Source organism: Rhea americana, unplaced genomic scaffold, assembly GCF_003343005.1.
Source record: "Rhea americana isolate MKP2758 unplaced genomic scaffold, rheAme1 scaffold_35, whole genome shotgun sequence".
Classification (NCBI taxonomy): domain Eukaryota; kingdom Metazoa; phylum Chordata; class Aves; order Rheiformes; family Rheidae; genus Rhea; species Rhea americana.
Genome location: NW_028186479.1, coordinates 5,270,759 through 5,342,847, shown reverse-complemented (window position 1 = coordinate 5,342,847; position 72,089 = coordinate 5,270,759). Strand labels below are relative to the sequence as shown.

Below are 72,089 nucleotides of genomic sequence, written 5' to 3'. Positions count from 1 at the left end.
AAAAACCTTATAAAAAAAAAAAAAAAAAAAAAAAAAAAAAAAAAAAAAAAAAAAAAAAAAAAAACACATCCAAGTTCCTACAGACAAAATATTGTCCCTTTCTCAACTTGATTTGGGAGCCTACTTAAAGCAGTCCTTTATCTCCTCAATATTTTTCTATTTGATTTTTTTCCTAGTCCTGTAAGTAGCAGTGGAACAACTTGAGGGAAGAGTTGAAGCTGTTCTTGCTTGCACTACACATACCAAAACCAACAACCCTTAAGATTAAGGCATGATGAACAGCTGTCAGCAGTCTTCCTGCCTAAAAGTTTAAGATATATGAATTACCCCCACACAAGATGTGTTCAGTTCAAACAAGTTCCTATTTCCYAGTATTTTTCTCATATTCTTATAATCAAAAATAGTGAGAAAACAGACWGAGAAAAGAGAAAGGTACGTCACAAATAAAACTTTGCAGAGTTCAAAGTGAAACTGYGACATTGCAGATATCAAACAGACGGAACTGTAGTTACTTAGTGATACTTATCCACATTCACAAAGTCAGAAGTTTGGATGTTTCAAAGYATAGTGCAGAACTCAAATCACATTTTTTCCTGGCTGGGTTATTCCTATGCTATTAGGTATTTTCTATAACCTTCTTTGGTTAAGGTAGCACTTCAGGGCCCCAAACAAGATTATCCTATTCCACTATCGTGATTTTTGTACAGTGAGGCAATAACCTTTTAGCAAGGTTGTATTTTCAGCTGAGATGTGATTTTTTTTTTGCTTCCCTTCCCCTCAAGAGAGAAAAGATAAACTTACAGGATAAACTAGAGAACAACTGGAAAGCAGCAAGAGCAGGGCACTGAAAAAACCCAAGGTTCTGTTGATCTTTGTTCCTACACACATTTTCTACAACAGATTATTGGAATTAGTTTCCAGATCTTTTGTGCTAGCTTTTAAAAGTTCTAGTTGCTATTCAAACAACAGAGAGGGTTTTTGCACTGACATGTTTTAACTGCCTAGGTTTCATCTACCTTTCACAGTTGTGCCTGTTAATTGACAGAATTTTGCATCTTCACAGATTCTTTTTAAGTAGTATTAAGCTTTTTCTTCCCTGTACGGTACTCTGCTCTCACAGAACTAAAGCTAACTAGCTTTGAAAACAAGTTTCTTCATTTCTTGCACAGGAACTCACAGCCCTTTGAGAGGAAAGAGACCCACACAGCTCTTTAAGACAACATTAGTGCAGGCTGCCTCAGTGGTTGTAGCATCACTGTCTTCAGTGCTTCAGGATGCAGTTCAGCAGGACATGCTGGGAATTCAGACGCTGCTAGTACCAGAAGTAATGGTAATAAGTGTCCATTCTTCAGCTGCTTACTCCCATTCCCTTAGGAAGAACTAGCACTTAGGATCACTGGCTTCATCCATATTCATTTTTTTTTTTTTTGTGTCTGCACTAGTTTTTTCCTGAATTGATGAATCAAACTGACTCCCTAGTTAGTCTGGCAAAGAGGGTTACTCGCTAAGGGAAAAAAGAGTTGTGTTCTTTTCAGGAATAGTATAGCTATCTTGCTGTATTTCTTCAGAGCATGGTTCAGTTCTAAGTGTTAGTAGTGAAGTAGGATAATTCGAAATAGGATAATTTTTTTTTTTGAAGTAAACTGAGGGGTGAAACAGCTGAAGGTTCAATATTCCAATATACAGTTGAATGTCAGCTGAAGAATTATTTTGTAGAAGTCAAGAGCTTCATTTACCAAGCCTCAAACACACAACTTAGTCATTTGCTCAGTCTACAGAAACAGAAATCTAGCCATTAAGAGCAGTCCCCAGAGTACCACTAAAAAAAAAAAAAAAAAAAAAATCTGGAAATATCCAGTGATTCAATCCCTCAAGACAAGTAAGTATTTGGAAACTATGATAAATACCACATGYCATCAGAGGAACAGTGATACATACAAGATAAATCATTTAGAAAAATTATTTCAGAGAGCCTAAAATGACAAGTGAGGCTCCTGGAAAGTCTATGCTGCAGAGGAACACACACAGCTTTGAGTCTCCAAATGCTTTAGTAGAAAAGCCAGCAGTAATAATGGAGAGAAATCAGGAGCACTTTTGGTAAAGYGTTCTGTCATTTGGCTGTCTACAGCAGGCAGAAATTAGACCAAGACGCATATCTATATGCTCAAGCAGGCGACAGCAAAGCAGTTTGACTGTAACACTGGGTCTGTTTGTACAGTAGCTTCCTAACTCAATTCAAAGAAGAAACTAGAGTAACTAGCAATCCCTATGACAGCCTTCCTCTCTTTCTACACATCTCAGTACATGTGAGTAGCCTATTGCTGGAGAGACAGTCTTCTAATTAGCAAGAAGCTAAAGTTTAGATTTCAAGGAGCGTAAGTCCTAAAGCCAGGAGTACTTTCCAAAACGCAGTACTGTATCAGCAGTAAGTAGCAGAAAGCAAAGTAGCTATCTACTCAACTTCTTCTCAGACTCACTACTGTAAGTTCWATTTGCATAAAAGTGCACCAGAGACCAGGGAAAAACATTTCAGATTATATTAGCTTTAAAAACAGTCACAGAGTAGAAGACTTAAGTGCATTAATAAGTATAACGCTAATCATCTTATAAACTTATCTACTCACATTTCMCCCAGCAGCATTTTCAAACCCCTCCCTTGACTTGAAAGCAGCAAGCTTTTGGGAGGAAGCAAAGGCACCAGTATAACATCTTCACAGCCCAGACCTCAGCCCCTTGTGCAGATGCAGCTATCAAGGTGCAAGCTCCACAGCACCTAACAGGAAGCTCTATCCCCAAAGCTCTTAGCAGTTCAGTGCAGACAGAAAAAAAAAAAAAATATTTAGTATGCCTTCTTGCTTCTACTTTCAGAAGAAAAGAAGTAGGTGAAAAGTAACCAAGGGAGAAACTCAAAATCCCTTGGAGAGAGAGAGAAAAAAAAGCACATTCCACGTGGATTTTCTGAAAGATACATTTAATTATTCTTCTTTTCAGCTTAACTATTATCACTGTTAAAAAAAGTTCACCTCTCTAAGAGCAAGCCTTCACCTGCTATCCCCCAGTCTTCATAAGTTATTTCCCGAAGCATCCCATGATGGCTGTGCTTTGATCCGAGGCCAGGAGTAGAAAAAAATATAAAGCATCCTTTCTTAACGGACACAGTTGTACTCATGTAGCAAAGAAGACAGATTCTCCCCTGCAGCTACAAAAGCTGCACGAGGAGCAGAGCGCGTTCAATGAAACACTCGGCAGAGGCTAGCGAGAAGCCCAGCCCCTCCTCTGCCCGGAGGGGCAGAAGGAGCAGGGGCCGGGAGCCGTTTGTTTTAATCCACAGCATCACACCTTGCCGCCCCCCACCCCAGGGGGGGGGCTTTGCTGGCGGAGGCATCTGCCCCGGCACCCTCGCCGCTGCCCCCGCCCTGCTCCCCCGCTTCCCACACAGCGCCAACAGCCGGGCGCGCGCCGCCGCCAACGGCCAGCGCCGAAGCGCGCGCGCGCGCGCCCCCCGCCCGACCCGGCTGCCCAACGGCTCCGCCCGGGGCTGTGGAAGGAGGCGGCGGCCGCCACCACCTCCTCACTTCCCCCGCCGCTAGGATTTACCTGGCCGAGGAGCCTGCGCTGCCCGGACCTGCCCCCACCAGCACCTCACGTCCCGCCGCTGCCGGCGATAAGGGCGAAGGGCCACTAAGCGGAGCCCTCGGCCTCCACCCGGCCAGGCGGCAGCCGCGGCGCCTCTCCAGCCCCCTCAGAGCCTGGCTCTGGAGGCCGCCATCTTAGCTCCGGCAGCGAGACCGCCCTCCCGACGCAGACGCCGTCAGGCTCGGAGCCGTCACGGGACGCGGTCAGCTGATATAGGCGCTCTCTCCCCCACCTCCCCGGGCGCCCTCGGCCCGCCCGCGAGGCCGCCTCGCCCTCGCTCCTCCCGCCCTCCCCTCCCCTCCCCGGCGCTGCGCTGCCGCGCCGGGAGCTGCGCGCACGCGCGAGGCGGCCGCGGCGCAAAGCTTCGCTGGTCGCCTCAGCACGGCGGCGGGGGTGGAGCGAGAGCGCTGCAGGGAGCCGTTGGCTGACCGTTGGGGCGGGGAGGAAGGGGGGTGGATGAAGCGCCGAGGGTCTTGTGCCGTGCCTGCACGGCTCTGCCTGTATTTTCGCTCTCTCTTGTGTTTTAACGACGACTCTTGGGCGGATTGGTAATCTCGGCACCCAGCTCCTGGAGTCCTGTATTTGTGTAGCTTTTGTGAAGGAGGAGGCGAGTGTTTTCTTAGTGGGAAGGATGGTGGTATGAGGGGATATGACTCCACAAGGATCCAGTGGTGATGGTAGATGCGTGTCATTCCTTGCTTGCTGKTTGAAAGCAATCCCACAGTGTCTTAATCCTCTCTCAGGATTTTGGGGAATTTACCTCTAGATATGTTAACTAGTTTTTGGGATAGCTCTCAAGTTCATGATGTGGAAAACAAACTGCAGTATTATATTAATGTTAGTGAGCCACTCATTTATGTGATTGGCTAACCACCCATGAAAGTTGTTAGGGGACTTTATGCTCTCCCTTTCATCTGCTTCCCATATTCTGTTTAGAATGCACAAGATTTCCCAGTGATGTTGTAAACTACAGCAGTGTTACGGCAACTTGAAGCAGTCTCTTAAAAATGTCTAAAGATTGGGGTAAATATTTTGAAATATGCCTCAAACTGGAACACTTGGTCTTCCCATGCCTTTTCTGTGAAATGATGTTCTTAAAAATGTGCAAATGAACAGATGAGGAACATATTTTAAGTATTAAAAGTTGTACAGTAGGCTTTGGATATATTAGTCTGTATCGTGAAGAAAAGATTAAAATCACAAGCTGCATATTACTACTTTTTAAAACCATTTTTATTGTCATATAAAGTATTATTCATGTCTTATATTTTACATAAAATATTTAAAAGACTAATAAGTCCTTTTCATAATTATAGTCATCTGAGTCTGAGGCATCAAGGCAGAATAGTGCTAATAGCAAAACAGTATTACATTGAGGGAGCTGATAAATTACTTTAATCACAGAAGTCTGGAAAAAAAATAATGTTAGGAAATGCAGAAAGCTGCTTTCAAAGAAAAGTGGTAAGATTCAGAGGAGTTTCCTTAGCTGAGTGCGCGGAAGCTTTTGGAGTGGTTGGGGGATTTTTTCCCTGTTGATTAGCTTGGAGAGTTGGTTTGGTTTGGGGGTGGGTTGTATTTTGTCTTTGTACTTATGTTGTAAGGTAGGCAAAGACATAGTAGGTGAAGAGTCACCTTGTTAGATGCTTATTACCAGATACCAAAGAATAGCATCTGCATAATGCAATTGGTATAAAAAAAACATGAATCAGTATTTTTTTAGTAGTTTTTGGCCAGAAAACATTGGTTATGTTTCAGCATATTTACTCAGCTCAAACTAATATTTCAGTAATAAACTATGTGGTTATCTGTTTTTCTTTTAAAGGCTACCTGTGCTTTTGGATGACCTTTGGTATATGCAGGGATGTTGCCTTTGGTCATAAGGGAAGAAGTTAAGAGGCAGGATAACAAGAAATGAATATACCAACTAAAAGTGAGATAATATGAGAGAAAGAGGAACTGATGGTGAAGAAATGATTATTCAGAGAAAAAGTAATTGTAAAGGTATGAGTAGCAACTAAGAGAAAAAAATATGGATGCCACATTGTACAAAATGGTGAAATATCTTTTGAGAATTAAATTAGGATTTCATAACTGATTAATTATAAAGAATCTTTGAAACTATGTATAGACAGCARCATTCTGATTTTCTTGGTCTTTTTTGTGAGATGTGCTACTAAATAATTTGAGAGGTGCTGCTTTTTTTCCTGTTTACCTAAATTCTTGTGGGAAGCCTGGAATATGGAAATGTGGGGGTTTTATCATTATCCTCCAATCTTAAAATTTGTTTAAATTGGTTTAAAAAACATAGAAAATAAGCAAAATCCTCACTCCTTTAAAGTCAATGACAGTTTTATTATCAGCTATGACAGAGATGTTTCAGCCCTAGTTTTCCCATTCACCTAATAGACTCAGGAGCCATATTAGAGCATTCTCGTTATTAAAGTGAGAATAATAAAGTGGCGTTTCAGTGTCGTCTTGTAAGATAACATGTTCAATTGCTTCAATCCACTTTGGAGAAGAGCGTATGTCTTCATTACTTCTATACCTTTCACCTGAAGAATTACTGCAAATGTCAATCTGACCTTGTAAGTTTAAATGCTCATTCGTAAGAGTTTAGGCCACCTCCAGTCTAGCAAGGTTTGTCCTTACAATCCGATATTGAAATCCGGAAGGAATGAAGAGTTCCAGTCTACTACTAAATAAATAACACTCTRCTGGACTATTTATGTGATCAGCACCTAGTCTGAAAGACTGTGGTTTAGGATGGCTAAATTCTTCAAGCAAATTACAGTACTTTGTACAGCAGAGAGCCGATGCTGGGATTCTCTGCAGTAGCAATAAAGATAGTATTTGTAAATACAAACCATAATAGCAGGGCTCCTATTATTTTTGAAACGTATATTGTGTTTTAAATCAATAACAAAGGATTAGTTTCTACCCAGCCTGCATACAATGAGCAAAGGACAAAAGAACTCACTGTCTGTCCCAATACTGTCTGTAAAGATGGAGCAGAATAGTGTGTCAGCTTTCCARAGAAAGAAGAGAAGACTTATCTATCCTTTCTTGTCTTAAAAGGAAATAAGTTCATAGCAGAGTTGGGAAGAGCTGGCTCTACCCTCTTACTCATAACCAGTTCACTGTGTAGGAGTGTGCGTGATTGTCCACTCTGAGAGAGAATACTGTTATTCTGCCATACCRTGACTGGACTCTATCCAGTCTTAATACAGTATATATCTAAATGGTATACACCAGCATTCTATTAGCTTTGATAGAATAATTAGTCAGGGGRTATGCTTAGTGACTGTATTCTTTTTAGGTCAGCAGCTAACAGTAATACTTTGATGCACTGTTACGTGCCTGGAGTGGTAGAGGATTACAGGAAGATTTTCAAAGGCACAAAGCAGAGATAAATATCAAAGTCCCACTGGAAACCAAGAAAGTAAGATCTGTTTGAAAACATCTCTTCTAAATCTTGTCCTTTTTACTCCTGATATGTAGCAGATACCAAAATACAGGTTGCGCAGAGAACGTTCTGGGAATCAGATCCATTATACTTTGTCCATCTTTGTTCTACTCTTTGCTAATCCTRAGGAGCACAAAGATTATGCTCTCTCAATGTGCCAGCAGTTCAAAGCTCATACAAAATTTTTATATAACTGGACATATTTTATGTCTGAAAAATGCAGATAACATTGATATTTTATCTTCTTTGTGAGATTAATTAAAAGGTAACTTTTGGATGTTCCCTTTGAACAATTCTATCTTTCTTGATAGACTCATTAAATGATAAATTGTTTGTTATCTTAGCTAATAGCTTGATAATAATTGTAGCCTAAGATAACTGGGATTATGATACTATTATTGAATTTTACTGAATGATTAATAAAGAACATCTTCAATATACTGATTCATGCTAAACAGTATTCATATTCATGCAATTCTTTTTGGCTGAAATAAGCTCCTCCCTTCTCAGTGGCTAATACTCTCRTTTTGGCCTCCGTATAGATGCAGTAAATGTTGTCATCTTAGCTTTTGATCTCCTTGCTTTTTGGTGTGTCTTCTGAAGGTAGTCTATGGATTATCTTTCAAWTTTTTTTGCCTTCTGAAAGACAGATTGCAGTTTTAGTTGCCTGTGGTAAATCCGACATAACTCCAGTGAATGTGATAGAATTACCTAATATCTTAAGTGCCATCCATAGTACAGTCAGTTTTTCCATAGACCTCAATAGCAATGGATAATAACCAAATAGTTATTAGCAGAATTAAGTTGTTTAATAATGTGCAGTTAGACATTATTGTGGGTAAATTATTACTTCTACAGTTGAGCTTGTGTATGGTAAAGACAGAACTGATAATACACAGCTATGAATAAGTTCCCATTGTAATACTCTGCTTCAAATTCTGATAAGCTTGAGCAGTTCAGGACTACATTTTCAGYCTTCGTTGTCTGCCTCAGAACATTAAGTTTTGCTTTGATTTAAAAGTTAAAGCTAGGATGTTTGAACATTTTCAAAGAAAAAAGGTAAAGGAGAATTGCATTTTTTAGCCCATATAAAAAAACCCGAACCATTTCATAGAGAAAGTCTATAGCTGCCTTCTCTTTTGGCTATAGTGGAGAAAGGCCTGTGTTTACCTAAGTTGTATACATCTGAAAAAGTTCAGTTCACACATGTTAAGTGGAGACCTTGATAAAATRTGGTAATGAAATTTTCCAAATATTTGGTTCAACCAGAGGATGCTTCATCTTAGTATTGCAAAATTGCTGAGGATAAGTTGTACTTTCTCTGAAATATCTAGGTTTTGGGGACCATTTTGAGATTAGGGTACTGAAAATGTCCTGTTCTTTCTGTCTTCCTGCCATTGAAATGCCACCTGTGCGTGCAGATTGTGCAGTAGAATGACCTAATGACAGTTGAATGACACAGAGAGGCACAGGAGAAGAAGGAGAAGACTGAAAAAGAGGCAAGAGGTCTAGGAGAAAGTGGAGCATAGGAAAAGAAGATTGGAACTGAAGAGTAGGACATACATACAGAGAAAGGGGTTAGAAGGGGACAATGTGATAGGATCAGTTATTGCATATGGGAATCAATTGGATGGATAAAGATCATGCAACAGCAGAGGGGAAGTCAGAGAAGTGACAGACAAGCTTGAACTGGCTAGACCTGAGAACTGGAAAGACATGGAGAGTTGTGAGACTGTTAAAATTAGGAAATTTTGAAAAAAATAGCCTATGATCAGAAAAAGTGCTTATGTGGGAACAAGAGGACTTTTTCTCAGGGAGACTGGTACAGAGAACCTRCACAAGAAGGAAGGCAACAGGAGAAGACTGTAGAGAGAAAAAGCAGAACCTAGCATAAAGAAAAACTGTTAATTGTACAAGTAATTGAGAGGAAAGACTGGGGATGGCTTAGGAAGGAGACAGGCACTGGGCTGAGTACCGTGARGAACAGGAACCGAGTCTACATGAGGGGCCTAGGAAGACACAGATGTAGAATGAAGAAGAGGGAGAAAGACAGGCTTGGCAGAGTAACAGGCTGTAAAAGACAGGACAGAAGCACTTGTACCCACAGTAGTTTGCTAAAATAGAGCCAGATTTTCTCCAGAACAAGTCCGAGTGAGAAAACTCATATCAAAATGTGCTTATTATCCCCTCTAATGGATGGCATCTTAATTTTGCAGCTAGTAACTGTTAGCTCTCATGTCAGAGATCTGTGTTGTAGATCTAGATGTGATATGTCATAAAATCCAACATTATAATTCTGTGAGGCTTTTTTATAAACCTGTAGATTTACACACCTGCTTACATAAACAGCAGTGCAATATTGATACTGTAAAGCCAAAAGACTTTTAAAGATAGAAAACACTAGCAAATTAGGATTATCTTGCAAATAGTTGCATGCTTACATACATTTTTTTCCATGGAACCTTTCCCTTATTCACTGCACAAGATGAAAGGACTGACTGAATGAACATGTGTCCAATGTTGTACTCTCTCTGCATTGCTCAGTTTGCTGGCTTAAAACTTACTTACTATGTGCTATACAAACTCTGTTCTTCAGGCTCCAGATTTATTAATTTCTATATTGGCATTTTTATGACATTCCTCAGTACGCTATCTGAGTATTTCAGGAACAGGAATGAATTTATTTTCACAGTGTCTTTATGCTTCCAATATCTGAGTGCTTGAAAGCACAGCATTAATGTTTCTTTTTCTGTAAATTATGTGTATAATTTACAAATATCCTAGAAAAAGCTTTAAAAATGATTACTTTCTTAGCAAAAGAACACTTAAAAAAAAAAAAAAAAGGCAAAATGGCTTTTTGATTCTCTCCCTGTCTCTTCTTATGGAAAATAGAACCAAAACAGAGGATAGGGCACATTCTAAGCTTATTCAATGTATCGATCTATTAGCTGTCTGTGTTCAGCTTCCTACAGAGAATACTSTGTGCCCTGCAAGGACTATTCAGAGAGCTCTAGAAAGGAAGGTGCATGAAAAATGAAGATTTTAACCAAAAATAAAAAAATTCGAAAATACAGCTGTTTAATTTCTGCTCTGAAATCATAGTCCTAGTCTATATAATATTGAAGAARGCACTCAGTCTTACCAAGTCAACACTATATTTATTCGACAGTTTTCCAATTTACTGATTCCAGTTCCCATGCTGACATAAAAAAGTTCTTTAAACATTATTTTAGCCATCTAGCTATCAGCTTGTGATKGTATATATACGTATTTTCCAACAAAACCCAGAATCATTGTTTTCTTAATTTGTAGAGAAAAAAGCCATCATACCTCATAAAAAGGCTATATTACCCCTTTGACCATAGTGTTTTTCTTCAAATTTACCTAACATTTGTAATATTCGTGAAGGTTTCTTCTGTTTCCTCATTTAAAACTTACTTCCCATCTAAAAGGCTACTGTCCTCAATTTTACTGTTTGGCACTAAGTTTGATAACTTTACTTGGGTATTTCCCACAGACCCTACCATCTGGAAAATCCATTGCAAACCTTATTATTTTGTAATATGCTCTATTATTTTTATAGTCCTAATGGACATCATCTTACTAGCAAAGAACTAGTCAGCTCCTAGCAGAGTGTTGAGAAAGGACTGTGGCAGTCCTTCCAGTGGCAGAAATAAGTAACATTTGCAAAAGAAATTAAAGAAATATGACTACCTAAACTTTGCCTATTTTGTATACATTAGAAACCTTCCTTTCTGTAACACAGTCATGGCATCTGGCACCTGCTAAAGATTTTAGCACTCCCAATTAGAACAGAGGTTTTTAGAGTAATTCAAACCTTTAAGTTTAAATTTTACTGAGCTGTGGCTCAGTATTATTAAGTTATTTAGACCTTGGTTCTGCAACTGATGTGTCTGCTGCATGAAAATCTCCAGATCTCCTTGTGAAGATTGATCCACAATGTCTTTGCRTAGTATTGGGTGTTGTGTTTGGAATAGTAATTCTTCCTTCAAACAGTCCCACTGCCTYGGGTTTGCATTCAGCCTATGTAAACAAGGGGCATGCACAGATATTTGACCCATATTAGCTATCTGAAGCTGTATAACAGTGGTATGCTATCTGGATCTATGTGTTGGTACTCAGGAAGATTAATTACCCAAGTAGGAGGGCTGCATTGATGAGATTATAATGCTTATGATACCTTATTTAAGTTAGTTCAGCTATCTTCACRCAGCTTTGCACTGCACAGTGCCATGTAGACATACCCATAATGACACAGTTATTCGGGGTGGGGGGGAGGGTTAGGGTAGACTTATGGGCAGAAGTGACCTATTAATAAAGTAATCAGGAATAGGAAAGAACAGTGATAATGACAGAAAAATAACCTATTGGTGAACTAGCAGATAAGGTGGGGTGGATATAAAGCCCACAGGGAAAGTTTAATAACCTTTAGTGCTTTTTAAAAATACTTAAACACAAGCTGGTCAGCCAGGGCCCCTGCCTGATGAGTCACTCTGGGGAAGCAGAGGATCATTGCTATAGACACAAGCATGGGAGTGTCTAATTTTATGGAAAAACAGAGAGAAAGAAAAGGAAACAGCATAACAACTTTTTACTAAGCAGGATCAAGCAGATTCAGTTGCAAAAGTGATGAGAGAAAGCTAACCTTAGTGTTACTTAATCCGTATCATTAAAAGCCGTAGAAGCCAATGATGAGGTTTGTTTTGAAGAGGAGATACTGAGCCCTTTGGTTTACTTTCCATGTCTCTGACTGTTTTCTCTGTTAAATATTCTTTGTGAATTTATCCAAGATAAATCAGTGTTCATGGATTTGGAATTAGTGTTGTAAACTGAATGTAATATGCTTCTGTCAAGAAGAGTCAAAATAAGCAAGCACAAAGGAAGAGTCAGTCTGAACAACTGCTTCTTGAATCTGAATGATAACCATAACCAAAATAATCTAGCTTCAGTTGAYGTTCTGTGATTTTGGTTTTCTCCAATTTCATACTTTCTTAAATTTCTAAGTGTACTTGAATTTGTATACATTTATATGTAGTTTTCCTTCATAATTACACAAAAGGCCCAGAGCAGTGGCATAGGTATGGTAAGAATTTGCACTTAAAGTCAGTATGTATCATCATCATTAGGAGGTACAGGAAGAATATTCTAATTAAAARCTATGAGTTATTTACAATAATAATCAGACTATATTTTAACAATAGAAGGTGAATTTAGCAGTAGGCAACAGTAATGCTAAACTCTTGCACTAYAAGCTGTTGACATAGAAAAGTTAATAGTTTCCCTCTCCCCTGCTATTTAATGACTTCTATAGTATACAAATGCCTGACACAGTGAGTCATAAAAAGAACATCAGTCAGCATAATTTTCAGACTCTTTCTCTTTTTCTATAATAAGCAGAAGCAGGACTTTTAAGTTTCTGTTTTTTTCAGGTTGGCAGAGCAGAATTTTTTTTCTTAGGTTTTCAGATTTTCAGCTTTGTTTTCTTCATGCTGTTTCTGCTTGCTGTTTCCTCATTATGACTAAATCATTGATTTCCTTACCAATCTCTCAGTATTGTAGAGGTACCAGCATTTCCACTTTCAGAAGTGTCACTTCTGATGACAAAAGAGTGTTTTCATCTTTAATAGCCATAGAATTGTTGGTAATCAGATCACTAGGACATTTGCCAAATTTATGTAAATAGCAATATATGAATCTGAGAAAGCATAAGAAGCAATGCAGAAATTCACACAGTAAGTTAACACCACTTCTATCATCTATTTCAGGCAGTATATTATCCATATTATCTTCCCACTCTTTTTTCTTTGCTTTGACACAGATCGTGACCATCACATTGCGTGTAAGGTACATGCTGTTGTTTTTAAGCTTAACCATATGGATACTTATGTAATCTTATTTATTGCTATATTGTAATTAATGCTTAAATTTTTGGCCAAATTTTCCTGAAACTTCTGCTATCCTATTTTAACGTAAGTCAGAAAGGTTGATAAGAAACTTGAATATTTGCCTATTTATACTTTCTTTCCGGTAGAAACATTAAACTGTTAATATTTTGTATTAATAAAATGTATTTGGATTATATGAATAAATTATTTGATAAATTACTTAAGAGAGACCTTGAATTAGCTAGTGTGTTGGTTTAGTTCATTGGCCAGCAACTAAATGCTATCCAGGTGAGAGGAGGTTACACTGAGGTGTTTTAATTGCTTGAACTTTGTCCCCATCCAGGTGATGTTCTTTTTTCTAGCAGGCATGAGAAGAAACACATTCTTTATAATGCAAGCACGAGATTATTTTGTTTCTGCTTGTAGTCTAATTTCCATTTGGACAATTAATTGTTTTTTATTTACCTTCYACTCTCAGAGTGTCAAGAGTAAAATTCATGAATATATATGTAAGCTAATCACATACTTGCTCAAGTTTGTTATTGATACATTGATTCACACTCTTCAGAGTAACTGGTTTTTTACCCCTCAAAATACTGAACATGTTCAAACTGAGTATGTTCTGAAGACATAGTTATTTCCAGCATACCAAATATTCTAATTTAATTATTTCAGGTCTTATAATCTGAAGCCACCTGACCCTTAAAAGAAAACTTGTATATGTACAATTGAAGTCACAGAAGTGAACAGAATATACTCTGCACAGGAGTATCCTGAAACTAAATTGCTAGTTCATTGCATTTGAATCAACTAAGAATTTTGGTAATCATGGGAAAAGATTATTTCCTGCTCTTTTCTTATATAAAAATAACTAGCTATTATGTCTTTGAATACAAGTTACTTTTCTGTATAACCAGCCCTTAGAGATCTGCTGCACTATTTTTTTCCGAAGAGCTACGTAGAACACTAATATAGGATGTTGCAGAGGCACAGGGCACTTGGTAGATGAAAGGCAAACTGTTCAGTCATGGCCCTAAATTTATTTTGGTTCAACCACTGAACAGTGGTGTGGTGTAGACATGCTGATTAAAAGCAAAACGAAAAAAAACAGAAGCTGGCTTTGGCAATGTTCAAGTTTGTAACAAGCTGATCACATGTGATCCTGTTTCCTTTTGTGTTCAACTCCTGACAGCTGTTGGCTTCAGACATCCTAATGCAGTATATTACTGCTTTTTTCTAGAAGGAATTTGTTTTCTTCTTTCAAGTTCCCAAGTAGAGAGGCATTTTACACCTGTCAAAAATTAGAGATATTTTTTACATCTTATAGGTTCTTTRTTTTAGTACTTGTGCCTTTACTATCTAGAAAGACCATAGCAAGGACCTGCTTCTGCAAGCCCTCACAAATACAAGTGCAGTCAGTGTGAGCAGTCAAGCTCAATAGTAGTATTTGCGTATAGGATGACTGCTAAGGAGGGGAGGATTTCCAGGAAGTGCCTGCAAATTCATTGCATAGCTTCACATTCTATTTGCTATTTTTGTTCCATATATACTGTTATATGTCTCCTCTTCCTGTGTTATCTAAAGGTTCTTCAGTCAGCATTGTTATGTGCTTCAAAAGCTAACACAGAGTTAGTAATCAGTTTCTGATCATTAAGTTCAGCTGCCCAAGAAATGTCTCTTTTTTGGTACTATTAAAAGCAGTATCAATTTGCTGCTGTAGTTAGCTTGTTTCTAGTATTTCACAATTTTCAGTAGTTACACTAATGTAAGATCTTTAAGGGAAACTTGGAGCTGGGAATTTCCTTTTTATGAGATAATTCTAAAACTACTATAGGTTTATCCATTAATAACATGTTTTTCTAGAGTTTTTTTATGTTATAGATTTCCCCCAAACTAGAGAAATAGAAAGTTTCAAGCTTACTATTCCTGGAAAAATCTTTTAGAACAAACGTATCCTTCATCGACTTCTGATGGAAAGTTTGCATCTGCATGTGACAACAACATTTGACTTCAGATGACAAAATACTGGRAAAAAAATCCCAGCTGAAATCCCCAGTGTCAGACTGACTGGCCAGATATGATGGGATAAATTCACAGTTAGAAGATGTGAGAAAATGCTGGTGGAAAATCCATGATCAGTCTGGAAATTGAATATAACAAAGGTAAACCTGTAATCAACAGCTAGGCCATGATCAAAGACATTTTTTGTCATGTTCTTCCATTTAGAGTTCTGTGCAGTAGCTTGCTACAGGAATTAAGCGGTCTGACTTAAGATACTTTCCTTTCCTATTGTCATCAACAATTTTGTGCAAAATGATCTTGAAAACCTTTAAGTTCTTGATTGAAAGGCTCCTGATAATGGCTTTCAGTCATGCTGAAGTCATTAAACAATTAACTGCATTCCATGCTACTGATTTCAAGCAAATGCTTTGGGATTAGTACTTTACAAACTTGTCTGACAATATTACATGTAAAAAAAAACCCCCAAACTATACATGTAGCTTGTCAGAGAAAATAATCAAAGAAGTCATACACTGCTTCAGTAGAGTAGAAGATACCACAAAAGCAGCACATAGCACCAAGGAGATACTGATGTATAAAGCACAATATAATTATTCCTTCTCTCTGTATAACACAGGTAAAGATGGACTAACAAAGATCAGAAAAATTTAACCATCCCATAAAGTCTAGCTATTGAACATGACCAAATAGAGTTTTAATTTGTGGAAAAAAAAATATATGATTAAGCCCTGAACCAAGTATGTAGTGAAGTCTTCTATTTTTTAAGAGATGGAAAGATCTGTTCATTTATTTGCTACTAACCTGCCTGAAGCATATAAACTTTCTGCATATATAATCTAGAAGAAAATAGTTTATAATCTGTTTTCTACCACTTTAGAAAAGAAGCTTGCTCTGGAAAGGCAAACTGTTCTTGTAACATCCAAGAGGAATTTGGCTCCAAATTCTGAATTGTGGAAGTGGGCTATATCGCATTTAAAACCAATTTTTTTTACAAACTAGGTGGAAAGCTAAAAGTACAGCGAACTTCTATAGTCAGTAGATGGCAGACTCCTCCCAGTAATCAGTAAGAAACTGTGAGTTAACCCTTTCTTAATGCCCATGGGGCTTCAGAGAAAGGTGATGGAAAGATTTACTAGTTTCCAAACCTCAGTGTATGGGTAGTTATTACAGAACTGAGGAGACTCTCTACTTTCATGAAGCATGCCAGGGGTACTGTGGTAAGGGCTTGCCAGGAGGAGATACTGCTCCCAGACACCCTGCATTATCAGCTGCTAACATAACTGTGGCACCTTACCCTGCCTTGCAGCAGCTGGGTGACCCTGATCTTGTTTTGTAGGATTTGCTCCTGCTGATAGTAAGTGAGTGCTCTGATGGCTTTGCCACCTCTGGAGAACATATTGCCTGTAGTTTACTAACTACTTGGAAATCTCTTAAGCCTAGATAAACCTCAAGGATCTTTTAAACCAAAATAGAGTTTAACAAATGAATTATTATATCTGAAGATGTGTGCAGATAAACTAAGACCTCCACTCCTCTTTACATACATGTGACATCAATGTTGTGTCTTAGGTATTCTCCTAGCAGCAGACTATGCCATTAAAATAGCTTTTATACAGTACCCACAAGGTGGAATCCAGTCCCTTGACAAAGCTTTTTCTTTTGCTCACCCTTCCCTACTGCCATGAGACAAATCGTCTCCTTTTCTCCACTCAGCAGGGTTTCTGTCAAGCTTAAGTTCACCTTGAGGGATTTCCACCATCCCCTGCTGCTAGTAATTGATTTAATTACAGAAATATCGTGTCCCTTAGCTTCAGTTTCCTGTGTTCATTGTAATGGAAGCTTGTGCTGTTTCTCCAGCACATCTATTTTTTCATCTTGTTATTTTACTGATTGGCAAAGGTCCCATCTGGTATATACTCAGATATTTCTCGACAACTGGGCAACTTGTGTTACCCACCTAGGACTAGGCTCCTGAATCACAGTGAGGCACTGCCTGAGGGCTGTTGAAAATCACACAACTGACTCATTGGTGAACACACGGGGGAGCTGCCTACCCACTCTGCAAAAATAGATTGGATATGACTGATGGAATGGTGTGATTAGCATTCATCGAGTTATCCAGAGCTAGTTTTACCACCAGRCAAGATTTAAGGGCAAAGAACATTTTTAGCTAAAACATAGATTTTTCAGTAGTGGAAGAAGCATTGTAAAAYGTTACAAAATTACAAAATAAACATTATGAAGATTATATTTTATTTATATTATACTGTTATTGACATTATTCCTTCTTAACTGCTTCTTTATTTAATATGGCTTATGGGACTGACCCTTTAGGCTTACAATAGCCCTTACATTCTATTAATGGTTATGGGGGCATCACACACAGAAGCTTATTTCTTTACTTTTTGCTTTCCTTCTAAATTTATTTAACATTTCTACTGTATGCTTCAGTTGTATTACAATTATGCCATAGTCTTTGAGATGCTTTCTCCTGCTTTTATTTTCTTTAAAACACCATGGAATAACTTTACAAATTGTACATCATAGAACATATAGATTATCCAAGTTCAGGATTTGCGATCTTAGCTTGTTATCAGTATTGACATACAAATAAAAGACTGGTTTTGATGATGGTGTGGCCAGATGTGCGCACTTTTTCTTCTCCCTCCCTCTTGTCATAGCATTACTTACTAGGGCTCAATGTGTGAGTAAGCACATAGTGGAAAACAACAGCTCCTCCTTGGAGAACAGAAGGAATACCTTCAGGACCATTCCAATTATTTCCTGACAGAAGAGTTAGTTTTCAAAAATCTCAGATTTTATTGTTAAGAACCTCCAAAAGTCATACCATTGTATGATTGTTCATATAGTTTTTCCTGTTCGGTTGGAATTTCCTTTGAGCCAGTAAAAGTCCACAAGAACTTTCTATCTCAGCTATGCAATACTTCTAGAGTTTATCATTATTCTTTCAGGATATTTGGTCTCTGTCTTGGACAGTTAAGACCCCTCATCATCGAGAGCCCTGTGTAAGTCTTTGTATTTTTCTTTGATAACAAATATGCTTAGGGCTACAGTTTGCAGAAAGATATGTCATTACAAAATGATATACTCAAGAAGAATCAGAGTACTTTTGTACTCTTTAAAGTGGCTGTTGCTTTGTTCCAGGATAGAAGAAAGTTTGCTTAGGCTGCTTTTGATAATGCATGCTATGGTTATGAGAATCTCCTAGCATTTTGTTCAGAGATACTTGTCTGAAGCATCTGATAAATAATTATTAAGTAATTGTACTCACTATATACTTGCCTGCAATTCTGCAGAAAATGGAATTTGTCCTAAGGGTGAAGTGAGACAGTCATTAATGACAACAGCATTTAATGGTGGAGGATGTGAGTTCCTTGCAGAGAGCAGGTACTCAAAGCATAATGTAACGTCAGTTAGACCAAAAAGAGAATGGAGCCCATGCACTTGCCTGTTTGGGCCTTAAGTTACATTTTTTCTAGTTCATATATCCTTTAATTCCTATCTTACTAGAGAAAAGAGCTTATAATCACCCTGTATCTTACAGCTTTTCTTTCTATACTTTAGAGAACAGATGAGCTAGTAGAATTGATATGTCTATTGAAAGCAAGGGCTCCCCAGAGGAAGAGAATGAAAGTTTTATCTGTCATAACCGGGACACATACTGATTACCTTTCTTTTGTCATAACTCCTACTAAATATAGAAAAAGAGAACTAGAGCCAGGTCCATTTTCTTTTGCCACTAACCATTTTGAACTTTCTATATRGTAAATACTATCTTTCCTCTCCCCGCAGATTTTTTAAAAAGAACACTGGAATCTCAGCCTATAGGAAGGATGAATATGACAGTGTACTATGAGTATCAGGAGAGGCAGTAGTGGCATTGCTCTATGTTAGGAGAAATTRTAGAAATTAGCACAACTGGACTTTGGACATGTCTTTTTAAATGTCTTTCCAAATTGTATCTGATGTCTCAACTGTTGTCTAGCAGGCCTTGCTAGTGTTTAAAGTCCCTTTAGAAGTGAAGTTGCCTAGTCCTAGAAGAGACCTTGTTCAAAGGGAACAATCACATTGTTCAAAGGGTTTGCTCATCTATATTTATTTGAGTGTTAATACTTGGCAACTTATGATGAAGCAGCATTATAGAATAAATCATTAAAGCTAGCCCTCTGTAGGTAAATGTCCACCTTTCTTCCCTATCTTTACTGGCAAGAAAAGCTTTAAAGAGAATAGCATTTTCAGGCATTTCATGCCAGGAAGGCAATGCTATGCAGTATTACTGAGATCAGATTTACATGGATTCCTAAAGGACAAGATTATATATGCCTGAGAATAAACCAATATCTAACCTCATTATCGATCTCAGATTTTATCACTGTAAATATGTCTTCTTTTTATAGAGTAGAATTTCTAGCCTTTTTTGTTCCTGGAGAAAGAAACATAATCTTTGTCTTTTAGATTTGAACTGAAACTCAAGATTTTTGGACTGATTTTTTTAATATGGTGTATTTGTAATGCCATTTGCTGTATATTGCCACACTTGAGAAAATGTTACTAAGTGAGAGAAAGTAGTATCGTTTGGATCGACTGTTCCCACATTGACAGGCACAAGTAAACCTGAGTGCTCCAGAGTGAGCCACTATTATCCTAGAGGTCAGATAGTTATGCTTGCTGTCCCAATATGTGTAATATTTAGGACTGTGAATTAAAAAGCTCCAGAATGAAGTAAATTCAGCAAGAGAAAGTGGTTGCTGACTGAGTTGGAAAGTGCTGTGTATACGTTGCCGTCTGCCATATGCGCTGGTAAATCTTGCTACAGACCTTCTAGTTGCTACCATAGTTATAGGAGAGGCAGACGATGACATTCTCAAAGAGCAAATGGAAAAGCTTGATGTCAGCAGCCCTATTAATGTCAAAGCAACAGTGCTTTGAAAATCTGTTCTTTGAAAAGGAGCAAATCTGAACATTCATTTTTGCTTTGAAACTATAGGCATACTGAAAGTTGTATTACTGTTCATTTAAGTATAATTACAAATTCTGTGTTGTTTCTTTAGGGGTTTTTGCAATGTTACAAGTTTTGGGGGGATAATGTATTTTCTAATTGCAAAAAGTCTGTGGCTTATAATGAGCAAATTGTAAATATAGTAGAAAATGAAAAAGGCCACAAGCATGTCTGATAGTCACAACCTGCTACGCCATTGGAGAAATTGTACTTTACTTAATCGGAGTAAGGCAAAGAGTCTCTACTATAAATGGGATTCGAGGCCTGCGTTACTATTCTATCACAGCTTTGTCTTCTATCATCATAACAGTTCTGAAGTTAAAGCATCTGAACCTATCCATTACATTTCATGTAATCTGTGTTCACTGGTGTTCTAGTTAGATTCCTGGGGGCCAAACATCCAGTTTGGCAAGCCAGCACAAACACACACACACACACAAACACTCTGCAGTAGCAAGCAGTTTATTAGTAGATACTAACAAACAGACCGACCCGATGGTAATCTCGAGAATGACCACTCCAGTACTTGTCTCAATCATCTGCATGATGAGAGAGAGAGTCGGCAGGCACAATCTTTTTGGGCGTCCCCGAGGAGGCAACGTGGTCCTCTGTTGTGTAGCAGCCTCCCTCTCCTTCGGAAAAACTCTGGKATTTATGATTATTTGTGGTAGGCGGGAGTCCGGGCACATGGAGCCAACAAGTGCGGGGAGTCTAGCCCAGCTCCGCCCTGGTTGCATAACGGTGCTATGATACTGCGCACGCGTGCAGACTTATTTCGGGGGCCACATTGACTTTGGGGGTYGCTGTTTCATTACCCTTCAACTTCTGACCTTCATGTTGACTGCTTCTCATGGTTATTCTGTGGCTGGAAGCCACAGAATCTATGTGTAAACAACCGCTGTTCTTTCTCACAGATTTCCAAGACCTTGTTACTTACTTGTATTCTGCTTAACACAGCGGTATTGTTCTAGGCACCAAAAAGTTACAACAGGGACCATTCTCACCAAATATCAGGTAGTACAGATACAAAAGTTACAACGTGGACCATTCTCACCAAGTATCACCTAGTACAGATACAACTGGATTCTCTCTAAACGTACATTTTCAAGTATGACTTCTATCTGTTAATAAAAAGGGGTCCCTACAATAAAATTGCTTAATGACAGTACCTGCTGCAACTAGAATTGCCATATATCCTGAAATTCTCTATAACAGCTTAGACTTAAATACATAAACCACAAAAGATATCTCAAAAATGCCAACAGATTTTACTTTCTATCTGGGTGTACTTCTTGTAAGAAGCAATCTTGGAAAAAACATACCCCATTCTTCTTATGTAGTGCCACTGACTTTCTAATTTCTCAAAAACAGTTCTTGTTATCAGTCAGTGATACATCTTTACTTGTCAAGCATCTGATTGCCTCTAATAAAAACATACCCAATCTAGGTTAAAGTGAGTACCTCCAGCAGTGTGACTAAGGTAATAGAGAGCTCAGCATGAGGTAGCCACTGAATATATATATATGGGAACCATTCAATTTTGCAGTTTGTGCTGAGCTGTGCCTTACTGTGAGTGTACTGCTAACAGTAACCAAGTCAGTTCAGGCTTGTTTCCTAGAGCTGCTATAATACTTTTGACTGCAGTCAAAACTTTAAGCTTTTGCATACAGGATCAGAACTACTAGTTGCAATCTGTGAAACTGGTACAGCCAAAATACCTGATTTAAGGATAGTCTTTCATCTTTCTGACAGTTTTGTCCCAAACCATTATACAATAAAATATCCTCACCTTGGAGGAATCAAATCTATTATTTGATATGACATTTCCCAAAATAGATATAATGGATACATCAGGGATACTAGAAGAKCTTGTTACTGAGTGGGGGACACTGCTTCAAAAGCTGGACTCCTCAGTAGCTGAAGCAGGCAAAGATACTTRGAAAGATGCTTGCTATGTTGCCAAAAGTCTTTGCTATTCCATTTGATTTGTGCTATTTAGTATCCATGAATCTAGTTACATCACGTTTATATACATGCAGGGCAGTAATATCTGGGTCCTTCACTGGTGCTTTGAGGAAGTGATTCTGTGAAGTCACTTAGGTCTGTGGAAGAGACAGGAGAGTTTACTGTGTGGTGATGGTGCAAAGATGATACAGGATTGCAGTCCTTGGGTATGTTCAAATGATAGTGGATCCTATTTACTCCTGCATAGTTGCACTTTGAAACAGAAGACAGATCAGATCTTCCCTCCATTCAAGCAGAAGTTCTAATGAAGTTGCTGCAGTGGTGAGAAGGGKCAGAAATCTGTTGCCTTCTGAAAGAACATTTCCATGGCAATTACAAGAMGTGTATGGAGCAGCACTTGCAGAGATTGAGCACAGGTCTCCATGGATGAGTGCTAGTTGACCCAGGCTCCTGTTCTGCAAGCTGCAAGCCACAGATGTGAGCCAAAGTCAGCCCAGAAACAGTGTATCCACAGTGGTATGATGCTGTGCCTGAGCTAAACCTTTCCGTCTCTCAGCTTTCTCTGGATTTCTATACCTAAATGGGACTCATTAGCTTAAGCACACTACCTTGTGTCTGTCTGGCTGAAGCAGCTGTTAGCACCTGTCTGAGTAGATGTCTTGATATCAAAAAAGGCTTCTCCACAGTAATGTGGGTCACAGTCTCCTCTATAGGACTACTGGATAAGTCTTGCACTCTGTGAAGCGTATGATGATAAACAGTATTTTATACAGCAATATCAGTATTTGTGATACTACTTTATGGTACTAGAGACTAGCTGGAAACACATTCCCTGCCCTTAGGAGCTTACAGTCTAAGCAAACAAAATATAGTTCACAGAAGAAATCAACATGCAAAAAGTAGAATCACTGTCTTCTTACTTTCAGTGTGTATCTTGCATGTAAGACATTTTGAGCAGAGCAAGGAGATACTGTAAATTAAAATGAAAGGTGATGAGCAGAGCCATAAATGGAGGAATCATTCTGAAAGTGGCTCAAAGAGCTGACATTGTAGGAGGGACCTGAAGCAGAACAGAGGCTCTTGTGGAATCAGAGAACAGATGCAAGATAAAGGATTGTTCATGACTGAGGGCTTGGAATGCATTGTATGCATTATATAATGTTGCATTGTAGCAACAAAAATAGATATAAATGTATTTACTTTTCCAAGTTATTGAAATGCTAGGCCCTGACCAAGATCCTGGTGTGCTAAGCTTCTTGCTTGATGTCTGGATATGTGACAGAGCAGCCCAGCTTCTGCTAATTTCAGTGAGAACTTTGGTAGCTTTCATTGTTTGAAAAACAGGCTGACAGCTTTTGTTATCTGGAGGCTAAGGTCAAAACCCATGCATAGATTTGCATGAATAAATGCAGAAACTGTACATCCAAGTATTGGTACAAATCTTTTTCACACAATAATTGCAACTTTTGTGTGCTGAAAACACATTCCTGCACATCAACAGAATAGTCATTTGTAAGAAGTCGAGAAAAACATTACAAACTGATTTTTGAGAAAGACTCTTTGAGCAGGGCAATAAAGAAGCAGAGGGCTAAAAAGTAATGGACAATAGCAAAAATGTGCATAGGCAGTAGTCTTCCTTATCCCCACTGTTTGACTTGGTAATGAATAATAATAGTGGAAAACGTAAAGATAGAAATTGGAGTAATTCACTYTCCCTACTAAAGAAAATTCTTAACAGTAACTTATTGCTATGGTATTTCTTACTGCATGTGTTTAGTCTTTTAGGAGCTAGGCCACAGATACTTCTCGTCAGATTTATTGAATAAGTTTTGGAGATTCATTTGGTGAGAGGTAGCTGATGGATAAAAAGCAGAGCAACCTGAAGCCTAGTACCTAGTTGCTCTCTCTTTCGTTCTTTTACCTCTCCTTTAAAGATCCTGGTAATTGTTTCTGCGCCTGCAGCGTCCATAATGATAAAGGAGATAGAGCAATACAAGGTCAAAAATGAACAACAAGCCAACAGCAACATCAAATCCTATAAATATATCTGTGAAGGAAACACAGTAAAGGAGACRTGTATTAATAAAAATGTCATCTTTGATACAGAGATAATAATATAATGACAAATATGTACAATGGAAATATTTTTATAGTTAAATTTTGCTTGTATTTCTGGCAAACTCAGATGGTCTGCATTTGCTGACCTATGCAATGTAGGTATATATATTTCAGTCCTGGGAACATATACATAGCTTCCTGCCCTAGGTATTCACAGAGCAAGAGTGACACCTCATATGTAGTTAATGCAAACCAAGAGTTTTGTGAGGGATTAGCAGAACAATAAATGTATGTAGGAATGGAAAGACCAGGACTATCACAAATGACATGTATTCCTTTGCCCCTTGCCTCCCTCCTGGAAATAATATTCAGGCAGTAAAAGGAAAATTTGGCCAAGGTTAGCATCTATGAGCTGTTGGTAGTCCGAGGCAAATAACTATCTATGTGGATCAGCTGGATGGGCGTGTACAATGGAGGCTGAGGTATCCTCAAAGTATATAATACGTATACCAGAACTCCAGATGCATCAAACTTACCATGCATGTGAAAGCCATTTATGCTTTGTATCTACAGAAGGTCTGATGCATCCAGTAAGCACTGGACTCCTTCCATTTTGCCCACACCCATATTTCTGTCTGACAGTTTCAATGACAGGAGCTCTAGTTTTTGCCATGTCTTTATGTTACTTCTTATGTGACTATGCCAATAATAGCACCAGCTTCACACTGGTGGGCAAGTCTACCCTTTGTATTCGCAGAGAAATTTAATTTAAATCTCTGCTGTCAGTGGCAAATCTGGTCCAAACCCCTTAAAGAGAAGTCAGTCTATTGTATGAAAGATACAGAATTGGAGCCATTGATACAACTTCTGCTTACATGTCTTATATAGAAAATACACAGCTATTACACTACCTTTCTTTTTATCTTTCTTCCCACATTCTTTTGACCAGTTTTCTGCAATCATRGGAGAAACAAGTTCAGCAAACTTCTCAAGTGGACAAGAAGAGGTGCATCCTGGCAGAGTGAGTAGGTAAGGATCCTTTGAGGTATCATTCCGATAATGCATTTCAATGCTATACCGCCTGATTAACAACATGAAAAAGATAAAAAAAGAAAGGTTCTTATATCGAAAATTTCCTACTCAGAGATGGAACGTTGCAAATAGCCTCTCACATACTGTTCTAGAAACTGTTCTTCAGGAATGGAGCCTTTGTGAAAGACATCTGCAGAGCTCAGTTTGCCAAAGCCAGTTATGTGACTGTACTGGTCTGGTCAAAGGGTCTTTCTGAAGGGCCCTTGAATGGCAATAGTACCAGGCTCTCATAAAGCCAACTGCTTTACCTTGGGATTTATGAGACATCTTGGCAATGTTGTTGCTATTTTCTGAGAAGCAGGAAAGTTTGTCTTCCTACTTACTTCCAGCTGATAAGGCCTGTTTTTGTCTTCTTGTTTTTCAAAGCAGACAGATACATGTACGTACAGCAACTGTGATTTCTACAATTTATAATACAATATTGTGCCTGGGGACTGCCCAGTGAAGTATCAGCTTAAAATAAATTTGTATATTACGATATTTGAGGGAAAACTAATTCTGTGGAAGGGAAGGGAAGAACAAAATTCCAGATACTCCTTGTTCTCGCGTAGATAAGAAGATACTTGCCCACTGCTTTCTTGATAAAGCTCAAAAAACTGGCAAGCAGCATATGGTGGCAGTTTTCCATTGAAAATATTGAGAGCAATCTGGAGGGCCCCAATTGTGGTGTCGTGCTATTGAGGAAAAAAAARATCCTTAAAATTCAGTAAACTCAACTTCCATTTGTTCAGAATAATGAAAAGAGAGTAGAAAGGGAGTGGAAATCCAGATAAAACAAAACCTGTGTATGTTTGACTGTAGGAATATATTCAGTGTATTCACTATTGGGAAAAATGTTTTAACAGATTACTACAGACAGAAGGGGGCACTTCCAAATCTTGTTGCAATCTTTTGGATACAGGGATACTGCAAGAAGGCAAGGCATTCTCTAGTTTGAGAAATAAATGTATTTTTTCGGTGCATTTTGCTACCCCTTCCTTCAGTAGTGCTGCYTCATTCCAGGAGTAACCTTGGTAGCTCTATTCAGAATAGGGCAGTATAAGGCAGTCTATCCCATRGCATTTCAAGTGAATATACAAATATTCTTTTTAGATGGTATACTAGACAAATAGTTGGATACAAAGACTCTTCCCCTCCCCCTCCAAAAAAACTTTTTAAATTATTGTTCCTTCTATTTTGATCTATGCAGTAAAATMTTAGTTTGTGAATCTCAGGATCACCAACCACCTGCAGTCTCGTTCATCCCCATTATCGCTGCTTTTGCAGGAAAGCCCAGAAGGGGAAGCTGAAGGAAAGGAAATCCAAAAACCTTGATTCTGTCAAAACTTTGCAAGCAATTTTGCAAACATATTTACAAGGCTTATTTATATARTAGTCTAATATATACAGTCTAATATATATATAGTCTAATACAAGCTGTAGTCTAACAGTTATATTTTAGTTATTACTCAGGATCTGGAACTATTTAGACAGATCAGTTTCAAAAGTAAGAATATACTTGGTCTCAAGATATTAGAGCAGCAGTGAAAATTCAGGGCACTCTTCTTGCTTTTCCTTCTCAAAAAGAATGTAATAGAGCTGGAAAATGTACAGAAAAGACAGCAAGAAAGATTTAAGATATTGAACAGTTTCTATAAAAGAAAATATTTAATAGATTAAGACTCTGTCTTGGAAAAGAAAAGATGGAAGAAGTGTGGCAGAAAGTAGTAAATTTGTAAGTGACGGAGGAAAAGTGAATAAAGAATGACTCTTTGTTTCTCKTAATACATGTGCTAGGAGAGGACTAAACCATCATTAAGTTTCAAAAAGACACAGAAGGAAGTACTTCTTTCTTAAAACACATAAACTTTGGAAGTCATTGCCACAGGATGTTGCAGAGGCCAAAGTACAAATACATTAAAAAAGTGATTAGATAAACTGATGGAAGAAAATCTATCAAAGGCTATTAAACACATAGACATAGATTCTGTCCCAGGAAGTCCCTAAGCCACAAATTGCTGGAAGACTGTATCAGGGCAAGCATCACTCTATGCTGGCTTTATTCTTACACTCTTCCCTGCTGTTGGCCATTGTCAGAGACAGGATAATGAGTGAGCTATRCGGATCTTGGTCTGACCCAAATGGCCCTCTTCATCCTCTAAAATGAAAAAAAAAATTTTTTTCCTTAGTTGTACCATCCATTTGTAAGCAGAAGAAGGGTTTGAATGCACAGCTGAAGTTCTGCTATGTGCCGGCTCTAGACTAGGAGCACTTAAGGGAAGCTGCAACATAAAGAAACTGCATCAGTAAGCTGCAGAAAAATGTATGTTAAAATACATAGATTTCTTTACCGGGTACAGTTTGACTGAAGTTGAGGTGCGACCCATGGTCCTGCTGTATTTTTGTATTGTCTTGTATTCARTTTGTTTGCTGAAATGAACTGAATTATGTTATTCTTTTGTTTAATTTACAAGAACAATCTGATTATTCTCTTTTGGGGTCTTTTACTAACAACATCATAACAACATTTATCAAACAGGAAGATACTCACTGCAGAATAGACCTCCATTTTTCTTTCTCTTGAAGAATTAACAGCTTGTTTAATACTTTTTAAAATAGTATTCATAAGGACACCTTAAAAAGATGGGAAAAAAAAGAAGAAGAAAGTGAAAAAAGAACATTTGTATAGAATGTCAAAAACATAAAAGATTTTGGGTGTCAAATAGGGAACATCTACTCAGGCCTCTTACTCATTTTTAGCTTAACACAAATTTATACCTATAGAAAAGATATTGTAGAAGTGAAATGCATCATTCATGTCAACTGAAGTTACAGAATTTACAGAAATCAGGTAGAACTTCCCTGAGAATTAGGGCTAATAGCACTTCTAGTTTTGTTATGCTGAGACCTTTTCTCCATCTTTTTTTTTTTTTTTTTTTTTTTCCCTCTATGAAGTTTTGCAGTAGTGACAGCTGTGCTGGCTTCATCCTCTAGATTTTGAAGAAATATTTTTAACTGTTTACTTCCAAGAAGTCACTCAGTATGCAGTATTTTTTTCAATGCTCTTTTATTCCTTCTGTGGTGCAGATATATCCTAAAGCCAATGGGACAAGGACAGCAGAGATTCCCTGTAGCACATATTATACTATTTGAGGCAAAGAGGGCATAACTGATACATCCATGCATACTAAAAAATGAGTCCTGAATACATGATGTGGCCAGCCAGCAGCTAGTATGTGTCAGAGACTGTAATTATTATATATTGCTTGATACAGTGATGTATATGCCTAAGTGATGAGACTACTAATAATTCCTTAGCTAGGCCATGACTGCAGGATAGGTGTGTTACAAAGCTTAATCCTAAACAGTCCAGACTGTGGATGTTCAAGCTCGCTTGTCTGGGTTTCCTTCTCAGTGGCACTTGGGGATGGTGTGATGAATACTTTGGCCTTGGCCTGACACAGAAGCAGAATGTGCCCAGCCCATGCACCCCAACTTTGGAGCGAAGAAGTGTTCCCAGCTCTTGCAGTATAGACATAACTTGAATCTCTTATCTTCCATTCTGATCAGACTGTTTTGGAGCAACTTTTATGTCAGGTCCTCAGAGACCTCATAATGTGGTGCCAAAGTTTTGACACAGTATGTAACCAGTGTATCAACAGGAAAAACAACAGTCGATAAACAATTAGAATACATATTGAAGAAACAAAACTTAASATCAATCTAAGCTGCTATCAGACAAATAAAGATCAGACCTTTTCGGACTTGATTCTTTCTCCTTGGATTTCTATAATTTTTCTTAAAATATTAATCTATTAGAGTGTCTTAACATCTTCAGGATAACTAAAAACATTCATGTCTATACCTCATTTCAGCATCTCATCCATGTAAACACCAGTGTTCAACACATAATTTAATGCTTTATATGATATCCAATGTCCTTAGTTACAAATYGGAGTTCTATGTCAAATAATTTTGCATGAGTAAGATGACAGAATGTTACATGTTATTGTAAGCAGTGTCTCCTTCTTTCTGGAAGCTATGCATTCTTGATTTACCTCCTTGTAATCGTGACTTCTCTTCTGTTTTATAAAGCCCAAATAATGATAGTAAGGACAATTCTGCCAGTTTTTCCATCTTGTCCATTACATCTTTGGTGGCCCATACAGGGAGAGTATAGTTGTGAATACCCTAGTGATAAATGAAAGCAAAATTATATTTTTTCTTCTACTGATTTCCATCCCCTTATTCCCCTGCCTCACACTACTTTTGGACTCTCTGAGGCTGTCCTGCAATTCTTTGCTCAGTGGAATACCTTTCGTGGAAATGGGAATCAACCTGAAATGGGTGATCTGGAAGAGGGGAAATACTTGTGTGAAGGGGATCCCATCTAAGTATAATGTGTTCTTATTATAGCGATACTTCTTTCTGGTTTTGCTAGCATGAAGGACTGCAGACTAACATTCTTTTTCCTTACTCTAACACTGAGTCATCAAGGTATAAGCTAGATCCAGCTTGTCCTGCCTTTTCCATACAGTGGACCAGATACCAGTTCCATCACAGGCCATTTACAGACAAGTGTTACTCTCCAGTCACTTAAGTGCAATAGCATTTTACAGTACTTAGGTGTATCAGTGAATGGAGGATATTTTCAATGGCCATTTAGCTTTATGTGCTGCTGTTAATGACTAGTTGGGGCCAGATAGAATTATCCCATGCATGGGACTAGTCTGATTGCATTCACTGGGAGCAGTCGTCATTTCCTAACTTTCTAAGCAATAGATCATAATCTTACTTCTCATTTTCAACATCTATCTAAAGATTTCTGTGTTTGCTTGTTGTTAGTTTAAAGCAGATACTTTCATTTTCCTGTTAAAATCATAAATACATCCTAGCCAGCATGCTCAAATAATTCTACAGCAACATACCGGAAAGGAAAACAAGGGAACAAAGGGAATGGATTTCTGCACCAGTGCTTTGAGGTTAAACCACCAAAGGGAAACATACAAACAGCAACTTCTCAAGCTGTATCCATGCTTTTGGGGTATCTTTTACCAATGCACTAAATTAGGAATTTGATTCAAATTAATGAAAAGAAGTTAATTCAGAAGAGAAAACCACACATTGCTATGAAACCAAATTGCCATRGTTTAGTTGAAATACATCTTATTTTCTCCTCCAGTCCCCATCACTATTATTACCTCACAGTATAGTGTGTCATACGTATTCCAAAGTTGGAAATTGTCCAGTGTTCTAAGGTTGTTTAGTTCAAGTCCTGTATTAACTGCCATTGTTTGTAAAAAATCCTAGGGAAAAAAAAATGAAGAATACACCACAAATACTCAATACCTGTGGAATGAATACAGATTCATTAGCATCCAAACTGGCAACACACCAATGTTTAATTTTACACAGGTGAAGCCCTTATAAGGGAGGATTTTGGTTGCAGTTCTCATTTTGTAGCCACTTCAAGATGCTGATCTTCATTTCAGGCACTGCTTTATGTTTGACCTTGCTATGGTTAAATCTGATGCTCTTTCTATTGCATTCTTTTCTCCTTCTTCTGACTGCTCCAGGAAGGTACCTCAGTCACCTCAAGCCTTCAGAAGAAAAAGGAAAGCACAAAGGGAAAAGGAAGGTGGGAAAAAGGATGATGAATAAACAGAAAATTAAAACAGAGGTGAATATGTAGGATGAGGAAAAGAAGAAACTGAAGAAAAAACTAGTTTTTGCTTCTTTCTTTGCAAGGGGGCTGAGTTTCACAACAATTMCCGTAGGGATACTTGCTTTGTGAAAGAGGAGTAAAGGGACTCCATAATATCCCTTATTCCCATGTTGCCTGTTTTACACTGGTAGCTGACAAAAATTGCTGTGAAGTTGTAATTCACCTCMCTGGCAGGACAGTGAGACTGAACAGAGTAGGTTTGCTGGCAGAAAGTTAGAAATAAACCAATAAAAGGAAAATGTTTGGCTCAGCCCAGCCAGTGCAAGCAGTGAGCCTGAAGTGACTCAGAGGATGTCTACAGGTGTAGTCAAGGGTGTGAGAACCACACGAGACCCCTGCTTTATTTGTGAGGTAGTGCAATTACAAAGTGGATCACAGGCTAACTAGAGAGCAGCAGTAACCATTGTCCAGAGTAATTATTGTTCCCAAGAGCACGGTTGCTTGGGGCAGATACACCCACCGTGTGCCACAGCCTGTTGCAGCATTGTAAGGGGAAATTCTGGATCACTAACTGCGAAGATGTGTGTCAGGGCCAAAGCGGAAGCATTTCTTTTGATGAATCCAGAATGCATCTCTAAATGACAGCGTGTGAATACATGCTATTCACTGAAGCTGTGGTAAAGTTTTCAATAGTCAGAGTGTTTGCCTGGCTGGGCTTGCTTTCGTTCTCTTTTGCAGCATTAACTTCAGAAAGTCACAGCAGGAAGACCTAGATTTTCCTGGATTTCAGGATGTTTATCAGATTTTTAGACCTGGCTTTGTGCTACCCTAAAAACTGGAACTTTGCTGCATCCAAAATATTTCCTCTCCCCTCAGTTCATTGAACTTTAATTACATGCAGCTCTGAGTAGTATCAGAAAATTAATGTTCAGGTTTTAAAAGATAAGATAATGTAGACAAGCTTGAGAAATGTATTTCAAACATACTTTTTGATGGCTGGCTTAAATTTCTGTTTTTAAGAGAGTCCTGAGGACTTTTTATGCATTTTAGCAAAAGCAATCAAATTAAAGTTCCATAACCTCTACATGTTAGGTCCTTTCATTTTTCTTAGATTTTGTTTCCTTTTTACTTTGACTTACCTTGTATGGTTGTATTCTGTTTTGAAATTCACTAGATGTTTGGGTTTCATTCTGAAGTTCATCAAAACGGGGACAGTCATGCAGAGGAAAATGCAGCCTCTGAAATAAAAGAAGTAAAAATTAGAATAGTTCTGGGACTAATTGACACAACTCTAGTTTTTGTATTACTAAGATGTTTTATATTTTAGGATAGATTCATGCCTCTGCTACAGCTGCTCTGTGACACTTTGTCTGGGCACCAAGTTCATGAATTTGATGAACGTAAGAAATGGTCTAAGGTAGCCTGACTTTTCAGTGACAGTCTGGAGCTGTGATAGCTTGACTTCCATCAGATTAGCTAATTCTCTCTGGAAGCAGTTATGTCGGGGGATTGCTTTGGGAAATAACTCAGTCGCCATGTTCAAGAATTTGAAAAAATAGTTTTAAAAAGCTACCATTTACCTCTTTTAGTTTCTGCACCCCACTAGATGCACCTTGACTCCACTTAGTTTAGAATCTGAATTGTTTCCCCAGCTACATATCCTGCTTTCGGTGCTTTGGCGATAACTACTGTAATAAGTATACATTTTAAGTACAGCTTAATGGACAGAACTCCCAAGTAAAAATGACAAATAAATTGTGTTTCGGAAGTATCATAAAGCTATGACATTATAGTGTTGGTCTTGCCTAAGCACATTTAATAACTCCAAGGCTATGCATTTTGAGATCACCTGATGCTATACATTTGATCTGAACCATGTGTAAATACGTACTCACATCTCTGTCAAACTCTGTTCTAGCAAATATGCTTTATGTCAGTTGCAGAAGGACAGATGGTATCTGAACCACCCTAAAAGCTGTCAGTATAAAATTCAAGACTTCAGAATTGTTTGAGTGAACAAAATGAGCTTGTATTTGTTCAGCACTTCATGTCATATCGCTAGAGCATTTTTGACCCAGTACTACTTATCCTGTAACACAAATCATTGCATGGAACTGAATTAGTATACCATGGAGAAATTCAGTCTGTACAGAGGCTTCCAAGAAGACTTACATGTCATTTAACTTCTACATCTATGACTTAAGCAGGATTTAAATGTCAAGAAGGTCTGTTCTACCTTGGGGTGAATATAGCCAAATGCACTTCCTGTGCTTCTTCTTTCTCTCTTATCAAAACACATCAAGTGTTAGGCTTGCAGCAGTCACCAATAGATGGTAACATATTTTCCATTGGAAAGATTTCCAAGGGTGCATTTTCTCTCAGCAGCACACTAGAGGGTAAGGGCTCAAGCTGCAATATGAAGCTGGGGAATGTTGTTTAATTACACAATAACAAATGTTCCTCTTGCTCTATGGCTTAATTATTCCCCTCTGTGTGTTATTAATTAAGCCACTCCCTTTGGCCTCATTGAACAGTACTCAGTRCTCTTGCCTGTTGCATGTTGATAGATCCTGGTCACTGAAAAATAAACTATGATTACATTTTTTTACAGGATGATACTTGGCCTTGACTTCCTTCTTTATGTTGCTCAGGGCTTGAAATATCTAGTTTTAACAAGAGGACAATACTTTGTCCGGATAGTTTGCATATCTAACAGGCATTTTGAGTTGTTTCAGTGAGACATCAGCACCTGCTCTTGAGGCAGTTGCAGAAGTGGTGGGTACTAKAGATTCTACAAATGAGCTTGCCTTCTCCAAACAGGTCACAGGACTGTGCTATGGCTCACCTGAGGATTTTGTGGTTTCTTTAGCCAAAGCATTGACTACTTTGATGCTTTTTCATGTCTGCTGGTGTAAGAGCTTCCCCTAGTATCCCACATTTAAATAACAGTGACGATTCTCCTTTTTGTTTTAGGACAGAGGGAAGTTTCAAGCTGAATCACATTGTTCTTAATGCAGTTTGCTGAAATCTCTTCTCCCTGTACTGGCTTGCAAGCATGGCTTTAGAATGGAGAAATGCCAATGGGCAGGCAGGTGAGGCCACCTTTAATGACAAAGTCCTTTTGATGCTGGTGACTGGACAGGCAGCTTTTGTGTACATTTCCTCAAAGTCTACTTCTATCCTCAAAGGCAGAAAAAATTTAACCTTTTTGTCACTACACTTAATGACTTTTGTCCTTGTTCAATCTTTTATTTACAAAATTCCCTATCACAGGAGCCAAAGAAATGAAAATCTAAACCTGAGTCAATCAAGCAGAGCTGTGTATAGCAAAACTTCCGTCAGACCTACCATTTTAGGTAGGTCTGCTCTTATTATGGACCTTGAGGCAAGCACTATAGTTTTGTTATTTGTTTGTATAGCATGGAGCTATAGGCCCTTGTCTTTACTTGGGTTGCCTAAGTGCTTCCAGAATAGGAAAGTAATAATTGAGAAGTCGTTACAGTGGCTGATGCAAATTCCATTCATTTAATAAACTAAGAAATCAAGGTGGGCAGAAGAGAAGAATCTAAGGTTTTTAAGCCTCTCTAGCTGACCRGTGCTCAGAAAAGCATATATTGTTGGCAGTATATGCTTTGTCGGCAACTTCCTTAGACTACTGTCCAAAAGTGACCATACCAGGAGACATGTTAGAGCTGTGCCTTGAAGAAAGTGGTAGTATKGATTATAAATCAGGTGTTCAGCATTGTAGAAGGATGATTTACATGCAGCTATGACAATTAGACTGTGACATTCTTGCTGGCCACTAGCTACAGTTGATATTTTCTATCAGACTGAACTCAAAGAGAATAGAAAATATGCTTTAGCTCTTTTTTCTGGGAAAGCTTAAGGCATGATAGGAAGTATCCAGCTAATACTCACCCGATCTGATGATTTTGTAACAATATGAACTGGGATAGGTTGCCAGGGAAGCTCGGGGTTCCAGGTTTGGCTGCTAGTTGGTGGAAAGAGGCCAGAAAGGCATGACTGGGCACTCATAATGGTGCGATCATAATCTGTACTTTGGATATAAAACTGAAGATAAAATGGCATAGTTAACATTTAAAATGGCAATAATAAAAATAAGAGGGAAAATTCACCCAACTCATCAATCCTACCTTATCATTTTCAGTTTCTGTTTTTGCATAAAATCAAAATGATGAAATTAAAGTTAGTAGAGAGCTTGTACCATAACTCAGCTTCATAGGACCCTGCTTCATTTGCATACACAGAATTACCAAAGCATTTTTCACTTTGGAAACTAACCTTGGAACTAAGTCTGAGAAGACTAAAAAATGTGATTTAAAAGGAGGAGTGTCTGCRTCCTCTGAAATTCAGAGGTACGTTAATATGATCCATCTGCTGTACCTCAGGGATGAAGGCACTTATAACCTCGGTGAGTAACAAAGCCTCTCATGGAAGCATTGCAAAGCTGTTGTCTTCTGTATTCTCACACCAAAGTCTGTGTTGACAAAAATCCAAACACATGTGAGACCTGTCTTTCACAGGATGAGATATGTGGACATGTGATTCACATGGCTGTGAATGTGTAAACAGGGTAAAAGAGTGTTCATCTGTGAATAGGATAAAACAGTATTGGGTCATTCTGACAAGCTGCCAGTTCATTTTATGGGGTGGAGCTGTTCAAATCTGGAAAACAGGGTTGTAGAAGACCGAACTGAACATAAAGTTAAATACTTCAGTGTATGTTTTCACTATGACATAACTACCTTCCCCTTTCCCACCTCTGAGTTTTCAAAAAGCTTCTGTTACATTAATTATTTTTTTAATGAAAGGAATATGATGTGCTTTTATTTAGCACAAGTCCATAGTCCTGCTATGCTGCAGAAAAGTCCTCCAGACAATTCTGATACATACCTCTTGCCGTTTGTATGTGCTGTTCAGAAAGTTAGAATATCGTTTCCTCATGTATTGTCCAAGTTCATATAGCTGCTGCATTCCAGTCTATGAGATAAGCATACAGATGCCCCTTAAATTAAGGAGACTAGAGAATCTTAATATGCTTTTCTATTTTCTTTTCTGTCTTCACCAATTTTTTTTTGTGATCATTAACTATTTGTTTAACATATATATGTTGTAGATGAGCTGGAATTTTTAACAGAAATACTCGTTTATATGTATGAATAAAATATATTTCTGAAATTCTAAGACTCCAACATATGCAGCAGGATGGGCAATCTACCTGATTCTATACRAACACTGTTTCCAGAATGCTGTAGCTCTGTAAATGTTTCTGAAGTTACTTAGGATCAATATTGCAAGTGTTTGTCAGTTAGTGATAGCTGAGAAAGGGTGATTGGTACTCCAATATCCTGATGAATTTGTGCTTTACATTTCTATGCCTTCAGAAACACTCTTCCAGCTTTGACTTGGTACCCTTGCAGTTGTCTTAGACTGCACAGTCTTTTCTGTTATTAATTGCCAAGGCTATGAGTTGAACTCTTTAAATTTTAGCTGTCAGAGAAGTACGTTCTAACTACTGCTGCTAAAAAGATAAAAAATGGAGAAAAGCTCTTAAAAAGCTGCTCTAAAGCAGAAACTCAATTTATTTCTGTAAAACAAGCTACGTACAGGGGGATAGTAACATGTATTGTCTGAGTGTTTGAATTTTACAGATTTTCCAAGTCTTACTTTGAACACTWAGTGCTCAATTGTCTCTGATTAATGCTTCTCCATTGTAATGACATATAGTTAGTGAATGCAGTGGCCTGTCTTTGCTCCAGAACTTCATGTGCCAAATATAGCTCCAGGTTGAAAGCAGCCTTATTAGAAGATTGTCACCAGAAGCAGCTTTTTCCTGCAAATCTTCCCTTGTCTTGCGAGTAGGTGGTTGCCAGTCGAATGATGAGATCTCAGCTCATCATTTGACCTGGTGAGCAGGTGTCATTTCTCTACTCGGTCTCATGGTGCAGTGCGTAAGGGTCTTAACCATCAGAACCTCAGAAATTTTATGAATACTGGTAGTRTGTAAATTTGCCATTTTTTTGAACGCACATACACTCCAGGAAGTTGTTGCTTGCGGGAAGACAGTCATACAGCTATGATGAACAAAATTTCAATGTAGCAGTAGCTGGATGAATATTGTTGCAAAAATGTTTATGAATAATGGGATATTGCTAATACCATGTATCRCTAGTTGGGATTTACTGATGTTTTGCAAGACACATCAAAAATCTGCACACTTCCTATGTTAGCAGCATTTTTAAATGTCACTAAGGAAGTCAGCATACCTTGGTAAGTTGTCCAAATCCYTGGGGCCATTCACTTTCTTTATGTAGATCAGTTGGAAAGTTTACGACTGGTGTTCGGTCACCATGTCGGAAAACCTGATAAAATTGATGTTAAAAAAATGAGTTAATTACTGTTATCTTTCCCTTCTCACCTGACTTGAAGACAAGCATATAATTTTAATTCTAGTGCCATTTTTCATATAAAAATACTGGAGAGTCTGCAGAAGCTTATTCAATGTGTCAATTAGGATTGAAGTACATTCTTTACACACAAGAATAGGAATCCTTACAGAGGAATTCAGTGGGCATCAACCTGATGACTCTTCTGGCTAGAACTTAAAATGAATCAGCCAAAATGTTAGTGCCCAGATTAGATCCATTACTAGGCACCCTGACAAGAGATCTGACTGAATTTTGGACACTCAGCATCTCTGACTATAAGACCAGCTGCTGATGTGCTTGTATGATGATTTAATTACTTTGACACATACACCTTAAACTTTTTGCCACAGCTTTCTTCATAGCACCATCTTGTAAATGTGTATTATTACTTAATTCTTCTTAATATTTTTGCATATGTTTATGRAAATGAAAGTTGGTAGGATTTTTTCTAATAACTTCAGTGAAAACAAAGAGTTTGCTCACTTTCCTGTACTGGACATGCTAGCATATTGGATGTTAGTGTGATATGTGCAGTAATGTGATTTGTACAACAGAAACCTTAAATGAGCCTTTTTCATTTTTATTGCAGTGTACAAAAAAGTACAAACTTTAGCTTAAATAAATCTGAAAAACTCTAAATTCCCCTTTCTAAGTATGTCATGTGTAGGCTTAGAAGAACAAAGTCTATGAAGTTGTACATGGAAGGAAATGTTGGAATACAAATTCGCAGGGCTCCAGACTTTCTTCTGCAAAGTCAGGCAATGAGCTTAGTTGTTTAAAAAGGCATACAAGTGGAGGCAACAGTAACAGTTTAGATCAGCATCTTGAAAGATTGTGACACTGTGGAAGCATAGTATATTTGTTCATAAAGTGACATCTATTCCGTAATACCTTACTGATATAGAGCATGATTATAATTAATACTCCCCATTGCCTCATTATGCCACATCATTCTTTCTCAAACATCAGAGAGGTTTGTACATGCTAGTTAGTTTGCCACTCCCACGGGTGGGTGTTTCATGTTTATATTTTCTCAAAGTAAACAAAAGTGTTGTGGTTTAATATTTTAATTACAATACACACCCTTTTCAACAGCTCTCTGTACCAATGTGCACAAACTGTTGCTAGAGCAGGTATTTCAGAGGTGTGAGTTACTATCCTTTAAAGGCGAATATAATTGGATTTCTCCTTGTATTCAAGGTTTCTAAAGTAGACAGTAAGGTTTGCTAGAGTGGGTTAGGTGTTACCACCAGAACGGCGTAGAAAACTGATTGTTTTTTGTGACTGGTAATTAAACTTCACTGTAAATGTGGTTGAACTTATATGAATATTTTTCAGMAAAATGGAGTGCTTAGGGCCTCTCTGTGAGGCCTAGCCTACTCTGACAGTAGGCTCTCCTGCAGAAGGTGTGTGGTTGATGAATTGTGTCATGAGGTAAAAGAGTTACATGAGGAGGTCAGTAGGCTGMAGAGCAGCTGTGAAGGTGAGCAAGAGATAGACTATTCTCAGATACCAAACAGCTCCAGGAATCCCAGCCGCCCCCAKCAGTGAAGTTGCTGGAGGGCTCTGTGYTGTGTGAAAYGATACATTATAATGCTATAGAAGAAGGCAGGAAACTGTTCACTTCTCATAGGAGTAGAAAGGCTCTTACTCCTCCTGAAGATCTACAACTGAGGAACAGGTTTAGTGCCCTCCAGGCTGAGGAGGAGCTGGGCATAGCTTCAAAGGAAGCAACTAGGTCAACAGACCCTGTGCCTTGCGGGAACATCCAGAAGAAGCGGCGAGTAATTGTTGTGGGTGACTCCTGCTGCAGGGGACAGAGGCACCTATGTGCTGACATGACCTCTTGTCTAGAGAGGTTCGCTGCCTGCCAGGGGCTCAAATATGAAATGTCATGGAAAGACTGCCAAGGCTTGTCCATGCATTGGRATATTACCCTGGAGTATTATGGAGGATCTGCTTGCACCCCTCCTGGGAAACCTGCATGCTCAATTACCTTTCCAAAATGCTTGTACACCAATGCATGCAGCATGGGGAATAAATGAGAAGAATTAGAGATCCGTATGTGGTCACAGGGCCATGATCTCATTGCAATTAYAGAGACGTGGTGGGATAGGTTGCATGACTGGAGTGCTGTCATGGATGGCTACATGCTTTTTAGGAAAGACAGGCCAGGAGGGTGAGGTGGTGGAGTTGCTTTTTACGTGAGAGAGCAACCAGAATGCATCGAGCTCTGCCTAGGGGTAGAGGAGGAGGCAGCTGAGAACTTATGGGTGAAGATCAAAGGGCAGGCTAACGAGGGGGACACTGTTGTGGGTATTCACTGCAGGCCACCCTATTAGAAAGAGGAAGTCASTAAGACCTTCTACAGACAGCTGGCAATAGCCTCACAATCACAGACCCTGGTTCTCATGGGGAATTTCAAATACCCTGATATCTACTGGAAAGACAKCACAGCTAGGCACAAACAGTCCAGGAGGCTCCTGCAGAGCAGTGATGATAAGTTTTTGATACAGGTCATGGAGGAGCCAACAAGGGGAGCTGGACCTTGTGTTAACAAACAAAGAAGGACTATTTGGAGATGTGAAGGTTGGGGGCAGTTTTGGCTGCAGTGACCATGAAGTGGTGGAGTTCAGGATCCTGCAAGGAGGAAGCAGGGCAATAAGTGGGATGAGAACCCTGGACTTCAGGAGAGCAGWCTTTGGCCTCTTTGGAGACCTACTTGGAGGAATCCCATGGGTTAGGGCAAGAGGAATCCAGGAGAGCTGGTTAATATTCAAGCATCACTTCCTCCCAGCTGGATTGGTGCATCCCTATGAGTAAGAAGTCAAGCAAAGRGSGCAGAAGAMCTGCACGGATGAGCAAGGAGCTCCTGGCGAAACTCAAACAGAAGAAGAGAGTATACAGAATATGGAAAAGAGGACAGGCCACTTRGGAGGAATATAGAAACATTGTCAGATTATGCAGGGATGTGACAAGGAAGGCTAARGCCCATTTGGAATTAAATCTGGCAAGGGATGTCTAGGACAAGAAGGGCTTCTTCAAATGCATTAATATCAAAAGTAAGACTAGRGAAAATGTGGGCCTRCTGTTGAATGCGGTGGATGCCCTGGTGATGAAGGATACAGAGAAGGCAGAGTTACTGAATGCCTTCTTTGCTTCAGTCTTTACTGCTAGGGCCAGTTATTGGGAATCCCAGRCCCTGGAGACAAGAGAGWAAGTCTGGAGAAAGGAAGACTTTCCTTTGGTTGAGGAGGCTAGGATTAGAGATCTTCTGGGCAAACATGACATTCACAAATCCATGGGCCCTGATGGGATGCACCACCTGTGCTTAGGGAATTGGTGGATGTTATTGCTAGGCCACTCTCCATCATCTTTGAAAAGTCTTGGAGAACTGGAAGAAAGCCAGTGTCACTCCAGTCTTCAAAAAGGGCAAGAAGGAGGACTCAGGAAATTATAGCCGGTCAGTCTTACCTCCATCCCTAGAAAGGTGGTCCTGGATCATCCTGGATGTCATCTCTAACTATGTGGAAGAAAAGAAGGGGATCGGGAGTAGTCAATATGGATTCACCAAGGGGAAATCCTGCTTAATCAATCTGTTAGCCTCCTCTGATGGAATGCCTGGCTGGGTAGATGAGGGCAGAGCAGTGGRCGTTGTGTACCTTGACTTCAGCAAGGCTTCTGACACTGTCTCCCATAACATCCTCCTAGATAAGCTYAGGAAGTGTGGGTTAGATGAATGGACTGTGAGGTGGATTGAGAACTGGCTGAAAGGCAGAGCTCAGAGRGTTGTCATCAGTGGCRCAGAATCTATCTGGAGGCGTGTGGCTAGTGGTGTCCTTCAGGGGGTCAGTTCTGCATCCAGTCTTGTTCAACTTYTTCATCAATGACCTGGATGAGGGGACAGAGTGCCTCCTCAGCAAGTTTGCTGATGATATAAAACTGGGAGGAGTGGCTGAYACACCTGAGGGCTGTGCTGCCATTCAGAGAGGTTCAACAAGGGCAAGTGCAGCATCCTGTAGGTAGGAAGGAATAACCCCRTGCRCCAGTAAGGTAGGGGCTGACCTGCTGGAAAGCAGCTCTGTGGAGAAGAACCTGGGAGTTCTGGTGGACAAGTTAACCGTGAGGCAGCGATGTGGCCTTGTAGACAAGAAGGCCAGTAGTCTCCTGGGGTGCATTAGGAAGAGTGTTACCAGCAAGGCTGGTCTAGGGAAGTGATCCTGCCCCTCTACTCAGCCCTGGTGAGGCCTCATCTGAAGTACTGTGTCCAGTTCTGGGCTCCCCAGTACAAGAGAGAAATGGCACTACTGGAGAGAGTCCAGCATAGGGCTACAAAGATGATTAGGGAACTGGAGCATCTCTCTTAYGAGGAAAGGCTGCAAGAGCTGGACCTCTTTATTCCAGAGAAGAGGAGACTGACAGGAGATCTTATCAATGTCTACAAATACCTTAAGGGAGAGTGTCAAGAGAATGGGGCCAGACTCTTTTCAGTGGTGCTGTGACGGGACAAGAAGCAACGGGCACAAACTGAAACACAGAAATTCCACTTGAATATGAGAAAGAACTTCTTTACTGTGAGACTGACAGAGCACTGAAACAAGTTGCCCAGGGAGGTGGTGGAGTCYCCTTCTCTGGAGAGAATCTACCTGGACACAATTCTGTGCAACATGCTCTAGATAACCCTCCTTTATCAGGGGTTTGGACTAGGTGATTTCCAGAGGTCCCTTCCAAACTCAACCATTAGGCGGTTCTGTGATACTGTGAAATCAAGGAATTTGGTCAAAAAGCTTTAACTTTGATGTTTTCCACCATATCATTAAAAATATTCTCAAAATATTTGAAGTAAATTTTGGAAAAAATGAAACTTTAGTTAAAAATTAAGATTTTTTTTTAACCTACAAAAATCAAGTTTTCTTAGCTTAAACAGCTTACAAGATTAACAARATTAGATCAATATGAAATTACATAGTTTCAAGAAAAAAGCTTTCTTTTCTGATCTCAAGCAGCACAGCAAAATATTCCATAAAGTCTTTCTTAAATTGATTACTTTTTATTTCTGCATGAAACTTCTAATTCTGTATGTGTCTTTTTTTACTACAAGGAAAATGACTGAGAGGCACTCCTGTGTCATTGCTTATTTCTTTGGTGTTTTGACATGCTGATATGCCACAGGTCTCACGTGGAATTGATTGTCTTTTCTGAACAAGCTGATGCCTTTGTAAGGAATGAAGCTAAGATTCCCAATTAAACTGTAGCTGTGTACTTTCTTGCTAAATTTATCCAACTTCACAGAAAAGTGTTTTTATGAGTAAGTGACAGTTGCTCAAAACAACAGACATGATGAAATGACTATTTTTASACAATATGGAGTAATAGATCAAAACTTGACCAAGAAGTATGCCTTTTCATTAGTGAAAAAATACTGAAAACATATTAAATTTGAAATACTAGTTCATGATACTTTATATTTAATATGCAACATTTAGGGGGCTGGAGCCTCTGCCCTATGAGGAACGGCTGCGAGTACTGGGCCTGTTTAGCCTGGAGAAGAGAAGACTGAGAGGGGATTTTATCAATGTGTATAAGTATCTGAAGGGAGGGTGTCAAGGGGACGGGGCCGAACTCTTTTTACTAGTGCCRTGCAACAGGACAAGAAGCAATGGGCAGAAACTGAACCACAGGAAGTTCCACCTGAATATGAGAGGAATTTCTTTACTGTGAGAGTAACAGAGCACTGGAACAGGTTGCCTGGAGAGGTTGCAGAGTCTCCTTTTCTGGAGATATTCAAAACCCACCTGGATGCAACCCTGTCTAACATGCTCTAGGTGACCCTGCTTGAGAAGGGAGGTTGGACCAGATGATCTCCAGAGGTSCCTTCCAACCTTACCAATTCCATGATAACCCTYGGTGTGTATTTCACTGTCATAATGGTTAGCCCGTAAAAGCATCTGATTAGCTGCAACAGAGCAGCATTTTACCCCAACAGAAATGGGAACACAAAAGCATATAGATTCAAACATATTTGAATCTATATGGGTGCTGGAGATGTAAAAGAACAAAATTGCTTTTGCTTTTTGTAACCTTAAGAAATAGAATCAGTGGTATTTGTTCTTTTCTAAGAAGCAACACAACTTTTTAAAATCCACATAGAATAGAAGAATGTTGCATTCTGTATTTGTATTTCTACATCTATATTGCACAGTGTTAATATAATTACATGTAAATATTATATTAACATTAAGTTGGAAGAAGAGAAAGTAATAAATATTAATGAGAGCAGAACTCTGCTTTTAGGAAATGAAACACTGAACTTCTTAGCTAGCTATTTTTTACTTGTGCTCAAACCTCCTATTTGCCTGCTACATTTGAAAATGACTGCTTAAGTTACAATTGGAAATGGAATAATGACCTCATGAACAACTGGACTAACTAAAGGCTAACTCATGCGGTTAGTCAGTTCATATTTCAAAAGAGATTTTTTTTTTATTTTAAACTTTCAAACTTTAAGAAAGGTTTGTGTGTTTGAAATTTCATCTTTTTTAGCCCACTGTTATGGAAAAACATCCTTACAAAGCTTACCTTGTTTGTCAAATGTGTATTTCTCAACACTCAGAGGATTTGGATTTTGTTAAAATGGATCTAATCCTTCAAATTMATTTGAAGATACTTGTATGCTTCAGCATTTGTTACTCTTGGCATACAGGTTGCCTTGCTGACCTCTCAGGAGGTACTGAAACTGGCAGGATGAGAGAACAGGAAGAACTTAGGAGGAAACATAGAAGGACAGAAGACACTGGAAAGCAAGAAGGAAGACAGGAGATACGTAAAAAAGTGAAGTGCACATGTTGGTGTCCACGATCTTCTGTCTGAAATGTTTTACCTCAGTCAGTTCTTGAAAGCAATAGATGGAAGGTTTCAAACACCTACTTCCTCAGCTTTAATWGAGCTGGAACCTGACTGGGACTCGCCTGCTCTCTCTTTATAATGTTGTTTGGGTGAGCACTATAGATCAAAATGGCCATGTCACTCAAACTTTGGCCACGAAATGCTTCCTTTTCTGTCAGTTGAAAAATCACTTTGGAGAAACCTGGGGCAGGGTAGAGGATGAACTGAGGATATGACATGTATAGTATATATAACAAACATCTTCATTCAGAAATGCCATGAATTATAGTGAATTATGTGGCTCCGAGTAATAGTGAGCCTCTGACAGACCCAGCTTCAAACAGAAGTATTTCTTATTCTATAACCAGCAGTAGGAACGAAAACAACAGATGAGTGGAATGAACCATGCAACCAAGTCAGGGCAACCATTGACGCGGGAGAAACAGGAACATGTTTAGTCAAGGTTTCAAATGACTTGGATTGATTAGACAAATAGGTATCATACCCTGTCAGCGCTTCCTATCTGGAGTTACAAGAAGAAAGATGTGATGAAACCACTCTACGTCAGAAACTACACCCCTTCGTGTATATGAGTGACGAAAAGAGGGTCTATGTGGGAGCAAAAGTTACAGGTCAGAGTTTCTCCAAAACAGACTCAATAAATCAGGATTTCACTTTTACTTGGGTAACCAAAGGTCCTAGATATTTCCTATTTTCTTCTGTTACGTGTAATTTAAATTGAGTACACAAGAATGCCACTGAAGTTTAATGTTTACAAGTAGGAAGTAAAACTAGAATAGGATTTTGAGAAAATGGTTAGAATTACAGCTTTTCAGCCAAAAGGACTTGTGGCCAATAATCAAAACACTCAGAATCAGCACAAAGATTGAAATCATGAAGAGAGAGCAAGGCACAGTACAAGAATAGCACTATTCTGGAAGTGAGCAAAAGGGAACATTTGTCTGTTTTTCCCCCCGCATATGTATTTTGTATTGTACAATTCTACTAAGAAAGTTTTAAAAAGACATTATGCCACATTTTCACAGAGAAATAATGTTTTTAGGTGAAATCATAGCAATTTACGACTACAGCTGGAAGATGGCCGTTGAATTATCTCACAAATGTGTGTTTTAGACTTACCCTGATTTTAGCCTGACCCTTATTATATCCCATTATATCAGTGAAAAGTTCTGGGGCCAACTCCTATCCTATTGATTTATTTTATCAATTCTGTTCCCAAGAAAATTCAATCAGTGAGTTCAGAAAGCAAAATTATACCATGAATAAACCGAAATCATGCTTTGAGAAAAGATATATATATATATATATATATATATATACTGATTATAAGATTTACTTTATTGTAACTTTTTAGACAGATTGGTCAGTCTGAGGAAAGGTATCAGTGATAAAAATAAGACAGTTTAAATGAAATCTATCTATTATTTTCATAATAATTATGATGTTACTCTGTAAATAAATGAAGTGCTCTCTTCCTATTTTTTTTTTGGTAGGTAGGAGAAGGTGGCCACATAGCTGCAATGAGAAAACTGGTTTTGAGTAGGAAGGCTGTATTTCCATAATGGTATTTCCTGTAATTTGTTCTGCAGAACCATTACATGGTAGAACACTAACAACTGCAGTTCAATACAAGCCTCATTCCCTTTAGAAGATTAATTCTCCAAGGCATACTGACTGCCTGATTTTACCTATATGTGCAGGTTTCTTTCTTACCGTTGGAATAACATTTAAAGATACTGCTATAGAACATTACTGAAACTAGAGTTCAGTTCCTGTATCATGTAGTATCTGATCAAGGAGTGAGGCTCAGCAGGAGTAGGGAACCGGTTTTTCCTGAGCATTCTAGCCTCTTCAAGTGACACATTTACCTAATCCAGCCAACAGACAATTAGATACAAAAAAGCATATCTGAGGCTAGATGGTATGCTTTGAACGCAGGCCTTCTTTCTGTTATCCATACGTGCACTTGATTATCTCAAATAGAGGAAGATAGAGAAAGAATATCTTTAAACTAAAATTCTTTTTTAATGAATGTTAATTCCAATCCTCATAACTTTATGTTGAAAATATCACTTTAGATTAAATATTCTTTATTAGTACATTTCTTGTTAAAAAAAGAAATAAGGATGAAAAGGCTAGACAGCCTTCGCCATCTAAATTACTTCATTGATTTAATATCTCTTTTTTTACCAGAGATATTGGGGAAACTGATGTTGAAGTCGTATCTAGTTGCTTTAAAACCAGAAATGGTCCACAAAAAACTATTACAGTCAGTTTTCAAACCAATGATAGTTAATGCAACATGTACATCAAATGTCTACATAAAATGCCATTCTCAGAGCACCTTGTAGCATGAATAAATTCAGCTTCCAAGCACAAAGAAGGTAGGCCAGAATCTCCAGTTCTCAGACTGTGTAACTGAGTATCAGCTAAACTGAACAAGAACAAGTTAGCTAGACCTCAGATCTCTTGACTCCTGTGCGTTATCCTTCCACCACAAACCTAAGAGGTTCAATTACCTTCAAATAATAACTAGAGGTTAGTGAGTGAAAAATCCTATAACTTGAGGCATTTCATCTTCTTTAAGAAGTCCTTAAATTCAGTATGCAAAAGGGCAGAAGTAATTTTTTCTAAGTCTACAGAGAGGCAAAGCAGTTGCACACCTTGTTCAGTCCAAGAACAGTACCAGATTGTAGCATTTCCCACAATTAAACAGAAAATCCATCTACTTACTACGACCACAAACTTCAGTTCTCTTTCTGCAGTAGTCTGCTGAAACAGAATGAAGATGATATGAAAAGCAAAACACAGAAGCCTAGATTGGCTGGGAAGCCGTATCACTCCCATCTTGGCAGSAGATGAAAAAAGACTGTAGCTCCAGCAGCTGCTCCAGCTGAACAGCCCAGACGCCAGGCTGTACTTTAAAAAGGGGTGGAACTGCTGCTGATGAATCTTAAATCCAGGAGGAATGTTGTCTGATTATGCAACGAATCTCATCATCCTTTGTTTGCAAATTACTGTTTACATTCTACTTAATGAAATCATAATTCAATTCCTCCTTCTCTGTGATATTTTTCTCTTTTGCAGTGTAAGGATGAGAGTTAAAATATGAAGGAGTTCCTAGTCATCTGGACTGTTTCAACCTACCTGTTCAGTTTCTGCTCTCAGAGCTTGGACTCTTTCCAGATTGTAGTATGGCCAAGAGGATGAATTTGGAACCRAGAGTCAGGCAAACTAGGTTTCTCTTTTTTCTTTGCTGGTTGGATAGTCTATCTCCTCACCTTCCTTTCAGGTTCCCTCCCCTCTGTGTCCTACCTTTCCCCTTCTATATTACTTCCTCCCACCCACAAATCAGAATACTTATTTTAAACAACATTTCATGCAATTTAAAATTACCAGTCCTTTAGATAAAATGGTAAAGTTACCAGGATCTCAAATAAAAGAATTAAAAAATACCTTACTATTGGTATGTTCTTTAAACTGCTTTCTGGGCAGTTGTTTGCTGTTTTCTGTGTTGCTTTCATTTTCCCTTGGAATACATCCATACTTCTCCTTCTATAACTGTTTCTGTCAAGTTTCTTGTTTGGCTTCAGTTTGCTACAAAATTCYTCATGAGCTGGCCCTGGAGTTCATATTTTCATTGTAACTGTTTAAGAACACCAATTCTGCCAGTGGCTCACTGGCTTTGAGTAGATTGCTCAGCTAGCCTATCCTGACTTCTCTCTAAAAAAAGAATGACAGTAGTTTGTAAGGATTTTGTGGATGAGTGAATTACGGTTTGCAGAGAACTACAAATATGAATGATAAAACTTAGGATCTTCTGTGAATTCTCTGAGTCATGTCATCCCCATCATAGCCAAACCTGTCTCAGGGTCTTCTGCCAAGCTGCCTGCAGCAGGTGTTCTACCATTTTCTGGTGCCCAAACCCYGCCTAAGCCTCAAGGGCTACTCTGTTGTGTGAATGACCCTGGGTATCCGTTTCCTTTGAGGAATGGGAGGAGTGCCACAGATCCGCAGTTGCCCCATCTCTGGTAAAACCATGCTCAGCTATTTTTTCAGCACTCTCTTGAATTTCTTTCTTCCTCCACTGTTATTTCCTTGTCCTCCTTTTTGATCTCTCCTGATGTGATTGTGACTATGCAGAAGATGTAAGAGAGTCATTCATACTTTATAAATGCATAATACTTTGTCCTGAAAAGAAATATAAGCTGATCATCTTCCTCTAAAGTTTAAGAGTACGGGTATAAAAGTATACCTTCTTTAGAATATTTTAATATGCATCAAGAGTCAAGAAAGGATACCATACTTTATTAACCTGTATAGGTTTTTAGATCGGTGATTCCCAAGTATTTGGGATCAAGGAATTCCTRTTGGCTCTAAGAATTTTTTTTGCATCTTCCTAAGCACTTACCATGAAATCCATAACTGATGAGTTGATATAAGGTTTACTCCTTCATTGTAGCTCTGTGATGAGTGATCATGACTAATGAAGGTATGCACACTATAGTCTGTGAATCACATTATTGTAGTATTTCTATAGACCCTTCTTAGTAAGCTTCACTTTAGATATGAACGCATTTTTTTTGTTGAGGTGGATAGCATCCTTCAGGAGTTATACTTTCAGCTGTGTTTGAAAGTGCATAACAACTACATTTTATAGAAATATTTTGCTAACATCTTTAAAAATGGAGATTTCAACCCAACACCAAGCATATGATAAATAGTTTTGGTTTCTGTGGCTTCATTCTTCCCTTTGGCACATATACTATTTTGCTAGTGAGATTTTTTTAATGGCAAAAATCATTGAAGAATAGTCAACACAATACTTTACATAAATCCCTACGCATTCCAAAATGGAAAAAGCCCACACGAATGTACCATACTGGTTATGACAGGATCCTGTAAGTACCCTGTAAGTAATCTGTAAGTGTGTTCATCRCACACATATTGTCTTTGAAAGTCTCCTACCTTACTGGTCTTGCATGTTCATTCTAATATGGGATATGAGCAGACTTCCATTTCTACTATGCTTTTAACAGCTATAAACTTACCATACTCTTCAACAATATCACCCTTAACCTTTTTAGGAAAAGTTGCTTCAAAATAAAAAATATATCCATGTAAATGGACTTAAACAATTTAAATAATCTTTATGCTAATTTGGTTCAATGGGTATGTTATTAAGATATGGCAGTAAGTGGAATTAGCTTAAATACAATTGCCCATTTTTAGAGTATCTATTTTGGAAGCTTGCTGAAGCATAGCTAGATTGGTTTTGAAGTAGACTAGTTGCAAAAGAAACCATTCTCTAAAGTACAGACTGTGCTTTAGCTAACTGCCCAGGGTGGAGGGCAACCTGTACGCTGTGAAAGGACAGGAGCCATGGCAGTCAAAGCAGCAGCAGGTGAGACTGCTGTCTGCACTCATGGACCTGGCTGCTCACATGGGCAAAGAGCTCAGGTACTGCTGCTGACCAGTTTTGTAATTCAGCATTTAAACTGGTTTGGATTAATTTGCAATCATTTTATTCAATTTTTTGAGCCAAGAGAGGGAGAGAAAAGAAAAATATTGGTCATAAACAAAATGATACATTTCCTTTAATTTCCAAGCATTTACAATAAAAAGCAAAAGGCTGGGTCACAGGCTTCTGTTGGATCTTCTACTTTCATCCAATTTTAGGTACTTCGGATGTTTAGAAGCATTCATCTATAACACTTGAAGGCTTAACTTGCTTCTGGTGGTTACTGGTTATGAATCTACARCATTGGCAAAGGAAGGATTTGAACTTAATCTGCCGCATCTTGGATGAGTGCCTTAAGTACTGAGTAAGAAGAAGGAACTCCTACTTACATCACTCCTGTGAAACAAATCAAAATCATCCAATGAATTTGACTCATCCTTGTGAATGAATTTGTGAAAATAACATCAAATTTTTCTTCTGCAACCTTTTTTTTTTTTATGTGTTTATTTATTCATTCACTCAGCTCTGTTAATAACCCAAAGAGAAAAGGAGGAGAAGAAAAGAAAAAGATTGTAGTCTGGCCGGGCCAGTGCCGCACTAGCCAGGCAGCGTCAAACTCTTGTTGTTGCTCATTACCCATCTTGCTGATATTGTTTCTGCATATGATAGGAAAAAAAAGGAACATCATAAAGTACCTGTTACTTAAAATACTATATGAGACTATGGGACAGATTTTTCAAACTGTGTCTGCTGGTGCAGTAGCATAAAACCTGAAGTGCTTTACTAATATTATCCATTTGTTTACATCCCCAATATATATTCATACCACAAGATCTGGGCCTTAAGAACACTGATGTTTATTTTTTCCATGGAGTAAGCAAGGTATACAGAAGGTATTCCTTTCTGTGTTCCTGAAGTGATAATCTAAAGAATGAAAAACATTGTAAAGAATGTGTGTGTGATGGGGGTTCTGTTGAATAGGGACAAGGGTAACAAAATAATTTGGAAACCCATTTGAAATTAATTTTACTACACCAGAAATCAATCCCCCTCCACCCCAATGTGTTCACTGGGTCATGTAGCAGGGAAGAAAATATGATCTGATAACGTGATGGACAAGAGGGACCTTCTRTTGGTATTCTCTGAGTAGTGGGCTCAGTTAGGCTGCACATCCGTGGCTGAAGTGAAGCGCTCAGGCCAGGCTCCTGTTCCATGATCCTCCATATCAGAGGAAGCTGTAAAGCGTAAGAGTTTTCATACGGTTCTGAAAAATCTTGAGAGACTGATTCAGGTGAGGAACAAGGGGAAGGACTGGCAACTYGAGGCTATGGGTGTCTTGCGTTCTGTGTGTGAGCCTTCTCAGATCTAGGAAGTCAGCAGAAACCCCTGCCTTTGACGGGGTAAGAGAGAGACCGGCTTTATAGCTCTTGAACTTCCAGCTGCAAATATCTGGCAAACAAAACATTAGAAGCAACTCAGGTTGACATTGGTCCAGAGAYAGGAGAATTAGGAACAGGTTCAGAATAGAAGAGAGGGTGCCTAGAAGAGTACTGTCTGTGGCCAAGGCTGTAATCTTCTTAGCAGTCTAATGCTGATAAAAATGGATTATTACATTTTCATCTTTATTTGCTTTCTTTTAGCAATTTTTTATTCCTTCTTATTAAAGGAGGTATGACTGATAAACTGTGTGGTTGTAAGATAAATCATTTGGAGAACTTACACTAATTCTCCTGTGAGGGCTGCAAGACCTGGGAATGCCTTCTGTTGATGGCCATTATGGCCATTAAGGTAACATTAGAAAAAAAAAGCTCGTGGAAAGATGAAGCTCATCTTTGCATTAGGAAGAAGCTAGACCTGGCTGTCTTATGCTGTGAGAAAATATTCTTTCCTTTGGTTGCCTGTTGTGGTAAAAGGGGTTGCATTTTTTTCACTAAAGGGAATCATTTACTTTTATCTACATTTTTCAAGCTCCTTGCTGTGAAACCTAACTACAACTGTACTTGCTGAACTGTGTTTAAGTCCTTGCTGGTGCTGGAAGCGAAGGGATTGTTGCCTGGGCCYTGCGGAGAAGAGAATGGGCTTTTACAATGAGAATTCTGAAGCCTAGATTCTTGCTGGAGGGAAAGGGGGTCTTTTTACTTTTGGAGTTCTTTTATAGCTTGTGGGATAGCAGTTATCTGTGTATGCTGTAGCTCTAAAAATGTGTATATGATTCCCAGGCTCTGAAGCACAGACTTTACAATACGTGATTAGATCTGAGTATACAATCAAGGTAACAAAAGGAAGGTATTTGAAACAATATTTGAAACCACAGATGATTTTTCTTTCAGCATTGACGCTGAGCCTTGCTGTCTTTTCGGAAGAGATGGAATGCCTTAACCTCCAAAAGCCTTGTCTGGTCAGTCAGTTGCCAGCAAGGCCTTTATGGCAGCAGGACTGGCTGGAGGCTTCTTTGAAGTGTGGAGCCACATTTTGTCCATAACTCTCACCTTGTTTCTGTATGACAGTGGGAAATTTGTGTATGTATGTGAAAGAGAGAAGAAAAAGGAAAACATCCCTTCGCTAAGTAAACAACTGTTACCCTCATTTTTGTAGTTTCTGGGATATATTTGCATAAAACGTTTCATTATTTCTTGAACAAAATAAAGTAGGAGGATGGTGGAATGACTCCTTCTGTGGACGTAAAACTGCTTCTCTCACCAGTTCTGGAAGTTCTTAACTCATTCTTAAGAAGTGGCAATACTCCCTCAGAGACATTTTTCAATTTTACTGTAAATTAAGGCTACAAGTCTTGAAAAAAATATAACCAAAATTATGTTCCTCATCTAGTCCTGCCAAAGTCATATTAAAATGAATAGACCTTGAAAAATTACTCTGATTTCATATCACACTTGGGTTTCACCATTTGGTAAAATAAAGATACCAYTCATGAAGGATAAGTCACCACTTGTTATGGTTTTAGTCTGCTGTCCTGAGAAATGTTTTCTTCTGATAGAGATCAGGAYGCTGTTGGTCATGCTGATGGAAGGTATGGGAGAAAACTTAGATGGGCTGCAGTTACATCACAGTGTGGGAGGAATTGTTTCATAAAGCTAGTCACTCTGAAGGTCTTGGAGAGAACACCTAAAGGTAGGACAAACAGAGAATCATTCTAAGCACATGGCCTCATTCTCAGAAGGCAGGGCAAACTTATTAATTTGACCTGAACAAGTGAGTACCAAAACAAGTGAATAGGTCAGACTATGACGGAAGAATGGACAAATTTGCTTCTATTGAGGCTAAAGTATGAAAATTCTGTCTCATGGTGAGGAGAGCCACCATGAGACCTTCCTGAGCAGCCAAGAGAGTGCAGAGAAATGTTCTCTGTCTTGCCAAAGGATGCTGACTTGTCATTTCTTCCTATGTCCCACACTAYAGTCATCATTATCTGGAGGAACCTGACTCTGATTTATACTGCAGTCCTACTCCAACTGTTTTGTGTGACCTATTGAAGCAGAACTTTCCTAATCCCATGGTTTTCCCTATACTGGGACCATAAGAAATGTCTATGACCCTTCAATTAAGCATGTTGTGAAACAACTCTGTTTCAGATGGTGTCTTCATATAAAATAGTTTTATAAGGTAAATATTTGAGCTTAATTCCTAGATTTCATGCAAAAAAATCATGTTTATGGGCTTCCAGTCATTAAATACTCTCGTGCATGTATAATCATTCAAAGTATTGACATATGCATTAACAAAGGACAATATTTGAGATGGTTTTTGACAAAGCCGGAACCTGCTGTAATCAGTGATGTTGCGGTTGTGTGTATTAGGTGTGAATGTGACCCGTAAACTCTTTGTATTCCGCTATAGCTTGGTTTAGCTTCCTGCTGTTAGAGTTCAATTGATCCAGTCAATATGCATTCATTCAGAATTGGTAATGTTTCTCATTACAATTCGCTGTGATTTAGTGCAGTACAGTCCAGCTGACAGCCTGCTGCACTGTGCAGGCTGTAAGGCAGTGTGCCCGGATTCCCACCTTTTTTGGGTACCATTTGTGTACACAGCAGAGAATCTAAAACTTCTGCCTGCAGGAAGAGTTATGAGCCCTGAAATTGGGATCTGGCCCCTACAGTTGCTGAGATGGAACCATTCTCACACATTGTGAAATASGGGAAACTGTCTAATTTTGATATGATGATATGGCAAATTTTAATTGGATATTCTGTTGATCTCTTACATGATTCATATATTTTTTGTGCACTCAGTATTACTGATGAAAGKAGTCATGTGGTGATGCTTGATGTAAGAGGCTTGACTCCATCTGACTCTTATTTTAGCAAAATTTGAGAATTGAAGCAATGTGTAGCCCTTGTACTGAAACTGAAGGCTAAACAATTGGATCTTCATTAACGACAGATTTTGATTATAAGGTTGAGATTTTTTGTGTGTATTTAGTTGGTTAGTTACATGGCTTGCTCTGTGAAGGAGGAGATTTGATATCCTGGGGCTTGTTTGTTCCTCATCTTCCTGAAGGAATATAGAGCTAGATACAAGAAAAACAGTGTAATTCTCTGCCTTCCTTTTCCCGCCTTCTGCAAATATAGATATCATCAATGGTCAAATGGAAAATTAGAAATCCTGATCTGGAAATGTAAACATCCTACTGGGGAGTGTATTAGTGTTGCCAATGTGTGTCTGTATACTTTTGATATTCTGGGAAGTATAAGCCTGGTATACTATTAATATTAGTCTGTTTTGATCTCTAAATGTTCCCTAAAATCAAAGGAACGCATAATATTGTTTGTCAGCTTGGACAAATACTCTACATTTAGAGAAGATAAGGTGGATTAACATAATTCAGTCCATTGAGATCTGCTTCCTCAGTAACCGAAGGTTCTTTTAGACTGCGCTAAAAAATAAAAAATAAAAAAGGAGTATCCTGGAGTGTAATCAGCCATGTAAACATTGATTCCATTTCACCAGAAACTTTAGCTGCTGTAGATAAATATATCAGTGGAGTAAAAATTATGGTTATGGATATAATTCTGTCTTATTGGATCTCGATTTCTTTTTATTTCATATCAGACCCTTCTGAAAAAGATTGTTACTTCAAATGATCCCTTGGCAGGACAGGGTGTAATCCTGACTTTACTTTTGAGTGCATGTGCTCAAAGCATTTGACTTACCTCTTTTTATGTTTTAATCCTACATTCTCTTGTCCAGTGGTGTACTAGGACTGGTGAGACCAACTGAGTAAATCTCTCTAGTGGACAGCGAAATTTGCAGCCAGGGAGGGTGAGTGGATGAGGATCTCTCAAAGAATTGTTCCGATAGTACATTTCTATGGTGTATTGCCTGATTTAAAATACACAAAGATAAAAGAAAAAAAATCATTAGGCATGCAGAACCACACAGAACGTACTTCTGTGTTGCAATCATTGTGCTTAGGGATAAAGCTTATTTGCCTTGCTATTAATATAACCATGAGTACACTGAAAAGATCTTTTTAACCAATAGATGGTCAATACCAATTTACATGTAGCTTGTCAACTTGGTAGAGAGTCAAGGAGTTAAATATATAAACAGAGAGGAGTAAAAACTCTCATAAATGTGATGTAGTAATATATAGAGAGATTTCAGGCTATGGTACTGTGATTCTGCTACTTTCATTAAGTACTAAATTGACTCCAGCTATAATAATTAAAATCAGTCTATAATCATTTTCTATGTAGTGAACCTTATGTATCCAGTTTAATTAGTTTGAGGTATAAATAAATTACTTTTTAGAAAAAGTACATGCTTTTCATGCTTTTCAGTACAGCTTTTCCAGATACTTGCCCATTGTTTTCCTGATAAAGTTCAAAAAAATGACAGGCACTGTAAGGAGGCAGTTTCCCATTGAAGACATTGAGGGCCATCTGTAAAGCAACAATAGTAGCTGCATGCTGTAAATACAAGAAACCTTTCTGTTAAAGGCATACCGAAAATGACTTCATACAGCTATTGCCTAATGTGTCCAGCATTATAATGTGTCCATGGGCATGTGCAATTCTTATCAAAGTCAGTAGGAGCTGCAAAAACTTATTTTAATAAGAACCWGTGGTTTTGCATGAAAAAATAAAAAACATTTGAGATCAGATCAGAAAACTCTTTGGCTGATATTGCATCTGATAGATCATGCTCTAGCTGCAATCAGAAACAGCTTTTTGCTAACAACAACCCAGAAATTTCCTTTTCTGGTGAGAGAGTTTGCACATTCTAAACAAAAATAGAAAGTCACTATTTAGAAACTGCCTTCATAACATCTTCCAAATAACTAAATCTATCTAAAAATTTTTTTTTCGTTATCATCTGGAAAAGATGCAGGAAGCAGGCAGGAGGTTTGTTCCTAAATCATCTGTGTGATAAAAGTTCAATAAAACCTGAGGCTTCGTATTTAGGATCTCTACTCAATCAAAACAGTATTACAATGAAATAAGCTGCAACATCAGGTGAAAAATGGAATGCCGCATGTTTCAAAGTAGTATCTGCTCATTAAAGAAATGAAAAAAATCTGCTGATATGTAAGATTGACCAAAACCAAATATTTGTAGCTGTATTTCATGCAGGAAATGAAGATTCATGCTTTTCACTGCATTTAATAAGTGCAAAAATGTAACATAAAAGCAACAGAAAGGACTCACCGCAGAATACATAATCATCTTTTGCTGATTTGAAGGCCTTCTAGCATCTGTGATATGTTTTAGAATATTTTTTAAAAGAATACCTAAAAGAAAATTGGGGAGCAATGACAATGACTGAAGGAGATGCCTGCATTAACATTTGTATCATTTGTTACCATCTTACCATCATTTGTTACCAGATTTACTAAATTCAATTTATAGCTAATTTGTGTGTAGTACCCTAGTAAGACTGATACTATCTTTTTTATGAACAGTAGGCCTGATTCTGACTCCCTATAATGTATCTTGGGAATTCCTAATATTCTAAAGGGTGTTAAACAGCCTTCACAGCTGCTTTGTGCCGCGAGGACTGTGCAAGAGAGTAATGAATATTGCCCTCTTTCTGGTGTAACTCCATTGATTTTCTGATTTCCACAGGCACAGAAAGAAAAATTTCTTTGAACTATGTGCCTTCATATATCAAATGGTTGACTGTATTTTGTTTAAGTTAACTGGTAAAAAATTGAAAGATAAACTGTATGAATTAAATCAGTGTCAATGCTAATATCTTAGCATAAAGTTGGAATCTTCCATGAAGAAAAATCCTAAGATGAGGACTGCACTGCTAGAAGAATTAAACACACTTCAATTACTTCTTTGATTTAATTATGTCTTCAGTTACTGGCAGATTTTTAAATAGCAATTAATAGTGAAGCAAGAATGGAGGTTTGAACTTTGCACTTAGTTTTATATGTCTTACAGCTCCCAAAAAAGCAAACAAATTAATCAGGGCTTATTTGTGATTTGTCCTTGTGGCTTACAGAAACTGATTAAACAGCCATATAAAATAAAATTATGCAAAAAGGATGACAGAGAATGAGTGAAGGATGAATGAGTGGTTAAAAGGATATGATATAAACTATTTTTTAAATTCCTGGATTTCAACTACTGTCTACTGAGCAGAATAAATCTTAGAAGCAGTTTAATACTCTCATTTTAGTACTCTCAGCAATGGAATATGAAACTCTTASGCAACAATGTTACTATGCTACAGTTTATTACAATTAATATTTTGTAAGTTAAACATAGTAGCTTACATTAAATTAAGACTTTATTCAGTCCAGTAAGAATTTGCATATTACTTCTGGGTTTCTTACACAGTGTAATCAAAATGATACCTCCTTTATAATGTTGAATTAGGATATTCATGAGTCATCACCGTCTCTCTTACCATTAATTAAAATCTTTCAGTGCTAATCATCAATATCCATGTCATGACATCTTTCATAGTTCTACTATGGAATCAGTGGCAAAGTTCATTATATATCCTTCATTTTCTGCTCTCCCATTGTATTCTTGATTTTAAATGGTATAAGAATTCAGCTTACCTCCTTGTAAACGTGATTTTTGTATTTGTTTGTGAAACCCAAATTCTGCCTGTAATAACAATTCTGAGAGCTTTATCAGCTTGGTCCTGACACCGTGAGTAGCCCACACAGGTAAAGTGTAATTGTTAATATCCTACAGTGAAGAAAAAAAAAACATGATTATTTTCTTTCTGATTCCTACTGCTAGCTGTTGTTTATTTTGGCGCATAGTGCTTGTAAGAACAAATTCTGAATTTTTCACTCAAATAGAWGTTTCTCTTCATTTTATAATACAATAATGACTATATTTTCATATACATTACACACATTTCATGTGTAATTCTCACAGCATTACATTGCTTAAAACACATTTGAAGAGCAGTGTTCAACAGAAGTTACTTCTTAGTTACAACACTTATTATGCAAAAGGTGACTATACCAACTGCTGATTCAATTGTCAGTTGCAAGTGTCTTCTGACTCTTTCTTCTTCAGCCATTTACTAGACTATATCCTGAAATCTTTACTTAAAGAAATCCAATATAAAATAATGGTCAGGAGCTTTGAGAAATGAAGAAGATAAGATCCATGGATCAAGCAGGAGTATGTGTAGCTGCAATTTGAATGTACTGGAGTATATGCATAGGGATTAGACATATAGATGAAATTCATATCTATTTACACCAGCTCTATCAGATTCTAACTCAGTCCTCAAACAAAAGTGGAATGGGTATTTTTTCTTTAGGAAAGCAGCCTAGGACATTTTAATGGTTACAGTGCAAAGGAAAAAAAAACATACCAAACACTGCTTGTTCACACTGCACTGAATTCCTGTTTAAGCAATTTCCCTATCTTTCCTCTAGTTCACTGTAACCTGTTTGAATGTGGGCCATTGGACTGAGCTCACCAGCAAGAGCATTCTCATAACAATGAGTACTAAAGAAAAGACCAACTAGTTAACAACAGAGTTTGTTTAAATAAGTGAAACAATAGAAATGTCAGGTTAAACCAGCTCAGGTCACAATGTATTACTTTTTCTTTTAACAAATCTGATTTGTGTCTTGAGAGAAGAACTGGCTACTTGCATGCCATTTAAGATAGTGCTGTAAGCAAGTGAGCACCTCAATCTCCAAGTTATCTGAAAATAAGGTGGTACTTAGCCAATAATAACTAATACAGAGAGATGAACTCTTCTGTGGCTTCATGTTTGAAACAACTACATAGGAAGGCTGTTTTTGTATGCTTGTAAGAGTAAGAGTGATTTTTGTGGCAGATGTCCTAATTGATATCTCCAGAGTCTCCATTAAGTAATATGAAAGACCAAGGCTCATCAAATCTAACACCAGAGGAAACAACATGACTAACTGATTTAGTCTTCCAGCATTTAGATAACTCCCTGATGGCAGCTGGTAATTTTGTACACTTCTCTGGTGAGATGGATTTTTCTCAGTATGGTATAACATTTGCAGTAAAAACCTGTAGTGTTGAGCTGTTCTGCGTTTGGACAATATGGAAGGGTGACTTCACTGAAATGGCAGTGAGGTGCCCCAACATCTTAACATTTCATTTGACTTAAGACCCTGGCTAACATTCCATTCAAGGCTGGATTGACCAAAGTTGGACCTTTGCAGAAACAACAGGACAGAAGGTAAGCTTGTTGTTAGTATCACACCCAAGTATTACATGTTGCTTGTAAAATCCAGCTTAAAACGGCCTCATTGATTTATTATCAACATATTGTCAATATTGAATTTATAAATAGGTATGTTTTCACTTGGATGTAGAAAGTGCTGCCTGCAACAATACAAAAAGCATTTTTAAAACGAGACCCTGCAATTTTGACTWGCTTCAGTCGAGCTAAATTTGAACTTTAGTGACCTAAAGTGGAGCTTGTTGCTAAATTAGGAGTATTTAGGATATTTACACATCCCAGCCAGTTAGCAGACTTTTCATCAAGGAATGAGTAAGGCCTCTGATAACCTAATTCTTCAATGCAGGACRGAAACCCATGAAAGTTAAGCATCAAAGTACCTCATTGTTGTAAAATCCATGTTTCTCTGTGATATGCCCAGTCTGTGTGCTTAGAGTAGYCTCCCAACCTTGTGCAAACATCCTTTTATGTCATTCCAAAGGCTTCTTAATTCCTGAAAATCCTGTCTACTATGCCCAAATGCAAATAATGACTTTTCTTGCTTACACAACTTGGGCATAAATTTTTTGTGGAAGGATGCTTGTATTTCTTTGCCAACAACGTGTTTTACTCCTCTGTATCTCTGTGATGGGATTTGAAAGAGTAACAAGACAAGTTTACCCAATTTACTTTTCCCTAARCTGTGATATGCAGTCACTGAGAGGATGCTGGATTTAGTTAGCCATGGTTTGCCCTTCTTGTAGTGATGGATGGCCCACAGCAGGCTCACGAAGTCATGGTATGTGTACAGGATTTTCAGTTGCAAGTTTGACGATGAGAGAGAATTTCTGGAATTTCTGGAAAGGAAGCTGAAAACTGTCTGTGGTTCAGAAAATAAAATAGGAATCACAGACTTGTCCTCTTTTGATGTCTTACAAACCATGAAAATAAGAGATAAAAATAATTATGAAAGTAAGAGAGAAAACTGATTTTGAGAAAGTGTAAGTATTTCTATTAGCCTCAGGAATTTTCTTTATATATTACTTACCTCAAATTGTAAAGTGTCGGAGAGCTTCTGAATTCTTTCAGTGTTCAGCTTCTTCAATGGGTATCCCGCATGAGTGGCTAAAAATTTGAGAAATGGCTGGAAGACAAAAGAAACCCCAAACTTGTACTTCGGACACAGGGCCTTTTTATGTTGTTCTTGCACACTGCCATAGTGGGACATAGCATTTTTTAGAAAAAAGAGTCTTTGCACTTACGCTCCTAAGCAATGAGTTTATGCCCGGTGGCATTCACAGGTGGCCATTCAATRCCTATTCAAGTGGATCCTCTTCCTTCCCTCATGCCCTGTTCTCATAACTATCTGGCAAACACCAAATGAATGCTCGCACAAAAGCTCTTAAGAGCTTGTGAAAACTTGCTTTTTATCCCTGTTTCTTGCCCTAACYGCCATCCTGCCTCTTCAGCTATAGTGGTACAGGTCCTCATTCTTGGTCATGCCACCAGCCATTTTGCACTCTGGTATGTGTTTCTCACTGGCCCRTCCCTTCCCCAAACAGCCTAGCTGACCTTTTTCCTGTATCTGTCCTGTTCTTGAATTGCCAAGTTCATGGCTTCACCRCTCATGGTGGATTCAGTCCTACAGAACATCATGAATTTAGTAACCTAGATCTCTAATATCACACAACACTTCATGGGGAAATTATGATATTGGACAGGATGCTTCCATTAAGAAAGCTTTAAGATGTGTTTTACACCTGATATATGCCACTAGCTTTTCTTTTTATAGAGATCAAGGTTTTCTTCTGTGCTTTTAAGAGAATTTGGCCTATTCTATCTAGAGAGGGATGGTGATCTGAGTTCAGATTCAAAGTACAGGGGAACTTTGTGGTAGAAATATTCAGGCTGGAGTAGAGTAGAAGGATCCAGATATTTGAGGAAGTCTGGCAGAAAGCCAAAAAGTGCTTAAAGGCTTCTAAACATGTAGAAGTTAATCTTTTAAGGGTTAAAAGGACAGTGATAAACAGAATCAGTCTGATGATACTGAGCAGAAGAGAGGCACTACATAAACTAGGTAAAACCAGGAATAGTGATTAGCCTGATTGTAATACCCAGATGCAGAGCCAATGATAGATGGCAGAGATGAATAAGTTATTAAAGATGGTAGAAAGACAGATGAGTTTTATAGAGCCATTTTGAATAAACCTGTGAAGAAAAAAAWTGCAGTGGACTACACAAGTGATTATATACTCATGGCAAAGGGTTTGGTTGTGGAGAGAGAAAGGAAGGGATATACTATGGAAGCAAGGAGGAAACATATGTGAGCACCTGAGTAAAGACTTTGGATATGAAACATGAACAGGTAATTGAAGAATGCACTGAGGCTATCACAGAAAATCTAGGGAACGGAGCCATGAGAGTTTTGTGGGAGAGGAAAAATCTGAACTTGCAGAGAGTAATGTAGAGAGAGGTGTCAGAGCAGGAGTTGCTAACATAAGACTAAACAGAGAGAGAGAGAGAGATTGGAATGAGACACCGATTTGATCTGAGATTTTATTTTGTAAATATCTGTTCTTCGAGAAGGTAGGTAGAGTGTTTTTTACAAGGTAGTCAATAATTTATCTTTTCAATGAATGCAATTTTCAATTGATAGGGATCACCTAGTTCAGCTGGTACTATAATGTTGTAATTGTTTTTGGTATGTTGCCTACACCTGCTACGAAGATTAGAGGTTTAGAAGGACAATATTGACTGCCATTTTTGGGACCTATCTATTCGATAATGTTGCCAGGAGTGATGCATTTTAATTATAAGATTTCCATAATTGAAAATACTTTACCCTGTAGTGCTTGAGCTGCCTTTGGAAATTCCTTGTTGCAAAGGTTTCTCTCAGAAGCTCATTGTATTTTGGGCAATGTGAGAAAGGTAAGTACAGCAACTGAAATGAAAATTGCAAAACATTAGTTAGGCAAGGCACTTCTTGTTCTGCAATTTAATATATCCTTGTTAGGCTGTAGTTCTGATTGGCTGCATTCATTATGACAAGCTGAAAAATAATATGGATATTCACCTTCAGGTCTAGAAGAGTCATACTGATGACCAATTACAAAAGAATCTTTAAATATTCAGAGGAGTAATAGCTGCAGTAGTTCAAAGGATTCATTCACACAAGATGAAATTCATCCCTGGACAGAAGACTAACACAAGCCCTCACGTACTACTTTGTACTTGGCTTCTTCAGAGGTGATTTCACTGGTTGTGTTCAGTCTTTTAACACACCGCCAACTTTTTGCTACAAACTACCATGCAACAGCTGGACTGCAATAGGAGACTTTGTGCATACTTAGTTGTAGGAAGTTGACTAAACCATGGCTCCAATCAGTTCAGCTGCATCATAGAAACTTGTTAAGTTTCTATACCTCAATTTTGTCTTTCTTGAGATGTTTGAAAACCTTACTTCAGGTAAGATTTTCCATAGGTTAAAGATTACATGAGTGAAGTGATTTAAGAATTTGTAAATTCCTTTATCTGAGATAAACTGAGTTTATTCTTGTTTGAAWTTTTTTGCTTTAAATTTTAAACATAAGTCTAAACAAAAGTTGAAACAGAGATTTTCTTAGTGTTTTTCTCTAATGTGCTTTGGGTTCATTTTCCACTAATAAATCTCTATCTATATAGTCCCACAGTTCAAAGAAGAGCTTTAAAAAGAACCTGAGAGTCTGAAGGAATTATTAGCTGCAAAAACATCACGACAGTTCCTCAATCTTTTTACAAAGACGGTCTATCTATTTGAGAAAGTAGGTAGCTATTCCTGAATTCTAACCATAAGCTCATGAACAGGTATGACTTTACTAATATTTGATGGACATTTGTTTTGGCTGAAAAGATACTTGTGGTCTCAAGCTTACCAGGTATTTCTGATAAAGCTGAGTAACATTACAATACAAATAATGGGAAAAGGTGGGAAAAACATGTATGTGTTTATGGCTTTATGATCTGTTTAAATAAACTTACTTGCTTCCCTAGATGTGAAGAAGGTACAGTAGCTGCTTGCTGAATTTGATAGTGGTGTTGATACCAGCCAAATGTTCTTGACTATTTGCTTGGGTACCACCATCTGTGACACTATCAGAAGCAGCTCCTGACTCWGTGCGAGGCTGTGTGCATACACAGGAAGATGTGTGTCTCCATATCCTCGTTCATGGTGTCATCACTCCCAAATGAGAGCTACTGCTCCATGTCCCTACTTAACCTGGTACCCCTACTGCAAACCAAGTTAATTAGACTTAGAAGCTCGCACAATCTATCTCACATCACATATGCTGTCCTTGTCCCCTAAACTTGGACTTATACTGTACCCTGATCTTCCTTGATCTTCGTAGCTTTTTACCATAGCTTTTCCACGAATGAGGAACTCYTACACCACTCACAGAATCATAGAATCAGTAAGGTTGGAAGGGACCTCTGGAGATCATCTAGTCCAACCTCCCTGCTCAGCAGGGTCACCTAGAGCATGTTAGACAGGGTTGCATCCAGGCGGGCCTTGAATATCTCCAGAGAAGGAGACTCCASAACCTCTCTGGGCAACCTGTTCCAGTGCTCCGAATCTACCCAGCTTTCCCCTTTAGGACAGTAATGTGCAGCCTACAGAGCTGGTATGCACACAAGACCTTATAGCTCCCAGGTGAGGAGTAGAGAAAGGTAGATAAATAAATACATTTTGCCATATGAACTCATGCTCTTAAAACTCTGAATTTTCTTTCCTTTCCCCTTTTATTTTTTTCTACTAACCCATAAWGTGCATGAAGAATAATCCTGTTGCTCAATTCTTACTGTATTGAGAATCACAAAATGATTCTCTTCTTTTTTCTTTTGGCCAGGGACCAGAAAAAGCTGAGGTACTAGTGAGAATAGATATACTTCCTTTTCACTCATAGAGAAAGTCATTTTTGTGATAACACTTTGTATGGGATTAATCTGTTACTACTTTTACAATGTATTACTCATACCTCATAGGTTAATTCTTTTTTCTGGCTTCAAAACTTGTTTTTTTCTTCTATTTTCATTAACACCATGTCTCTGGAGTTAGTAATTCTGTTCATCTGGAAACTCCTAACAATATTTCTACTCAGCTTATTAGTCCTTTTTGAATAATGCTTGTAACTTAATWAACTTTTCATCACCTTTATTCTACTCCTTCATCTCATATCCTACATATTTTACTAGTGATTAAGAAAAAGCAAATGATCCTAGTTTGTACTCACATTATCATGTGACAGTGGTACTGTGTGAACTGGAATTGGCTGCCAAAGGATTTTGGAGTTCCAAATCTGGCTCTGTGTTGGTGGGTACAGTCCAGCAAGACTTGCCTGAGCACTCATAAGTGTTTGATCACAGTCCGTGCTTTGAACATAAATCTGAAGCAAGAAAAGAAAATAAATTATTTGTGGTYGTGACTGCAGCATATCCTCCCTCTTTTTTTATTTATTATTATTATTTTTTGCTCTTGTTGGAGGAAGAAAAGGACTGATACTGTGCTGGGGGAGCTGACATTAAAATGGAGTAAAGAAGGTAAGAAGGTAAAGAAGGACCCTGAGATAGAAAGGGGAGTGAGAAAGAGAATTAAACTGGCCTAAGACCTTGGAATACAAATTTGGTGTGCAAGGGAGTTGCAACATGGTAGCAGTTCCTTTGGAAGTCCTAATGAAAAACATCATATTGACTCCCTCTCACCACCCTTTGTTTGGGACAACATGGATACACTAAACAACTTGACCCTAAATGAAAGCTGCATCCACTCTGGAGATGGATGACTAGAATTAGAGATATCCAAGAYAGACAGTCTTCCTTAAAATAGTGAAGGAGCTAAACTTGATATACAGCATCATACACAGCACCCTATACGTACTTTTCAGTTAAACCACCAGCCTGCACAAAAGTGAAGCCACAGCTTCAGGGATACTTCAAAACCACATTGAGTTCTGTATGTTTTAAGTGAACTCAGAGCATACCAGATTCAGACCCTCATGCATCCAGAAAGTCCCATTAGCATCCATGAAAAACGCCTTCCTTTCCAGATCCAATACTTGCCTCACACTGCTTGTAAGCAATACTCAGGAAATGAGGGTATTTTCTCCGCACGTACTGACCAAGCTCGTACTGTTTTTGTATGCCGAGCTGTGGAAATAACAGAATAGTGTAAGGAGTTCAGGATGTGTACTGTGTATTTAGTCCTACAACCAAAAAAATAAAATAATCTTTCATATTATTTTGGTAGAGACCTTTAAGTATTTCCTTTTTATAGTGAAGGAGGAAAGAAGGCAGGAGGAAAATATAGTGAAGTGGCTGTGTTTACAATGTTGGAACTTCAGCTTTAGCATTTTCCAGCTTTCACTGTGAAACATGAACACTGTGGTAACACAGTCTCATTAATACTTAATTTCTTTAACCACTGGAGAAAAAGGAGAGAAGGGAATGTTCAAATTCAGACTACCTTGTATGCAGACTGAGATCATTATCAGTGTTTGAAATTCACATCTTAATGAACAAGCAGACACAGCCTTCTCCACTTCTGGCTGTTGTGGAGGTAGATGCGACTTCTTGTAAATGGAGCTAAGAAGGAAATAATATATCTGTAGTGATGCTAGGGCATTCACCATAGGCAAGGGATTGAATGTCTCACCTTAGAGTGCCTGAATACTTGTTGAATGAATTCTAAGGAAGTTAAAAATGCTGTGCACTTGATTAGCAAAGTGTGGGAATTTAACTTATTTTAAAAGAACTTATCAAGCTGGAGAGCAATATTGATATTAAAATAAATGAATATAAATTAATCATGAGCACATTTGAATTGGCARTTGGAAGGACCATCAAGGCAAAGTTCAGGAACATCCTGCCAGTGAAAGCAGTGAGAGCAAAAATCCCTGACTAGTTGGAGAAAAGAGCTGGTTAAATGTATGAACCTGGACTATATGATGTGGTTTTCTGCCATGGCAGGAGACTGGACTTGATTGCTTAAAAGGTCCCTTGTATACCTGCATTTTAAGAATTGTTGTATTCAAATCATACTCCCCAAAAGACAGTAATTGAAAAAATAGAATCAATTCACTTAATCTCTRTGTTAAACTAAATAGATGATAGTTCTCTGCCCTCACAGTGAAATGGATTTTCCAGCCTCAAGTGATTTTTGTAGCTCTTTACTGAACGTTTTCCAATTTATCAGCATTAAGCACATGACATGAGATTGCATGCATTGTCCTTATAACGGTTTCAGTAATGTTATATATTGTCATCTTATTACTTGTACCTGGTGTTTCCTGGCCTAAATTGCAATATATTTGACTTCGCTCATGTCAGCATTGCTTGCACTGGGATCTGTAGAACAGTGATTATCCATTGTTTCCCAAAGTCCTTTCTCAAGTCATAGGATTATAGAATAAGTCAGGTTAAAAATGACCTCAAGAGGTCTCTAATTCAACTTCCTGTCCAAAGCAGAGTCAACTGTGAATTCAGAGTGGGTTACTTAGAACWTTTTCCAGAGTCACTGCTTTCCAAACATGCCCTCCAGTCTATAAATGTGATCACCTCTTCYAGTTGCTAGAGCATTGTGTCCAGAGTTCCTAGAGTATATGCTTGGCTGAGGCTTCTGCCCTAACTTGCTTGCTATGTGTATTATTAAGTCCTGATGCCTGGGTCTTGAAGCCTTCCAGAACCCTTGTGGCCTGGAGCAAGCATTGCACTCTCATAGTGCATATGTGTAATGACTGAGTCATAGGTGAGTTAAGGCATAGGAAGCTGGTTTTAGCCACCTTTCAGACATTCAGTGTTTCTTCCTACCTGATACTGAACTTTGCTGCATAGCTATTACCCTTCTGTGCGTTTGAAGGAAGTGGCATGCGTGGAAATAGGCCTGACCTTGCATCAGAGATCAGTATGGCCTCCTGAGCACGGAGTGGAGGAGGACCCCCTGTGCAGCTTGTTCTAGTCTCATTACAGTGGACAGGTGACAAATGATTAGTTCTTCTAGGAGAAATACATGTGCATTGTGCTAGACCAGCTGGCATAAAGTGTATGAGCAAACATTSTACAGCAGCCTACAACAGAAGCAAGCACCTCACGGTCTGGCTGTGCATGCAGAATAGCCATGTGTCTGGCAGTTCCAGACTCCACATTGAAGCTACTTCAGTGAGGCTGYTTGGTTCCAAAAATCCTGGACAAACAACTGTTTTCTTCCATCCTCACAACATATCTGGGTAGGGAAAAGGAGGAAGACACAGACACAGCACAGGCAGTACTTCTGAGAGTGAAGCAGGGGTAGGGTTAAAACCCCTTAATTTCCTCCTATTTCCTTGGAACCTCTACTACCGTACAGGAGCTCAGCCTCTGCTCCATTCACAAGAGACCGTTAATACAATTACACAAAAACAAGCAGGGTTTCAGTTAGCCCCCAAATTAACTCAAGAAAGACTGTTTCTACAGTTGGGCTCTGCAGTTGTCATCTTAGCTGCTGTTAGTTACTACCTTCAGCTGATAATCAGTTCTGCCCTAGTTCCACCAATACCTGCACTAAAACTGCTAACCTTTAAATCAGCTCTCCCTAGCCTAGCCTGGGAGAAGTTTCTGCTAGCAGTACTGATCTCAGCTGTGAAGCTCATGTGCTAGGAGACACTCCTGCTCAGTGGAGATGGGGAGTACTCTGCGAGCATTTCCACTGTTTCGTGCTACTGATGGCTAAAGCTAAGTGCTTGGTCTCAGGTGAGCTGTGATGGTCACTGGTGCCTGGCCCTCTCAGAAGACAGCAGCCTGTAATCCAGCAGCTCAGTGTACGCTTTGAACAGGAATCCTCATTTAAAACCAGTGACTGCTCACACCTGTAGCTGCCTAGCAACTTCTTTGGCCTGTGGGAGAGCTGTATGTGTCAACCTAATGTGGGCTTTCTCCAAACTAAAACRAAGTTCTGACAAACAAATGTCAAAACCTCTAGCACATTGCAAAATTTAACTGTATTGGCCCAGGTAAGCATACAGACCTTGGTAAGCTGTCCGTATCCCTGCTGCCTTGCAACTTCTTTATGCTTGTCGGTTGGAAAAAACTCCTGTGGGGTATCATCGCCATGGCGAAATACCTGATAAAAAAGATGGAATTGCTTTCATGTTACTGTGCTTAAAATGCTGGTTATAATTAGTGTGGTCCCAGGGAAAGTGCATCAACAGTGAGTACTGTGTCTGACAGGTGCAAAATATATTCATGACTTTCTTGGGTCTAGATAGGTACAATACCCATTTGGCTGATTTTGTTAGATGATCGTGACAGCTTTTTTTTCTCTGCATTTGAAAGCAGTTAGTTTGCAGAAGCTTTTGCAAGTTATATAAACTACACATCATTTTAGAGATTTTAGAGAGGTCAGAAAACTTTGACAGGTATAGACCACAAAATTAATTAGACAGAAAACCGATAGAAATATATACATATTTTTTTAGAAATAYTGGAATGTCAATATTTTGGGAGGACTAACCAGGAATCCAGAAGGAAGAAAATCCTATTGSTTTAAATACAGTTCCTGTGGTTGACTGCTGCTAATCACTCTTTCTTGGCGGAAATTATCCTTAAAAAGCCTTGTGTTGGCAGGCACCAGTGGTGCTGAAAGTGTCATCTAATATCTAAATAGAGGCTAGACTGCTATTATGAAAACATTGAACTTGCCCTGAAATTTCACTTCATATAAAAGATACATATATAAAGATAAATTAAGATTTTTCATTTATTCAATGAATTCTCACATTGTCCAGCATAATTCATGTAGATGTGTGTCATATCATTTTAAATTTTTACTACTAGCTTTTTTTATTTTGTCAAAATAGGGATAAATAAAATTAACAACTGCAGTGCAAAAGTGTGATTTACATGCATGTACAATACTCAGAACTGACCAAATTCAGGCCTCCTACAAACACAGATACATTATAATCATTGCAAACAGCATTAGCTTACAGCATTGAATCTATGTCATTTATTCAATGCAATATACAYCAGTTTGGGTTTCACATAATAACTATTGATTTGATTTTTTTATCCACTGTTTTCTTCCTTGGCACAGCRGAATTTTGCAGACAGTTAAAATCAGTTATGGAATCCTGTTTTACAATTTAAGAAGAATTCTGTTGAATTCCTCTCTTATTGCTGTAAAAAAAGGCAGTCTTTATCAACCCAGACAGTAACTTTCATCTAGGACTGCAAAAAGAAGACAAAATCACAACATCTTATTTAAAATTTGGGATTCTTTTCATAAAATAGAGTAGCGGGTTTTGAATACACAGCGAACACCTCAGTATTCATAATGTACCCCCTGTTCCCCACTGTAGACTAMGAGAAGAGCAGTAAGTGATAAATTTTGAAGAAATTCCATTTGTCCATTAACTATCTACTTACTAATGACACAAACTTCAGTTTTCTTTTTGCAGTGGTTTGGTGAAGAAAAATGCAGAAAAGGCAGAACATGAAACACAGACTCCAAATTCCACACACCAGCTGTCTTGCTCTCATCCTGATGATAGCTTTCACCTATTTTGCACACCGAAATCCGTGGCTGCATGTGGTGATAGAGTAGATATGTGGCTAAGAGGGGAGGAGCTGGCTGTGCTCAGTCCAAAAATGGGCTCCGATCTCCTCTCCTCCTCCCTTTCTTCCCCTCTTGGGGTAAAGCCAAGTACATATTCTCTGGAAATTCATGAATTGAACGGTGTGTTTTGCACTTGTGCTCTRCTTCTGTGCCCCATGTATACAAGAGGTGGAATCTCTGAGCCCTCTAATTCCTGCCCCAGGCACTTGCAGGGCAGCTGAACATAAAGAATTAGAAGTTGTCCTTTGTTATAARCTGGGTTTTGTCAGCCCTTCTCGGAAGTGGGAGAATGCTGCAAATATGCTCTGTGATGCTGTATGCAAAAGAGCTAATAAATCACCCTCATTCTTAATGCTCACACAGTCTTCTTTGAACACTTTTTTTAGAAAAATGAGAAGGAACAGTACTGATAGTTYTTCTTCTATAAAGAATCTCTGACGTTTTTGCTAGATTTGGCTCTAGTCTTTAGAAGRGATAGCAGCACGAGGTTTGGCTGCATGGGAACAGGTCTGAATTCACTGCAAAAATTAAAGATATGTCTACGAACTTTTCAACCCAGCAGCAGATTGACTATGTCTCTAGCGGCAAAGAAGGTGTCATTATCGTCAAGAACTCTGCCTTAAMATTTCATAGTTTTAGGTAAATTTTTGATTTTTACATTTCTTTTGCAGAAAACACTGTCATTATTTTAGCATATAAAAATCAAGAGGTGTTTCTGTCACTTCTCCTGTACATCTTAAAAAAAAATAGCTCAGATACAGATTTGCGAGAAACAGCATTGATCCTACAAGCTTACCGGCCTATGCTCAGTCACATTATTGTGTTAATGAAAGCACTGTTAATATGCAAAATTCAAGAGTAATTTCTTAGTGATGAGAAGTTCTCTGCATGCAGTAGTTTCAAATAAATTTCTGAAAAACAATCATGTCACTACCTAAAAGGATTACATAAGCTCAAGCTAGTTAAAGGCACAAATAAMAAAATTTTCCCTCATAGTTATTATATATGGTCTTGCCTAGGGGAATCAATTATCTTTCCTGAAGTAACAATGTCACAACTTTTACATCTACTGGAGCTAAAGAGATCCCTCTACGAAGCATTCAGAGGTCAGACTTTGTTGGACAAGATGGTTCATCTATCGTTTCTGCTTTTGTGCCTGACAAGTCTTAYCCACTCATTCAGAAATGGAAGAACATGGAGAGCTGCCCATATTTATTGAGAATGAGATTTTTTCTTTTCTTTTGGTATGAAAGACCTGGGGGAGATTTGGGTTAACTGATTAAAGCTGTCCACACTCTTTGAAGTTTGCTGTCACCACTGGCCATCATACTTTGCAAATCTCTTTGAGGAGAGTATGTGTTCTGCTGTTCCTAGAAGACATGACATCAGATGCCACTCCTTAGAAACCTTTCCTTGCTGAGCAGTGCTTTTTATTAGACAGRCTGATATTCCTGAGAAAAAATAGACACGTTTTCAGGACCACAAGGTCCCATACGGGCTCTTTAGGCAGAAGTTCTTCAGGTAGATAAGTCTAACAGGAAGGACAGGTACACAACAGGAACAGAAATGTTTAGCATTATTCTTTTCCAAGCACCTATTGCCTCCCACATTGTATGAGACTTCTGTAACAAGGAAATTGAAATTATTCTTATTTTAGAGAGAAGCAAAATAGCAGTGTCAAAAGAGCTGATTGTTTTCTTTGATCTGATCCTGGAGTTGCTAATTCTGTGGCAAGAATGGCATRAAGGGTTGGAGCTTTTTCGAAGTGAGTGCACCATACCGTTGCAACTGTGTTTCTGCTGAAGGTCGTGGAGGGAGAATAAAACTGTGAGAGTGAAATTCTAGAGAGCAGGAGATGGTGCTTTCTTGGCAGCTAACTGGCACCTGCAGAGATCCCTTGTTGCAGGTAGTGAGAGGTGTAAGAACTACAACTACTTTCAAAGTCAAAGTAACTGATCCTTTAATAGGCCTGCAACCACTGTCGAAACAACAGATAAAGATGGGAGGGGAGGAGATATTGTTAAGACGGTTAAAGAATCTCCCTGACTGCCTTGAAAGTAAAAAGGAAAATATCTCAGATGTGGATCATCTGTCTTTATCTAACCAATAAACCTGGTATGYAGTTTATGGGATCATGTTAAACACAATATTATTAAGCAGGCAAAAATACAGCTTTGTATTCTGTTCTGTATTGTGATGTCTTA

The 72,089-nt window shown here is 38.4% G+C and overlaps 3 protein-coding genes across 6 annotated transcripts in view; all 3 read right to left on the bottom strand.

Annotated features, from left to right (window-relative positions):
* DNAJC13 (DnaJ heat shock protein family (Hsp40) member C13) overlaps window positions 1–3,807 on the bottom strand; it is a 54,949-nt gene extending 51,142 nt beyond the window's left edge. For 3 of the 4 annotated variants that reach the window (XM_085311860.1, XM_085311858.1, XM_085311861.1), the window contains exon 1: window positions 3,598–3,807. The gene's annotated coding sequence lies outside the window, so the exon portion shown is untranslated. Of the gene's footprint in view, window positions 1–3,045; window positions 3,190–3,597 lie in introns of those variants that run through there. The other variant, XM_085311859.1, reaches the window with a different exon arrangement.
* A 20,042-nt stretch (window positions 3,808–23,849) lies between these two features.
* On the bottom strand, window positions 23,850–47,008 carry LOC146592010 (prostatic acid phosphatase-like). The gene is made up of 11 exons (XM_085311759.1): window positions 46,895–47,008; window positions 37,094–37,189; window positions 35,721–35,807; window positions 34,725–34,877; window positions 31,946–32,044; window positions 30,343–30,447; window positions 29,200–29,332; window positions 27,693–27,775; window positions 25,730–25,836; window positions 24,982–25,151; window positions 23,850–24,059 (listed from the first exon to the last, which is right to left on the bottom strand). The coding sequence occupies exons 1-11, from the start codon at window positions 47,006–47,008 to the stop codon at window positions 23,941–23,943; spliced, it is 1,266 nt and encodes a 421-aa protein (XP_085167885.1). The 3' UTR covers window positions 23,850–23,940.
* Window positions 47,009–50,777: 3,769 nt separating this feature from the next.
* On the bottom strand, window positions 50,778–69,809 carry LOC146592009 (prostatic acid phosphatase-like). The gene is made up of 11 exons (XM_085311747.1): window positions 69,696–69,809; window positions 68,296–68,391; window positions 65,358–65,444; window positions 64,532–64,684; window positions 62,107–62,205; window positions 60,313–60,408; window positions 57,658–57,790; window positions 56,291–56,373; window positions 55,446–55,552; window positions 54,817–54,962; window positions 50,778–50,857 (listed from the first exon to the last, which is right to left on the bottom strand). Exons 1-11 carry the CDS (start codon window positions 69,807–69,809, stop codon window positions 50,778–50,780), a joined length of 1,194 nt encoding a protein of 397 aa, XP_085167873.1.
* Between the last annotated feature and the right edge of the window lie 2,280 nt (window positions 69,810–72,089).

Excerpts from the sequence above, each read along its gene's own strand:
- LOC146592009 (XM_085311747.1), bottom strand. The coding sequence starts at position 69,809 with ATGAGAGCAAGACAGCTGGTGTGTGGAATTTGGAGTCTGTGTTTCATG. Across the intron at positions 60,409-62,106 it reads GGCAGCTCAAGCACTACAGG|CCATTTCTCAAATTTTTAGC; the intron begins GTAAAGTATTTT and ends TTTGTCTTCCAG. Across the intron at positions 57,791-60,312 it reads CCGACACTTTACAATTTGAG|GATATTAACAATTACACTTT; the intron begins GTAAGTAATATA and ends TCTTCACTGTAG.